General features: G+C 40.6%; 7 protein-coding genes across 11 annotated transcripts in view; all 7 read right to left on the bottom strand.

Moving 5' to 3' along the window:
* Window positions 1-8324, bottom strand: part of LOC102713940 (cation-chloride cotransporter 1) — a 9549-nt gene extending 1225 nt beyond the window's left edge. For 2 of the 3 annotated variants that reach the window (XR_001551299.2, XM_006661553.3), the window contains exons 1-14: window positions 8137-8324; window positions 7804-8004; window positions 6674-6784; window positions 6480-6558; window positions 5933-6024; window positions 5285-5399; window positions 4926-5026; window positions 4481-4542; window positions 3605-3853; window positions 3407-3521; window positions 2249-2443; window positions 1190-1590; window positions 782-943; window positions 1-694 (exon numbers count right to left, since the gene is read on the bottom strand). The exon at window positions 1-694 is cut by the window's left edge. Coding sequence is in view for 2 of the 3 variants with exons in the window: in XM_006661553.3 (XP_006661616.2) it covers window positions 1-694; window positions 782-943; window positions 1190-1590; window positions 2249-2443; window positions 3407-3521; window positions 3605-3853; window positions 4481-4542; window positions 4926-5026; window positions 5285-5399; window positions 5933-6024; window positions 6480-6558; window positions 6674-6784; window positions 7804-7997 (2570 nt within the window). In the remaining variant the exon portion in view is untranslated. Of the gene's footprint in view, window positions 695-781; window positions 944-1189; window positions 1591-2248; window positions 2444-3406; window positions 3522-3604; window positions 3854-4480; window positions 4543-4925; window positions 5027-5284; window positions 5400-5932; window positions 6025-6479; window positions 6559-6673; window positions 6785-7803; window positions 8005-8136 lie in introns of those variants that run through there. The other variant, XM_015841922.2, reaches the window with a different exon arrangement.
* Window positions 8325-13148: 4824 nt separating this feature from the next.
* Window positions 13149-14414, bottom strand: LOC102713667 (acyl transferase 15-like). Its single transcript, XM_006661552.1, has one exon. The coding sequence runs from the start codon at window positions 14412-14414 to the stop codon at window positions 13149-13151; it is 1266 nt and encodes a 421-aa protein (XP_006661615.1).
* A 3961-nt stretch (window positions 14415-18375) lies between these two features.
* On the bottom strand, window positions 18376-19681 carry LOC102713398 (acyl transferase 15-like). Its single transcript, XM_040528473.1, has one exon. The coding sequence runs from the start codon at window positions 19679-19681 to the stop codon at window positions 18419-18421; it is 1263 nt and encodes a 420-aa protein (XP_040384407.1). The 3' UTR covers window positions 18376-18418.
* Window positions 19682-24945: 5264 nt separating this feature from the next.
* On the bottom strand, window positions 24946-26214 carry LOC102713120 (acyl transferase 15-like). The gene has a single exon (XM_006661551.1). It carries the CDS (start codon window positions 26212-26214, stop codon window positions 24946-24948), a length of 1269 nt encoding a protein of 422 aa, XP_006661614.1.
* Window positions 26215-30866: 4652 nt separating this feature from the next.
* LOC102715424 lies at window positions 30867-35383 on the bottom strand. Its single transcript, XM_015841659.2, has 4 exons — window positions 35251-35383; window positions 32435-33882; window positions 32210-32319; window positions 30867-32062 (listed from the first exon to the last, which is right to left on the bottom strand). The coding sequence occupies exons 2-4, from the start codon at window positions 33846-33848 to the stop codon at window positions 31382-31384; spliced, it is 2205 nt and encodes a 734-aa protein (XP_015697145.1). The 5' UTR covers window positions 33849-33882; window positions 35251-35383; the 3' UTR covers window positions 30867-31381.
* A 6302-nt stretch (window positions 35384-41685) lies between these two features.
* On the bottom strand, window positions 41686-44376 carry LOC102712847 (receptor-like protein EIX2). Its single transcript, XM_006661550.3, has one exon. It carries the CDS (start codon window positions 44374-44376, stop codon window positions 41875-41877), a length of 2502 nt encoding a protein of 833 aa, XP_006661613.1. The 3' UTR covers window positions 41686-41874.
* Window positions 44377-46169: 1793 nt separating this feature from the next.
* LOC102715145 (formin-like protein 3) lies at window positions 46170-57234 on the bottom strand. Of its 3 annotated transcripts, XM_040528085.1 has the most exons (20): window positions 57044-57227; window positions 56035-56175; window positions 55251-55951; window positions 54939-55160; window positions 54438-54864; window positions 53101-54226; window positions 52623-52746; window positions 51918-51989; window positions 51180-51278; window positions 50992-51033; window positions 50832-50912; window positions 50684-50734; window positions 50521-50602; window positions 50352-50446; window positions 48218-48289; window positions 47999-48115; window positions 47469-47537; window positions 47327-47393; window positions 46700-47026; window positions 46170-46502 (listed from the first exon to the last, which is right to left on the bottom strand). In XM_040528085.1, exons 2-19 carry the CDS (start codon window positions 56105-56107, stop codon window positions 46887-46889), a joined length of 3660 nt encoding a protein of 1219 aa, XP_040384019.1. In that variant the 5' UTR covers window positions 56108-56175; window positions 57044-57227; the 3' UTR covers window positions 46170-46502; window positions 46700-46886. The 3 variants fall into 3 exon arrangements, with proteins under 3 accessions (XP_040384019.1, XP_040384020.1, XP_040384021.1); XM_040528086.1 differs by lacking the exons at window positions 46170-46502; window positions 46700-47026; window positions 47327-47393; window positions 47469-47537 and adding an exon at window positions 49717-49804 and having other exon boundaries at window positions 48090-48115; window positions 57044-57234; XM_040528087.1 differs by lacking the exons at window positions 46170-46502; window positions 46700-47026; window positions 47327-47393; window positions 47469-47537 and adding an exon at window positions 49717-49789 and having other exon boundaries at window positions 48090-48115; window positions 57044-57234.
* Between the last annotated feature and the right edge of the window lie 13383 nt (window positions 57235-70617).

Raw genomic sequence — 70617 nt, 5'->3', positions numbered from 1 at the left:
ACAATGACCTCAGCATGCATTCGAAGATCATACAAGAACTTTTTTACATCAGCCTTTAGCTCCTCAGCATCAGTATCCTCTTCCGCTATGCAGAACACTTGGATTTTGCAGCTTTCAAAGCTCTCTTTTGTGAGCAGGAGCTGAGACAGAAGCAGCATCAATCCTCCATCTCTCACAATCCAGTAGAGGTCAATAGTCCCATACTGTCTCTGGTACTCATTAGGCCACTCATCAAGGCCCTTCACAATGACAACAGCCTTGTTAGCAATAATGCAATCATTTATGATGCTGACAAATGTTGAAGGTATTTGTGTCAGATTCTCACGACGCCAAATCTCAGGGTAACGCATCACAATAATATTGGGCTTCAAGTTACCCAGTCCCATTGTCTGAACAATGCTGCGGAAACCTTCAGACATTGATGGCGCGACAATGATCTCTGCAACCCCCTCACAGCGCTTGTACTCAATGTAAGTGTCCAGCTGATGACAAGCAGTCTTGGCATCCTCAGCCAGTTCATGATAATCACCATCAATAATCGAGACAAAAATAGACATACCACGCCCCTTCTTCTTCATGCAGTTTGCAAAATCTGCAAGCTTCGGATGACAAGGTACATTTTCCGGAAGTTTACCCCAAGGACGGCAGAATATCAGAGGAATGGGGTACCAATTCTTAGGGTGCACTTGGTTTGCTGTGACAAGAATGTTTTAAGTGTTACAAAGAAGGTAACTCTTACAGTTTCAAATATGATAATTAGTTTCCAAACAGAAAGTCATACCTCCTAATGATCTGAGACTTCTCAGTGCCAATTGAAAGTATGCACTCTTAAATCCATCTCCCCAGTCACCAGCTTTACCTTTTAGGCTCACATAGTAATAGATGAGGCTTGCAAGGGCAATGGAGACAACAGTAAAAGACCATGATATCAAAAACATGATCACTGAAAATTCGAGAGAACGATCCAAGTAAGTGGAAATAAAGTATTATATGGACAGACTAATGCTGCAGCAAAATAGTTGTGTGCTAACGTACAGGTTAAACAATACTTGTAAAGTGCAGACGAGGATGTATTTGTATCAAAATTTAGTGTGTCATAAGTATTTAATCAAACTAATATCAGAAAATGTTACAGCTCATGATGCATATCATTGTGCCAAAATGAACTTGTAATAGTATATAATCGTACCAACGCAAAGCAATGCACCAACAAGCGATAGACTCCAATGGTGAAATTTCCAACGAGGGCGCCAACTAGGAGCATCAAGGAGATCAAGGAGAAAGCATGACAGGTTCACACCAGCATAGCACAAAAGGAAAAACATTGTGATTGTGGGTGTAATCAAATCCAGGTTGCCAATAACCACACAACAGATACAGATGAAAGCTGTGAATAAAGTGGCTGAGTGAGGCTCAGCCCCTTCAGAAACCTTGAAGTAATTAAGAACTGGAAGAATGTCATCATTAGCTATTGCTGCCAGTAATCTTGGAGCCCCTGTCAAACTCTGGAGCGCTGCACCTAAGGTAGACAAAATAATACCAATGTAAATCACTGCTGGAGCAGGCCATGCCACTGTAGCGGTAAGAAGCCTGCAAGTATTGAGGATATTTATGAGTTCACAATACAGGAAATCAGTAACAAAACTGCTCATGGTATGGTACTAGGACAAAATTAATATGTATGCTATAGTCGTGTTGTAAAAGTTCTAGCTGTTTAAGAACAGAATAAACAAAAGAATATATTCAACAATTATCTTGTACTGTTTAAGAAGTACTCCCTCCACTTTTTTTTATTTGATGCATTTGACTTTTGGGTATACATTTGACCATTCATCTTATTCAAAAAAATGTACTACCTCCGTTACATACTGCGAGATGTTTGACTTTTTTGGTTATAACGTTTAACCATTCGTCTTATTCAAAAAATTTTACAAATATAAAAAATGACAAGTCGTGCTTAAAGTTCTTTTGATAATAAAGTAAGTCACAAGCAAAATAAATGATATTTTCATATTTTTTTAATAAGACAAATGGTCAAACATTGTAAACAAAAAAGTCAAACTTCTTACATTATAAAACGGAGGTAGTATATAATTATTAATTATTTGTTATATTTTGATTTATTACTAAAGAAACTTTAAGAATTGACTTATAATTTTGCATATTTGCACAAAAAAATTGAATAAGACGAACGATCAAACGTCAATCCAAAAGTCAACAGGGTTAAATAAAAAAATGGAGTATGTACCTATCAGTCAGAAGCTCTTCTCTTGTGGCCAAGGCTGCAAATAGAAGGACAGAAAACAGGTACATAGCAGTTGTTGTAAGAGTTGCAGCTAATGTTCCAATTGGTATTGAACGTTGTGTGTCCTTCAATGAAGCAGAACGGTTTGAACCAGCCATAATTCCAGTGACTGCTGGGAAAAAGAGGCCTACCAAAGCACTGAAAAGTCAATATAAATAGTTAGCAAGTTGGATTTAAGCAAAAAAAAGTAATAAGTGAACTGCTATGGAGGAATAAATTAGCACTAAGATTTAGGAACTTCATTGAAACTCTAGCACAGGCTTAGTAACCGACATTTGAACTTATTCTAACTGGACAACTAAACATAATCATGAAAAGAGTCATGCCCATATATTTTTCAATACATGCAAAAAACCATAAGTAATGACAAAACAAATCGATAAAATTAAAAGAATGTCATTGACAAACGTCTAGATCTAAGAAATGTTACAATGAGTGTGAATTCTATGAAATACCATCATACAAATAACTGTCTAAAAAATACCATCACCGTTAGAGTTCTATCCATCTCGCGCCCTTAAATGACTGTTCATCTTATCGCGCTTAATGGAGGACTGCTAACAGAGCCCTAAGAATGATGATATTTCTTACCCAAAGTTGTTTATACGGTGGCATATTATAGAACACACACTTGTTGATAGCATTTCTTAGAATTAGACGTTTATCAATAACATTTCTTAGATTCTTTTCTCAAATCTTTAGTTTTTGCTTCTTTCCCTCTGCCCTTGTGGTGAAGCTCACTCCATGGCACCATCATGCCACTTGGGTCCAGGGGAACCTCAAACAGACCTAAGGGACCTCATCCCAAGTTCCCAACCACACTCATTACAAGGCAGTTTGGCTGTTCAAGATGAAGGGCTACTACAATGAGTCAATGAAATGTGGGCACAAAAGATTTACGAAAGTCCAAAGTAGCAACAAATAATGAGCAGGGGTCATTGCCAAGAGGGCCCAAAGTTCATACTTCATAGGGTTAAGTAAAAAAAATGCATTCAAATTTTGTGTTGCTTCCAGCTTGTATGGAGTATGCTTAGATTTTCCTCATAGATATTTTTATAAAATGACATTTTCTTCATGTTTTTACAGAAAGCGAAAACTTACTTGAAATCCCAATATATAGAGCCATTTGGATCAGGAACTCCAGCATTGTTTGTGCGTTGATATTCTGAAGCCCAGTTGTCCTTAAATGTGGTTATACTCAACCCAGTGATTCCCTCTAGATAGACAAAACAACATTATAAATTTATGAATCAGTACATAATACTGATCCAATATATAAGTAAAATAAGGTCAACTTACTTGGAGCATTGTGCCTTGGTGCAATGAAAACACCAAGAAAAATGCACAACAGTGAAAATAGGACTGGTATTAAGAACGCAGGTGCAACCTTGTTGATGATTTTGACACCACCAAACACAATAAAGCACAACAGTATGGTTACAATAACACCATATACTTGAAGGTCGTGCAAGCTGGGTGTTGATATAGTTGCTGCTCCAGATGTTGCAGTACCATTTCCTAATGTACTGTTGACTACTGTAACACTCTCTGCATTTAAAACAGAGATGCAAATAAGTCCAAATGGAAACAAAAACTAAGAACTAAAGGTAAGAAAATTAATTAATATTGCTGAGTACAAGCCATCCTTTCCTTTCTCAACTTCTCACAGTTAAACTAATTAGCTAATTCTGTTTGGCATGGTGTCAGATAAGGATAAAACATATGAATCCTGCATTTCTATGTAGGCAGTTAATATGCTAGACTGATGCTTCAGTTTTAGCGATAAAAGGAAGAACAGAAGTGAATAAAAGAACAACGATGGTCATCTATTCATAGTTTGTCGAACTAACTAAAAAAGGATGTCCAACTATGCATTATGAAGAGCATTACTCAAAGGAAACACTAAAGCCAAACTGAAAGTATATCTCCCCCAAACTTAGTTAATGTTTGTGCCTCTTGGTACTCCTTACCTCCAAGAGAATTTACTTCGTTTAAACTGTGAAAGGACATTCAGTATCTATGCCCAGAAATGCATGATACAATAAATATCGGCATCCTTTATGTCCTAACACTAGCAGAAGGCTCGAAATACAGGGAGATACTTCTAGTTTTCTACCTTCACTCACAAACATAAAGTAAACTTACTGACTATTATCACCTGTAACTTGTACTTACCTTTAAAAAAACCAGCAGAAGGAACTGCATCCAAAAAGGTTTCTACAGCTCCTAGCACATACCTGAAAATGACAGAATATGTTCGCCAGAGAGAAAAGGGGTCACATCCATTTTGTTCATTGCATAATTTGGCTTTAACGTATAAGACACCAGTTGCATCATACAATCATTATTTATCCATCTCCCTCTATACGTTTTCCTCAACAAAGTGGTTGAGTTCTGGACTTTCGCATGTAAGAACATCAAATAATGGAAGATTGCATTAAAGAAATCATTAATTTTCACCAGTTCATATCCTACTAACATTTTGTACATCAGATGATATAGGGATTCATCTTTGCTTTGTTTCAAGCGGCAAGTGTAGAAAGAGTGTATAATATTGCAGTGACTCTGTCCATAAGCACAACCATTTGAAAAAGAAACCTTTGAGTGTTTAAACACTTACATGGATCCAGCGACTGCATTTCCAAGGAAGAAGCATAGTCCAATGCTAACTCCAACTTCAGGACCAAGCGCACGCCCAATGAGATAGTATGGCCCACCACCCTATGGGTCATAAAAAAATGCACATTACATTGATGGTAAAGTGTATAGGGAGCAATGAACAAAATCAAGGTAAGATCTGAAGTATCCCCAACATTGAATCAAAATGTAACTTATCCCTCCTACTGAATGTTAGCCACATCTGGTATCAGATTCAACCAATGAAATAGAAATGAAACAAAGATGGCTCAGAAGAAAAACATGTGACATACCAGAGCTTATTCTATCAATTATTCCACATGTAAATTACATTCAACATACCTTCATTGCTCCATTCGTTGCAATGGCACTCAATGATATTCCAGTTAAAAATGTGCATGCCCCACAGAATGAGACTAAAACAAGCGATTGCCATGCACCTGCCATACCTACAATCCTACAGGAAAGAAAAATATATTAGTCAGTTGTCATGCATAAGGGCACGACGAGATACAGGGATAATAATTGTTGAAATGGCACTGTACCTGATATGAATAACAGGGGAGGGTACAAAGGTTTATGAAGTTAATCAAGGGATTAACACACTGATAAGTTAATATGTCAAAACTGGATAGCACTTTTTACATTTAATAATTTCGTTTTACTGCTTTTAAAATTGGTTCTACTATGGGAAAAGGCCATACAAGAAAGAAATGCTACAGTTGAGCTTCTGTCAAAAGAATGACGGGAGCACTACATTGACGAGCACAGGAACAAAATGTTCACAAAAAGAATAAACAAGGACATTCAAACAAAAGAAGATGAGAACTTTAAAGTGTTAGATGTATATGTATTCATACTCTTATAGTTTCTATATTCTTATAGTTTCTATATTTACTCACCTTGTACCTGTATATATTCGGGCCTAGTGCCCCCATAATGAATACAAGTGCTATTCATAACATAAAGAAAGTACACAGAATATTTTACCATGTAAAACGGATATAATAAATGATTCCCAATATATTCTGCAAGCATGGGACAAACACACCCATCAGGGTACCAAACTTGGGTCCAGTTTCCTGCCAGACCAATAAAAGTAATGGAATCAATGATATAATGTCTCCAGTAGTCATAAATTCAAGTGACTTAAAAAAATAAAAAGAGCAAGAAAAACAATGGTGATGAATGGAATTTAAACTGAACAATCTTTGAAGACCAGGCATAATCTATCAATTTTCCAAGTGTACTGAATAATACAAATAAACAACATGTGTTTATATTAAGCAAATGTATTTAGGCATATAACAAAACACTGAATATAACAGATGAAGCAACCAGTAGAAACGTATTGGTTTTAAATTCTGAAGTTATATCTAGATACAGAAAATGTATACCATATGTACTGAATTATTGCGACTGGTTTGTTGCATAAGTCAAAATAAACCAGTCTGTAGCTATTCACTCTCAACATGGAGAAGTATGACTAAGTTTGAAACAGATGGACTTCATCCTAAATGCTGAAGTGGAGAATAACCTTTGGCCGTCCAATCGTAATTGCTATATCCTCGCCATCCCTAGGACTGGAAGGAGCCTGAATCTGTTCTCCTGTCATGCTGTTCAGTTTCAATCAGATGCTGATGTAATGAAGAAAAGCAATAGTTCTATTGATTTTTTTGTAGAGCACACGCCACACGCTCTCCACAAACAGAAGCAAAGCAAGGATCATACCTCTTGAGGCCCAAAATATTTACAAGGGAGTCAAAACCAAAAAGCTCAAGCTTTGAATCCCCTTGAGATCCCGTGGAACCTTCTTGCATGCTCGGGTCCACTGTTAGGTTCCTATAATTTGTATAAAAATGAGTTAGCTTTTACATGTCAAAGTAGGACAAACAGAATTCCTCAAAATTCTCATCTCGATTGTTAATGGGAGTTAAAAAATGCACATGGAAGGAAATTATACCCACCAAGTATAAATATCTCTTAATGTGCAAATAACAATATGAACATACTCATGAGGCAAATGAGTGAATATGCATGAAGTAACATCTATTTCATTGGAGCAAACGAGATGTGCAGGGTACACAATATTCATAGAGAAACCAATTCCCCACGCTATGGAACTCAATAATTGGAATTGAAGGACAAAAAACAGAACATGTTTATCCTCTTCAAGCAGCAGCAGCTGTGGCATCTATTGACAAAAACAGAACATGTACATAGGAGCCTGATATATCATTTAACATGGGAATGCCATACGAGCCTATGAGGCAAAATTATGGCTACAACTCAAAACATCGCCACCAACACCGATTTAAGCATTGTACTATGCAGTGATAGCCAGCAATATGGTTGGTCCTGAATATGTCGACAGCAACAAGCCACAATATCTTCCATTCAAATTTACTCAAAACCAAGTATTATCATATAGCAGTATATTACTGCAAAATTTGAAAAGCAGTAACATTACAATTGCAGGGGTCCCACAAAGCAAATAAAACTCGTCTGGTTTTACAGCCTTGGTCCTGATTCCCGAATCTCTAAATGAAAGAGGAGAAAAAAAGTGTGGCAAAAATGGTTGTGGAGGCTAGTCCAAAGGAAATACATAATGGTGGAGATGTGTCAGTGCACACTACTCATCGGTTCCTAACAATCAAACCTACCATCTGATTGATTGGTGAAACACCCTAACCATTTTGCTTAATAACGCATGGGCAAGACAATGCACGCGGCCAGATTTGCACAAGCAATGGGTAACACTGATTAAAGCAGTACTAGTGTTATGTCTACTCAATATCATCAGACACCTAGGAAGAAAAGGTCGCGAAATCGGGAGAGAGAGAGAAGCGAAGTGTACATACCTCGGCGGCTGGGGCGTGATGCCACCGACTGCGGTGGTGGAGGAGGACGAGGAGGATCCGGGCTCCATGGAGGTCATCTGGACGACGGCGCGATCGCTAGAGCCGACGGGACGATACCTCCGTCCGCCGTTGGGCGGCGCCGCGGGCACCGGTAGCGCGTCGTCGGGCGCCCCCTCGATCTCCCCGTTCTCCATCCCCTCTCTGCGCACGGGTGAGATCTAGGGTTTAGAAGCGGCCACCTCCAAGCGACCGACGACCCCCCTGCCCAGCCTGATCCAGATCCACCACGCCGCCACGAACAGCGGCGGCTGCGAGTGACTGTGCTGTGCTTACCAGGCAGGTGTATGGGGAGGTCGACGGAGGAGGATGCGCCGGCGGCGAGGGGCGAGGGAGAGGGCGAGTGCGAGTGCGGCGGCGGCGGCGACGGCGAGGGGAATGGTGGGGGCCGTGAAGGACGTGACGCGGTAGGAAGGTGGGCAACGGTCAGAGAAGGGAAAATAGGGAGCGAGAGAGATTTACGAAATTCGCTTGTTTTCGGGGTTGCTTCTTCCTCAGGTTTTTGGGTGCGTTTGTTCGGTTCAAGGAAAAGAAAATAGTACAAGAAATGGAAAATCTTGCGTGTTGACTTTTGACCTTCTAGAACCTGCTCTGTGGGAGTAGAAGTAATAAAATGTTAAGTGTGATTAGTAAAGTATTTCTTGCATTGTCACTGAAATACTCAGAGTTAAGAGAAAAAATTGTATAGAGTATTATATACGATACCTCATTTCATATAATATGATTGGTTAAATTTGACTATGCAAGTATACAAGACCGTTGTTGTACTGTTGCCTCACTAGCCACTGTAAAGAGTTGTTTAGATGGATAACTCAACTTGTCACACCACATAATAGACATCCATATTTTTTTTCATGTTATAATTATGGATCACTTCATTTTTCCTCTCGATATAACCCTATCATATTGTATTCTACGCCAAGTTATGGTTAGCATTTTATTAGTCAAAGTCACACATTTTAGGGGGAAAATCTAATGTGCACGGTGTAGGACACGTGAACCGTTTACGTGTATATACTTTATAAGTATAAACTTTAGGCATATAAACTTACGTGTATATATATATATATATATATATATATATATATATATATATATATATATATATTCTCTATATAAAAAGAACTACATAGATATAAATACAAATATTATAAATATAAACGTAATGACATAACCATACCAACAAACAACATGTTACAACCTTCCATTCAAGCTACACCAAGTCAACTACCACCTACATCGACACCAGCTCAAGACTTTGGTGGTCCAGTTACACGTAGTCGAGCAAAGAAACTACACCAAGAGGTGAGTGCGCTACTTTGTGAAGTTTATTTTAATATTAATTAGAATTATATACTACCTAAGTCATGCATATTGCTAATGCTCAAGTTCACTAAAAAGAATGACAAGAACATAGAAAGAGATTACTACAGAGAAGAGCCACACTTAATCCAGTTCAGTCTATTAGAACCAATCGAAAAAAACAATCATAGCTTTTGATTTCCAAAAGCTATAAAGCTCCATGAGACCATGAGAACATTTTAAAAAACTTATGAAGTCTAATTTTCAATGCCACTAGAACTGAGTGGTTTCCATTCGTAATTATTAGATCTAACTAGTTTAGTTCGGACTCTACATGATGTTCAAATTCTCATGTAAAATTGTACCATTCTACAATGTTTCATGGTGCATGATGCACATGGTTTTAAAGCTTATCAAGTTAACTTTCCAATGCAACCGACGGAATGTCTTGACTTTCCAAGAAGGTGTTATGACCTAAACACTCAAGACCGCACAAGGCCAATAGCCACGCAAAGACAACTCAGGAAGGCATTTCGAGAAGACCTTTCACCTGTTGTCTTTTTATTTCTATTTTATGTTTCTACCTATCTATTAGGAGGGTTGTACCTAGTATAAAGACTCCATTGCTTAATAGCAAAAAGAGACTTTTGATATTGAGAATATAGAAACCTTTGTTCAGCTGAGTGTTAACAAATCTTGTGAGTGATCCCTATCCTTTTGCTCTTGTAATTTCCTTCGCGGGATTATAGAAGCAGCGACTTCATCTGCTCCCAATTGGTGCTCCTACTCTTTCGAGGTTTACTTAATTGATTATAGTTTGTGTTGATTGGTTCCTTGAGAGCGTTGTTGGGCAAATCCTCGATTGAGGTTGCCGGTTAAAGACGGTGGTTGGTTTTGAGTTTTATTTGGCAGGTTACACTAGTTATCGTTGCTTGCTACAAGTTATCCGGTTGTTCTACAACTAGTTATCAAAATCACGATCCTACGACGTGAAGATTGGGACACCATGACACATCACTTCATATATAGAAATCTTTATACGTATAAGTTTATACATGAAAATTTTATACACATAAAATAAAAAAAAATAAAAAAAATACTTGTCTTGAGTGCAATGCGCGGAAAGGCCATTCAACTGCGTATTAGCCTTTCTGCAAATCTATTCTTCTACTATAGTGCACCAACTACATGTCTTCACTTTTACAACCCTCAAATCCAGCATGTCACATTCAATCTACCGAAAATAAATGGACGTGATTACTTTAGTATAAAAAAGATTATATTTTAATTTAGCAAGTAGAAGATTATATTTTGAAAAAAAAGGAGATATCCTTAATTAAGATCTTCTTCATGGCATGATTACTATATCAAGGTGAAGAGGATTTCTTATACAATTTCAACTAAAAAAATTTATATAAACAAGACAACCCCTTTCCACGTAACATTAAAAGATATACACTTTTCAATAATATAGATTATATAATTACACACTAGATATATTTGCAATCATTAATTTGGAGGCACTGCGCGCACAGTATGTATGCATCCATCATGTCCTACGCGCACGACTCAATGAAAAATTTATCAATCTATGTGTAAGCATGGATAGGGGTGGACAGAAAACAAGTGTCTCGTTAGCTCGCTCGACTTGTGATAAACTCGGCTCGGCTCGGCTTGGCTTATTTCATTTTTCTAACGAGCCGAGCTATTTTAGCTCGTTAGAGATAATGAGCCAGCTCGAGCTGGCTTGTGAGCTGCTCGCGAGCCTAACGAGCTAGACAAATGATACGCGATTCGCCGGCGTTCATTGATTCCACCCCGAAAAGCATGTGTCCAATACTTTATAGGTTCACCATGTGATTTGTTGGTTCAAACTTTAATATTTAGATATAATTTCATATGATTTACATGTTTGAACTAAAAATTTGCTTGTATAATCTATTAAAAAATTGTTTAAGTTAACTTTTCATGCATGGCTTGCGAGCCTAACGAGCCAGCTCGAGCTTTGTAACGAGCCGAGCCGAGCTGAGTTTTTAGCTCGTTACGATAACGAGCCAAGCCAAACCAGCTTATTATCTTATCTTAACGAGCCAGACCGAGTTGGCTCGTCATCCACCCCTAAACACGGAGAGCAGGAATCTCCCACAAGTCACAAGCTAGCAAACTGTACCGATGGGGGACTTTGGGCAAGCTGGAGAAAGTACTTTGGAAATCGCCTCACGTACGTCGGCGGTTTGGGGGATCCTGTTGCTCGCCGCATCCAGTGACTCCGATTAATAAAGGACCAAGAATTTCTCCGTGTTTTAATAAATAATACTATTAATTTTCTATTAGATGTTTGATCATTTTTCTTATTCAAAAATCTTATTAATTATTATTTACAACAGGCTTTAATTAAAATGTAATTATTATATGAAAATGTAAGTTCAAATTAAATATATTTAATAATATATCTAATCACAAAAAATAAATGATAAGTATAATTTTTTAATAAGACGAATGATCAAATGTGTGTTAAAATGTTGATGGCATTTGGTCAAACATGTGTTAAAAATTAATGACATTATCTATTAACATATATATAGTATTTTTTATGGGACTCGACTATCTGTTAATTATGTACACATGACATATATATGCTATATATTTTAATAAAAATTTACATGAAATGATTTTTTTTTATCCCGATGGGGAGCACGGGCCTTGGGCAAGTCTTGTGTAAAGTGTGGTCTCTTGCCATCCTCTCCTCACTCTTTTACACCAGGAGGGAAGAAGATTTGGGCTCCGAATTATATTCGTCTGGGCTCGATTTGTTTGCGGTTGCAGCCTTCCTTCCAGGCCGCAAATTGGCCTGGCACGTAAGGCCTACTTTAGCTCCCGACTCCCAAGCCCAGCCCAGTCCACTCCATCACAGTGGAGGACTATGGGTGTGTTTGATGACTAACCCATCCGCGGTATATTCTCCATTCTTATTTGGATTTATATAAATTAATTAATACTCTCTATATTTTTAATTTTTAATTGATGACGTTGATTGCATCTACGTTTGATCCTTTAATTATTTATTATTTTCTTATGATTTGATTTATTATTAAAGTAACTTCAAGTATAATTTATAATTTTGTACATTTGGATAAATTTTTTTATATTAGATAAAGAGTCAAACATAAATCTAAAATTCAATTGTGTTAAATTTAAAAAAATCGAAGGGACTATATATGATGATATAATTGTTATAATCCACAGACTATATATCTAAATTTGTTATAATCCATATAAATATAAATAATTCTAAAAGTATCATTTTGTAAAACGGGGGAGCAGTAATAATTGGCACAAAGTGACGGGTGATTAATAATCGATCTCAAGGCCCTCAGCCAAGACATCACAATTAACAGGGTAACTAACACTAATTTACGTTGCAACCAAATATACTAATAGGTAGGGATTGAATTAACACCAAATCAATTTTTTGAGAATTCATAACTAAATCTTCAAACCAAAGTTCAAACTACCCAGTTGATTGTAAGTACAAAAGTCAAGCCTTTGCCTCGTCTTCTTTTTCTTAAAAAGAAAAAAGATCACACAACAATTTATACTTTTGTTATACTCATGGCAAACCTTGTAAATTTTGTTTTTCTTGACTGTAAGATGTTGTTTTTGTTAAGAGGGATGCAATAAAAATGAAGAATACTTTTGTTTCTAGTTATGCACATAAACAAGTTATTGTCCAGATTCCTAGTTATGCACATAAAGTTTCTCTGAAATGAAGATAGCAATTCTTATATTACACTAGTAGACAGGAGAGGCACAAAGTTTATAGGCATTATCGGAGATACATAGTATAGTAACTTAATCTTTTACATGCACGTGGCACGAACAATTTAAGTAACAACATGATTAGTTGACTATTTAACATGATTCGTACTTATGCAATGCCTATTATTTGAGAGCATATATAATTCGTGTTGATTTCGGCATATAGATTAGAGCGTGGCTATTTCTCGTAGGAAGGCATCGGCGTGATGATCCGTGACGCAGCTGGACAGCACACTGGCCCCGCTCTCCCATTTGCATGGCAGACACACCACACACATCGGCCATAACACGGTCGGCTGGTACACCGTCATAACCCTCGTTGTCCCCCCACCGCCAAAATCCACGTCCTCAAAGCCGATGTTTCGCCACGACGTTAAAACCAGTGCACTCTCATATCTTGCCACCATGTTCATGTTCTCGCTGAGCTCGCCAATGACCCCTGGTAGCATTTCTCCCTTCTTCATCTTCTCAGCTATCTGCTCCTTAGCACGCCTTATAATCCTCACCACATTTACGATGTTGCTGTTTGCCACCTCGCTGCTCTTCGCCATGGCCATGTGCACGGTGGTACAGTTGCCGTAGTACCCGTCCCTCACGCCCATGTACTTGCGTGAATTCACCACCATGAAGAGCATGGTGGGTGCCTCCGGGTCTGACATGACTACGCGTGTGCGGCATTGCCATAGTGCAGCAGCCACTGCCTCGAACACGGTGCACGATGAACCTCGGATGCTGTTGATCAGTCTCGATGGAATGGTGATGTTATGCAAGGTAAGACTCAGTGGGTGGATGACGCCAGGGATAATGTGCTTAGCGGACATGAGGGAGGAAGGAGATACTGCCTGTGTTGCCTCGTCCCACCGGGCAGGTATGATGGTCGGAGCTGGCAGTCCACGGGCAACCTCGCCGACGGCTTGTAGGAACTGTGCAATCCCAAAGCCGTCAGCCACGCCATGGTTCCATGTCACCCCGACGACGAAGCCACCACATGAGAAGGCGGTGACCTGCATCAACACAACGGGGTCACCGTGGGCGAAGCCCATGGCTGGGTAGTCGACGACGAGCTTCCGTAGAACCGCCGTTGCAGGATCAGGAGTCTGTTCATCGATGTCACGCATGAGCTCCTTGATGGTGCAGTTGGCGGACGCGGCGACGAAGGTCACGCCTTCTCCGGTGCAGTCGATGTGGACATCGTCATCGTCCACGGCGAGACGACCAGCGATAGGGTAGTAGTCAACCAGTGCTTGAGAGAGGGCCCTCCTTATGGTCTCCACGGGGTTCTGGATTGGATGCTCGAACACCTGCAACACTACCATCGGTGCGATGGCAAGAGGCTTGTCGAAAGATGAGAGATTAATCTTGCGCGTGCCCGTCGTCACCGGCTCCGATGGCCGGACGACCTCCGACGGCGACTTGCTCACCACAATGCTCATTCTGGATCACTTCTCTCTCTGTCAACCTGCGACTCTGCGCAACTGATGCACTGTGTGCAAATCCCTGCATCTTCATTTATGTGTAGATGCTAGCTGGTGCACATGTGACAATTCTACTGGCACTTCCAATCGCTGGTACTACCAAGTACCAACCAACTCCAATAAAAATAAAAGTCAATCATGCAATTTGTACGAGCTTAATACTCATGTCTGAAGCGGGCTGATAAAAATTCTAGCCCCTCGAGCAATTTGCATTGGGTCAGCTCTAAATTAGAGGTTTTTTATTGATAGTTGACAATAATTTGTGTGCGGAGTCTAGAAGATCGTGTTGATAAAAGTACTCACAATGTACTTTTTTATTTTTAATAAAACATAAGTATTTCTAGACTGTTTAGCAAAAACTGAGGCTATTGTTTGGCTTTTTCAAGAAAGAAAGTGAAATGACATATTTACAAATGTAAAATAATTTATGAATAAAACTTTTAATTACGTGTTCTTAGCTGCAAAGACAGAAAAATAAACTATGATGAAAAACCCAAAATTAACTCCAAATGTAAGGTCAAAATTCAAATTTTGTCATATAAACATTAATATAAGTGAAAAGATGATGGTGAAAGCTTGAGAAGAAAAGATTATGGTGCTCCTTAATAAATAAGGAATGAGTGTGGATGAAACGATAAATGGGGATACAATGAGAAAAAAATTGAATAAGAAGTGATTGATAGGAAAAGTAGTAATGTGACTAGTGTCAGAAACACTTATATTTTGGTTATATTTTGGTATAAGATTTAAATCTCAGACTTGCTTACATTTTGAACAGAGAAAATACATATTTTAGGTTGTTTAGTTCGAGGGATAAAATAATCTCTTATATTTGGTGGAGTGACTTCATTTCTTATTTCATCATAATATGTACTTTTGTTGGATAAGACAATGATATATGGAGAAATATGTTCCATTCATGGAACCAAACAAACAATTTAGAATCAATTGGTCAATTGACTATCTTAATCCTCAAACCAAACAACCATTCATATTACAAATTGTATTATACATGATACAAAACATCATTTTATAAGCCAAACAAAGAAATATTTGTTTATGTTGAATACATCAATGTTATCTAATCATCTTATTAATCACGAGTAATCATGTCGATCGGTCCCCTGACCTCGATTAGGGCATTTGAAACAACCAGGCTGACCAAAAACCTGATCGTCCGAAGCCGACGATTAGGCCCGATCAATCATGCGATCAGAAGGGGTAGCGATCAACCAATCAACCTGTGACTTTTGGAGTTTTGGGCCAGCAGCCTTTAGTCTCCAAGACTTTCAGTTGGGCTGGTCCATTATAGGTAGGGTTTCCTATTACATAAAGACATCGTCATGTCGCTATCTCGTCTCCCAATCTTTCGATGCCGCATAGTTCTTTCCCCCCACGATGCCATCGTCCCCACTAGCCATGGCTGCCTCTACCTCAGCTTCTCAAGTGTTCCTCTACATTTGCTGCCTCCTCTAGCCCTAGATGCCTCTGCTGCAACTTCAGTGAGCTTGGGCTTGCCTCTACCTCCCTCGGGTATTGCCCCTCAAGCAAGATGAGCTCCTCCTCTAGTGGTTAGTGCACAATGCGCTGCTGCTACATATGAATTTGTTAGCTTTTGCTTAATTTGCTTCTCAGTTCTGAACTTTGCCACTAAACTTTGCTATTTGGTAGATATTGATCGGCCATGGTAGCATGTGGCAGTAGAACTCATCATACCTTCCTTAATTGATGGAGCTGAAGCTTCATCGATTGCTTCTTTCTCAGGTGTTGCTGCTCGTGAGACCTCTGTAGACACCAATGCTTCATCCATATCTTTGATAGTAGAAAAGACATTAGCTGCACTGCATCCAAAGGAAGTAGCACAAGCTTGAGATCCCAAGAGAAAGGCCAAATCTAAGGACCCGGATGGATGTATGGATGGTGACCAGATATTTCAAAGGAGTATATTAAACATATTTATTTAATAAGTTACTTCCTTCAGGAATCAACAAGTTCAAGCAGCATGTTTGTGGGGGGTTTTTGGTGATACAGAGAAGTGCACAATAGCACCTAAGTAAGTTATGGATGAGACAGCTGCTTACATGAAGATGACATCAAGGATAATGATTTTTCAAGACGTCGATGAAGCTGAAAAAAGGCTGAACAAGTTCCAAATGATGAATAGGAAAAAATTCCTAACCATCAAGAAAGCCAAGTTCTAGACAAAGGGAAAGCAACAAAAGAGGAAAGCTGCAATCACTCTGTTTCTAGTTTCTGCTCCACCAAAACCACAAACCCGAAAGTAATCCAAGTCAGCTCCATGCTTAAGAAGACACCAAAAGAAGTAGTCATAGATAGGCATACTTCCAAGAGCTCTCAACCTACTCTTGAGCGCTGCATAAAGAAGGATAAACAATCTAAAAAATTGTTGATGACCATGTTACTAATTTCTTTAAAAGAACAGAATAACATTCAATGCCATTAACTCAAGAAGTTGGGAGATTATGCTTGAGTCCATACATCAATATGGTCCTGAGTAGATATGATAAAATTAAGGAGTCATTGCTTGAAGGGTTCTGAGTAGGACAAAGGAAGAAGCATGAGAAGGCTTGGAAGGAATATGGTTGCACACTCAGGCCCGATGGGTGGACTGACACGAGCAACTTTCATCTCATCAACTTTCTTGTCAATAGTCCAACAGGATCCTTCTTTATAGGATCAGTTGATTCTTAAAGTGAGATATCTCATACAATTATGTTGGGTGATTTGTTGGAGAAGCATTGACAATATTAGGAAGGAATATGTGGTCTAGGTTGTCACAGACAATGGATCGAACTACAAGGCAATGGAAAAAAATCTTATGGAGAGGATCTCATACTTGTATTGGACACCTTGTGTTGCACATTGCTTGGATTTGCTATTGGAGGATATTAGGGAGATAAAGACTTTCAACAGTTGCATCAATTATGCAAAGAAGGTGTGCCTGTAAAATTCTACCCTGTCCCTAATGGCTGTCTCCTATGAACCACTCGTCGTCTGCCACGAAATCTACCGCGTCCAACTAAAGAGCTTTTTATACATTTGTAAATCATACATAAATCGATTGTATGGATACATGCAAGTATTCAATCAGCATAAGAACCAAATGGTTCTGTGCATCCCAACCGAGACACGATGAGCTCCCGTCGCTTATATGATTGATGATCAAATTGATATTTCTTGTTTCCCAATAATTATATGATAATCAAAATGAGATGGAGGGACTGCTAGTAAAATTCTTTTTTTTTGGCATTTTACTACCAATTCATAGGGCAAGTTTGAAAATAAGTCGAACTTTCCAAAGCTCCATTCAGCAGGGAGGGTTGAGCCAAAATCATCCCTCATTTCTTGTCAGTGCTCTCCCCGAACTACTATCGATCGTGTGTATTTTTTTAAACAAAATTCTATATAAATTTTTCATTAAAAATATATATTTTCTCGATGTGAATCATAACATATATACACTCTGGTGTGTGTGTAAAGAGAAGAGAGAGGAGATGCACATAATATATATTATCCATGCAAGATATACAACAGTAACTTTATATTGTATAGCTAAGTGACATAATTTGAGAGAGCATATACATATGGAAGGTATCAAATGGTAAATAACAACACAATCAATCGAGAGAGCTCAATCAATTATATGCAACGTTATTTCATAGCAGCATTTTTATTTGCATAATCCCCCTGGAAAACAACTTTTCTGGCTATGAATATAAACATACGTATATCCAGGTTCATATCCAAAAGTTAGTTTTTTGAGTTTTACTTCCATCATTCCTTTTGTACCTCGAGGTACCGGTACCTCGCGGTACCAAATCGTTTCTGATCATTGGATCCAACAGTGCACATCCTACTTATCTAGATCCAATGGTGAAAAACGATTTGGTACCTCGAGGTACAAAAGGAAATGGGAGTAATTTAGATGGAAGAAGTATATCTCATAGCATGGCTATTTCTCGGAGGAATGCGTCAGAGTGGTGTACTGTGACACACCCAGACAATACCTTGGCGCCTTCATCCCCTTTGCACGGCAGACACACCAGACACATCGGCCGGATGTGGGTTGGCTCATGCATAGTCATCACCCTACTTGTCTTCCCGCTGCCAAAATCGACATCCTCCAAGCCAATGTTTCGCCAGCTTGTCACCAACAGTGCGCTCTCGTATCTCTCTATCGGATGCTTACCAGGAGCACCAACGGCCCGTGGCAGCATCTCTCCCTTCAGTAATTGCTCAGGCACCTGCTGCTTGGCACGCCTTATCGTCCTCACCACGTCCATGATGTCGCCGTGCGCCACCTCGCCGCTCTTCGCCGTGGCCACGTGCACGGTGGCGCAGTTGCCGTAGTACCCGGCCTTGACGCCCATGTACTTGCGAGAGTTCACCGTGAAAGCAAGCACGGTGGGCGCCTCCGGGTCTGACATGACCACGCGGGTGCGGCACCGCCATAGTGCAGCCGCCACCGCCTCGAACACGGTACACGATGGACCCCGGATGCTGTTGATCAGTTTCGACGAGATGGTGATGTTGTGCAGGGCAAGCTTCGATGGGACGGTGACGCCGAACATAAATTGCTTAGCGGATTCGACAAAGGAAGGAGATATGGCCTGTGTCACCTTGTCCGACCTGACCGGTACGATCAATGGCGTCGGCAGTCCACGGGCAAGCTCGCCGACGGCTTGTAGGAACTGCGCAATCCCGAAACCGTCAGCCACGCCGTGGTTCCATGTCACTCCGACGACGAAACCACCGCAGGAGAAGGCGGTGACCTGCATCAGCACAAAAGGGTCGCCCCGGCCGAAGCCCATGGCTGGGTAGTCGACGACGAGCTTCCGTAGCACCGTCGTCGCGGCATCAGGAGCCCTGTCATCGATGTCGCGCATGAGCTCCAGGATGGTGCAGTTGGCGGACGCGGCGACGAAGGTGACGCCTTCTCCGGTGCAGTCGATGTGGACGTCGTCGTCATCATCCACGGCGAAACGGCCGGCGATGGGGTAGTAGTGAACCAATGCTTGCGAGAGGGCCCTCCTTATGGTCTCCACGGGGTCGTGGATCGGATGCTCGAACACCTGCAGCACCACCGTCGGTGCGATGACAAGAGGCTTGTCGAAAGACGAGAGATTAATTTTGCGCGTGTCCATCTTCACCGGCTCCGATGGCCGGACGACCTCCGACGGCGACTTACTCACCACAATGCTCATTCTCGATTACTTCCTCTCTCTCAACCTGCGACTCTGCGAGCTGATGCACTACTTGCAAGCCCCTGCATTTCCATTTATATGTAGACGCTGGTGCACAGGTGACACAATTGAGATTTTTTTTTATTGACTAAAAATTATTGCCAGAACGTTCCATTACATATAAATAATTATATACAGAAGTTCAAAACCCAGCTTCTGATCGAGGCACATCGATTCTCCTGAGTCCTGACTCTACCAACTCCGATAAAAACACGAGTCAATCATGCAAGTTGTAAGAGGTTAATGCTCCTCGGTAAAAAACAAATCAACTTTTCGGATACAATGTCTAACTCTTAGTCTTATTTAAAAAATTTACGATTATTAATTTTATTTTTATTGCATAATAAAATATGAATAGTACTTTATATGTGACTAATTTTTTTTAAAATTTTTTTAAAAAATTTCAAATAAGACGGATGGTCAAATGCTCGATATAAAAACTGAAAAATTGGTTTTTTTTTATGGAGGGAGTAAAGTGGACGGATAAAAATAATATCCCCTCGAGAAATTTGCGTGAGTTTTTATTGCATACGAAGCACCTGATAATAGTTTGTCTGCGGAGTCTAGAAGATTGTGCTGATAAAAGTAGGACTCACAATGTAATTTTTTTAATACAATCACACGTCTATAGGATTGCGCTGACAGAGCATTTCCAGGTTGTGTAGAAAAAAATAAGGAGGTTATTATTTGGTTATTTTTCTTGAGAAAGTCAAATGATGTATTTGCAATAAAAAATAATTTATGAATATAAATTTTATATACATATTCTTAGCAATCTAAAAGCGAAGGCGAAAAATAAAGACGATGAAAAAACCTTAAAATCAACTCCTAATATATGGTTGAAATTTTAAATTTTGGCTTATAAGCATGAGCGTAAACAAAAAGATGAGGGTGAAGTTTGAGTAGAAACGACTATGATGCGTCTTAATAAATGAGAAATAGATGCGGATAAAAGAGTAGGTAGAGGATAAAATGACAAGAATTTTAAATAAGGAGTTAGTAATAAGAGAATAATATTGTTAATAGTGTTAGAAGTGCTTATATTTTAGTATAAGATTTAAATATTAGAAATAATTATATTTTGGTTAGAGTTGGCAATAGGGATGCCTAGAACGCCCCTGGCCCCGGCCCCGAAATGGAATCCATGGGGAAACCGGTCCCTGTCCCAAGGACCCGAACAGGGTCCCAAAGATAGAATAGATTGCTGAAGATCCAAGGTGGCGTGCTGCTTCGGCCATCGTGACTCGAACAGAGATGGGCTACCATTGGTGACCTGAGGTGGCGGCATCGGCCCGTCAACACTTAGGCGTCAGGAGGAGGCGGGCCGTCGGTGACGTCGAGCGGCAACCTGAGGTGGTGGCGTCGGGCGGAGGCGGACCACTGGCGACGTCGGGCGACGACCAGAGGTGGCTGCGCCAGCACTCGAGCATTGGCCGGAGGTGGGCCGCCAGCGACGTCGGGCGGTGAGTTGAGCGGCGGCGTTGGGCCGCTCGATCTGCGGCAATAAGGGGACGACGTCGGTGACTCGGTGGGCGACAGGGCCGAGGCCGGGTGCCAGGGGCCGGCAGGTAGCGAAGCCGCGAAGGCTGGACCAAGACCGATGGGCTAGAGGAGGCTGGAGGTGGCGGTGATCAACAAGGGAGGTGGAGGAGTGGATGAGGAGATGAGAGGAGTGAGGATGACAAGAGGAGGAGGTAGCAGTGCAACAAGACTGGAGGTGGCCGGGTGGGGGTTAGGACTTAGGGTTTGCTATTTGGGCCTACCAAAACTATTTACTTTTTTAAAAATTAGGGGTGCTGTGCGAATCCCCGCAGGGATGTTTTGCCCCCCCCCCCAATCTCTGTCCCCGAACAAAATGGGGCCCCGGCCCTGATTCCCCGTGGGGCCAACTGCTCCCCAAACCCGGCCCAGATGGGGCGGGTCCCGAGCCGGGATTTTGTGAACCCCAATTTTGGTATAAGATTTAAATATCATAAATTTTTACATTTCAAAATAGAGAAATTACATAACTTAATTAGGCTGTCTGGTTGAATAAAATTATCTCTTGTATATATTTGGTGGAGTAACTTCAATTTTCATTTCATCGTAATATTTACTTTTGCTGGATAAGACAATGGTATGTGCACAAATCTATTTAACTCGCCAAACCAAACAAACTATTTAGAATCAAGTGATCGATTGACTAAATTAATCCTCAAAAGCAAACAGTCATTCATGTTAGAAGTTATCTTCAAATACATGAGAAAGAACATCATTATATAAACCAAACAACGAAAGACGTGTCTGTGCTGAATACATGATGATATTATCAAACTATAGGTTGGCTTGTGTCACAAGGCAAAGACACATATCTAGGTGGTTGTGTAGTGCTGTATCATTGACTAGATATTTCCTTAGCATATTGGATCTTTGCCAGGTGATATAAAAAAAACAAAACAATCTAGCTAGGCACATGGTGTTGGCCCCCACCCCCCAGTGATGATTTGTGGTGGGCCTCACTATCCTTTCTGTGATCAAAAGGTTAATGGACCAATTTGGAAGAGAGAACTCAAGGTGGCCTTATATTAGAAATTGGAGGAGACGAGAAGTTTGAACTGTATGTAGGGATGGTAAGAGACTAATGGGTTCAACCATTTTGCTAATAAAATTTAAGAACCGGATTCAAAGCGGGTTAAAAATAAAATTGTATAGAGTTTTGAACTAATTTTTTTAAAAATTAAATAGGGTTATGAAAGAACCCAAAAGTTTTAATCCATAACCACTCCTAGGTGTACACGTGGGATTTTGACAATGGGGGTATAAAGTTAAGAGACTACACACTATGTAGATAGTACTGATGAAACTAGTCTGCCTCAACATATATGGCTATATGATACATCAAGGCAATGTACATCACGATCCCATTACTTAGATAATAACTAGGACAATTTGTAGTGTTAACTTGTTCTTCACACAATTCATTGCTGACGATACTCTTTCAATACCTGCAGTTGCTATTGCAAGGACTATCACCAATTTTAATAGCTTGTAGACAAGTGGGTAATTGATATGCTTGTTTGTATCAACGAGCATGACCGAATTTAGCAATGCTGTTCATTTTTCTAAACTTTTCATACCTAGATGCATCGCATTGTTGGCTGAGAAATCATTGTGATAGAACTGTGTAAGTTTAACTAAGTTCTCTTTGTATAAAAACAACAAAATGAACAAGTGGAATTAAATAAAGCCGTGGAAGCAAGTAAATATTTGCTCACCTCATCAAATATGCCATCTTAGTTCTCTAAGCTGCTTATCAATAACACACTAAAAAGCATTTCAATTTTAAAGCGATGATGATTCTGTACTTTACCAAAGAACGTTGCTGATCTTCCAACCGACAAAAAATACGAGTCAATCGTGCAGATCGTACGAAGTTAGTACTTAATTCGCGCAATTTGCATAAGGTCAGCTCTCTAGAAGATTGGGCTGATCAAAATAGTAGCCACTATGTATTATTTCCCTTTGAATACAGTCACACGTTAGTATTTTGGGCTGTTTGGTTCCAAGAACCAAATCATCTATGATGATTGATGGGTGATTCATCCCGGAAAAAGTTTTTCAAATTTGGTGGAATTGCACTGTCCTCCCTTTTTCTCATTTCTTCAGTTAATATGTTCAAAAATATGTGAAACATTATATTTTGTTAGGCCAAATCTTTAACTAATGAGTATTTATGGGGTCTCAGCCATAGGTGATCAGAGCAGCAACGGAGTTATGGCCACGGCGGTTCTCTGCAGAATGCAGGCTGCAGGTGCAAGTCGCAATACAATTCCGTTCTATCTGATTGAGTATACACAGGAGATCACGGATGGTTTCAGCCTAACCCCATATTTTTACTTTTGCTTACGTTTATAAGCTAAATTTCGAATTTTTAATATTAAATTTTAAGTTGATTTTAAGGTTTTTTAACAAAATTTATTTTCTAGCATTAGATTTTAATTCGCTAAAAGTATGTATAAAATAGTTTTATTCAAAAGTTAATTTTCTTTTGTAAATATGCCGTTTGTTTTTTCATGGGAAAGCCCAACAATCATTGAAACTGAACTGCCACACAGAAAAGAAAGATTGATCATTTGAATTGTCTCGGCACTTCAATATGATTACAGGTTACAAACAAAAGAATCACAAATTGTATGGATCATCAATTTGCCCCAGCACACAACACACACATAGCTAATAAATTAGCTGTACAGAACAAATGCTCATCGTGTAGTCGTATGTCACTTTACTTGTGTTGGATTCTCGGTGAAGCACCGGTCTCCAGGACCTTTGCCTTCAACGTCATGCACCTAGAGAAAGACAATAAGTTTTTTGGATAGCGCGATGTGTGACTGCTCGTCGATCTTCAACGACGGCTTGTCTACCGCTCGAGGGTTACGCGCCAACGACAACATCCGACACCATGAGTTGTTCGTTTGGTGCACGTTGTTCCTCGTCAACACAATTTATAGTAAAATTAGAACACTCGATACGTGTTCATCATGTTCCTTATATACGATTTATTCATTTTACTATCTAGTTAGCATGTATGGATTGTACGACGTGAGTATCGTAGTTTACCATGTATGGTTAATTTCATGATTTATTTATAAAATAAATTAAATTATTTTGTGTTTATATATTTTTTTAAAAAAATATCCTAGGTGGGGCGACCGCCTTCTAATACGATGATGGTAATGCCCGCACGTGACTGCCCTGAGCAATATAGAGTGCAAGGTACATGGACCGATGGATGGTTTAAGCATAGAACTGTGATCGCGCTCCAAAGGATCATGTGCAACAAAGCACACCTAAGTAAGAAAATTTTTCCCATCATTAAAGAGATACTATGATGTACCACTATTTTATATGTAAATTTGATATCTCTTAGTATCTTAGATACTAGAAGATACCAAATTTTACGTATAAAACAGTGATACCTCATGTACATCCTCAAGGATGGAAAAAAATGCTCCCCAAGTAATGATACACAACACAACGACAACAGTAAGTTTATATTGTATAAGTAAGTGACACAAATTAAGGTACCAAATAGTATTAACCAAGAGAGCATAATCACTATATCCAACATTATTTTATTTGAGAGAACCATTTATATTTGCGTACTCCCTTTGAAAAAAACAAAGTTCTAACTGCGAATCTAGACAAGTGTCTCATTGGATTTTTCTAGGAAAAGGGAGCAGATCTCATAGCCTGCCTATTTCCTGGAGGAATGCATCGGAGTGGTCTGTCGTGACACACCCAGAAAATACCTTGGCTCCTTCCTCCTCTTTGCATGGAAGACACACCACGCACATTGGCCGGACCTGACTTGGTTCATACATAGTCATCACCCTCGTCGTCTTCCCGCTGCCAAAATCCACGTCCTCCAAGCCAATGTTTCGCCAACATGTCACGAACAGCGCGGTCTCGTATCTCGCTACCGGGTGCTTGCTAAGATCGCCAATGGCGGCCTGCGGCAGCATGTCCCCCTTTTTCAGCTGCTCAGGTATCTGCTCCTTGGCTCGTCTTATTGCCCTCACCACGTCCATGATGTCACCCTTCGCCACCTCGCCGCTCTTCGCCATGGCCATGTGCACGGAGGTACAGTTGCCGTAGTACCCGTCCTTCACGCCCATGTACTTGCGAGAGTTCACCGTGATAGCAAGCACGGTGGGTGCCTCCGGGTCCGACATGACCACGCGTGTGCGGCACCGCCATAGTGCGGCAGCCACCGCCTCGAACACGGTACACGATGAACCCCGGATGCTGCTGATCAGTTTCGACGAGATGGTGATGTTGTGCAGGGCAAGTTTGGATGGGACGGCGACGCCGAACATAAATTGCTTAGCGGACAGGACAAAGGAAGGAGATATGGCCTGTGTCACCTTGTCCGACCTGACCGGTACGATCAACGGCGTCGGGAGTCCACGGGCAAGCTCGCCGACGGCTTGTAGGAACTGCGCGATCCCGAAACCGTCAGCCACGCCATGGTTCCATGTCACTCCGACGACGAAACCGCCGCAGGAGAAGGTGGTGACCTGCATCAGCACAAAAGGGTCAGCATGACCGAAGCCCATGTCTGGGTCGTCGACGAGGAGCTCCCGTAGCACCGGCGTCGCAGCATCAGGAGCCCGGTCATCGATGTCACGCATGAGCTCCATGACGGTGCGGTTCGCGGACGCGGCGACGAAGGTCACGCCTTCTCCGGTACAATCAATATGGAAATTGTCATCGTCCATGGCGAGACGACCGGCGATAGGGTAGTAGTGTACGAGTGCTTGAGAGAGGGCCCTCCTTATGGTCGCCGCTGGCTCATGGATCGGATGCTCGAACACCTGCAGCACTACCACCGGTGCGTTGGCCAGAGGCCTGTCCAACGGAGGGAGAATAATCTTGCCGCCGGCAGACGTAGTCACCGGCTCCGACGACGGCCGGATGACCTCCGGCGGCAACTTCGCCACCACAATGCTCATTCTCAACCTCTCTAGCTATCAGCCTTTGATCGACTCTGTGAGCTGATGCAATACGTGCAAATCCCATGCATTTTATCATTTATATATATGCATACGCTGGTGGGACACAGGCCAGTAAATTGTCTTATAATAATGTGGAATTTGGGATTCTTCGTCGCGTAAAAAGTGTTCTTGGAACATGCATTTATATATAAATATGTGCAGAAAGTCCAAAAACCAGCTTCCGAGGCACATTGATTCGGGACACTACCATTCGCCAACGCTACAAAAACTCCGATAAAAGTACGAGTCAATCCTGCAGATCAAACGAAAGTTACTACCTAAATCTAACTCGCGCAATTTGCATAAGGTCAGCTCTCAATTTGCATAAGGTCAGCTCTTTAGAAGATTGGGCTGATCAAAATAGTAGCCACTATATACTATTACCCTTTGAATGCAGTAACAAGTTAGTGTTTTGGGCTGTTTGGTTCCAAGAACCAAATCATCTACGATGGCTGATGTCCTGGAATATTTTATTTCCAAATTTGGTGGAATTGTTCTATATATCCTCCCTTTTCTCATTTTTCCAGTTAATATGTTCAAACATATAAGAAACATTAGATTTTGTTAGGCCAAGGTTTTAACTAATGAGTATTTATGGGGTCTCAGCTAGCCATAGGTGAATGATCAGAGCACCTCCGGAGTAATGGCCACGGCGGTTCTATGCAGGCTGCAGGTGCAAGTCGTAATACAACTCCGTTCTATCTAATTGAGACTCCATATTTTCACTTATCTGTATGCTTATATACCAAAATTTAAATTTTTAACCTTAAATTTTGAGTTGATTTTTTTGCGTTTTTTCATCGAAGTTTATTTTCCAACATTAGCTTTTAGATCGCTAAAAATATGTATATAAGATTTATTTATAAATTATTTTTCGTTTGTAAATATATCGTTTATGAAAATGTTTTAACTAATGAGCCCTCTGAGTGTACACAAGGGGTCACGGATGGTTTCGGGCCACTAGCAGCGAGAATAATACTTCAATAGACATGTGCTGCTTTTGAAACCGAACTTAGTGGCGACTTCGTCGCCAGAGCGGCGGTGCTTGGCCCGGAAGACGACGCGTCCTGGCCTTCCCCGAAGGCAGCGAGCTTCTTGTAGCCGTAGATCGAGCTCGTGGAGAACCGTAGACGCTTGACACTGGACGCCGGGGAGGAATCATCTTCGCCCTGCGGCGCGGGAGACGCTTGAGGGTCGCAGTGATCGCCATGGCAGAGCCAAAGAGGATCGGAGGGAGACTTGAAACAACGTTGGGGAAGTAGAGCAGCGCAACATTTTGACACCGGCGACGACTCCGACTCCGACTCTGATTCCCGTTTCGACGCACGCGGAATGGACTCTGACTAGTATCGCGTGTCGTTTTTCTTTTTTTTTCTTTTTCAAGACGCGCAGCGGCGCGACCCAACCTGGCCCGTTTAAAAGCAGGTACAATAGCAGACTATAAGCCAGCTATAAGCATATTTTAAGGTGATAAGAGAGAAGAGAGAAAAGCAGAGGGCTACAGATTTGTAGTCAGTTGCAGCACGGACTCCAAGACACATGTGTGTATAACAGGTGAGGCTAAATGTTAGTTGGTTAGTATATGACTATTGTATAAATTGTCTATTATGTTGGCTATAGATAATTTATAATCAGCAGTTGGCTATACTATTGAACTTTCCCTAGCTGGGTTGGGTCTACATGTTGGGGTAGTAATCATGGGTTTTTTTATTTTTAAACGTTTTTAATAAATAACTTTCCTGCTAAATCTCGTAAGTATATGTTTAACATTGCTTCTTGTCACTCTAGTGGTGGTGGTGTACAGCCATGTCACGCTAGCTGACTTTGGCGTGCCAACTCTTCATGCCACGTCAAGAGTGGTGGCGTGGCAAAAAAAATTAGATTGTAAAAATAAATTTCTAGAAGGTTTGATAATAAAATTATTTATTAAAGAGGTTTAAAAATAAAAAATACCATATCTAAGTCACTGTATCATAAAACTAAAGATTTAACATTAATTTTATCCCAAAAATAAAACTATTATAACTTTAAAAAGATAACATTGGAACTCTAAAACATGTAGTTCTTTGATAGTTTCATCACTAAATATGTAGTTTTATGTATAAGACCTTAAATATATAATTTTCTCATAAATTTGCCGCTAAATCTAAAGTTTTGTGATGCACAACCTTAAATCTATAGTTTTGTGATAATATGATCAAAGTGCATATAGTTTTCTAAAATTTACTCCAATATTTACATTAAATGTTTTCAAACTTTTTGAAATGGACAATTTAGAATATGAGATTTCCAGCTTTGAAAGTTTATAGGACTTATTATGCTATACTACAACCCCTTTGAGTCTATTTATAGCATAACAAGTAAGAGCTAGGGTTTAGATGTTTGATTACAAGAATCTCCCTTTAACATGAACATTTCTAGGGGTACAACATAAAATTTACATAGGCATAATCCTACTTGGCCAAACCTACTAAAAATACACTTGATGAGCCCTAATGGGCCATCACATGTTCCTGTGCGACAAAGCACAACTTGTTGAAGGCACTTCTTAGCCTAAGGCCTTGCCCACTGAAGGGGTTACTCGGTCGCCATAAGTCAAACTTCTCCTTTGGTTGAAGGTCTTTCTTGGTCGTATGTCTCGAGTCCAAAGACCTATTGGGCCAATTTCTTGGCCAAATTTGCCTAAGGCCTTTAGTAGGTGGTACCTAGACTTCAACAAAACTGAAGTTGAAAGTTACCTTTGCGCACTACATAAACCCATCTAGACAGGCAAAAGGGACATACCTCTCTTCTCTATCTTCTTCTCTGATGGCTTCTGGTTCTTTATTTGCTACTGCTTCCCTAGTTCTGATCACCTGCGTGCATAGGTGCTAGGGATGAGCAGGCCTTTGAAACTCTGTCCGCTTGTGTACCTGGATGGGTATGTAGGTGATCAAGTTTTTGGGGAGTGTTTTTGGGCACGACTGCTCATGATCTGCTACATTGACATTGCATCCCCTTTAGTAACATCTTCCTTCTCGACAACACACCATGTCAACTGACAACGTTGACACCGGCGCCAATGGCACCGGAGAAGGCGAGAATAGCAACACTAATAATAGAGGCAACCAAACCAGTAATGTTTCATGTAGTACTGGAGCGTTCTTTGGGTATTATACTACTCTTATTATAGTATTAAACGTGATGATATCAGTTTTAGTCCTTGTTAGTATTATCATGTTTACCATCATACTAGGATCAATCCTTAGGATCACTATCCTATGTGAATGTTGTCGATGCCTATGCTTATACTATTAAAAGTATAATCATGTTTATCACCATCACAAGATCATTCAACTATATACATGTCATGTTTAACATTTTAATATTTTTTATATTAAAATATGTCGATTCATGACCACATTCCAACAATACGTATGCCAAATTTAAACATTTATATGAAAAAAAATACAGCCTTTTTATGCTTTACTTTTCGAGGCTTGAAGATAAAGCTGGATAATCTATATGAGCATGTAAGATGTATGGCAATTGCCACAATTCATCTTAACATTGGCCCTTCCTTTTTTTTCTTTCCTAGGTTGATTCTTTGTTGAACCTCCCACTTTTCATTTATGTTTTTTTTAAATTTACTTCTGGTTTTTTCTATATTATAAGAATACCACTAAAATAACAGTTTGTTAGTATTTTGTAATTTTCTGATAGCAGTTTTACAATAACAATTTGAATCATAACAAATTTGTAATTACAACTTCTATTTTTGCTGATGAGTGGGCTGCACACACGGTCTTGTCTTTGTGGCTTCATGGACTTAAGACTGTTTGGCACTGTTGGCTGTTTCATATTGTTTGGAGCACCTGTTACGTTGCCTCATAGCCCACATGTATGTTTTTTTTTTACAATTTTTTTTAATCTATTTCAAATTTATATTTATAATACAAATATACTATGCACATATCTACAAATATCTACGTATAAAGTTTCTCAGCCTCATCGTTTCTCCTGTCGCCTGTAAGCTCCTGGTAAAATTCAAATTTAAAACTCAAAATGCTCAGTTGATTTTGGGGTCTTTTGTAGCATTTGCTTTAAAACCCTAGAGATACATATAATTTTTTTACGTATAAATTATTTTATAGTCACTCGTAAGCCAGTCTAATAGCTACAGACCAAACGATCAGGGTATATACATAAAGTGCTTTCATTATATAAACTTATTTTAGGCTGGGCTAGCCCTGTTTGTTTTAACTTAGTATTATTTTAATTTGGATTATAGAGTTAATGTGAAACAATCGATTAAATTATTTACCGGCTTGATATAATCTAGCGCTCGGATTACTACAATATAATAAACTCTTTTGAAAATGTTTTTTTAATTATTGGGTGACTAAAGATTCACTACCCTAAGGTATTTTAAAGTAATAATCTAGCTGACATGATCTAAGTTCATAACCTAGATTATTAGTGAAAACAAATAGGACCAGCATGCTGTTCGTGGGCACACCGGATTTTTTTTTTCTCATTTTGGTCGCTTTCTATCTGCGAGAGGTGCATGCGAGTTTACACTCATAATAAACTTCAATTAATAAATATTATAGAAGTTCAAAGGAAAATTCTGCATGAACTTCTCATGATCCTGCACCTATGTATAAAATTTTAAGATTCTTTACACAAAAGGGTAGCAAAATAGATCCTGGTAAATCCATACTCTTTAAAATTGTCAGATTCTTCTTTTGTTACAGCTAAAATCGATTAGGCCATAGAAACATTTGATTTGAAACTCTGAAACAAACTGGAGCTGTTTAGATGCTCCTTCACCTCTGTCGCTCTTGTCCTTTTTAGCGAAATGATCCTCCGGTTCTCAAGCTTCAAAAGTTAAAACACCATAAGATGATTAGCAGTCGACTGATTGCAGATTTAACTACTTAGCAAGTGTAAAGCTACACAGATGTAGGAGCCTATCCATCAAATTACCATGAGCACGAGGCCATCATGGAATGATTCCAGTCTGTCAGACTTTCAGAGATGTAATACTAAGACCTAGAGGTCACTATGTTATGGGTCACAAGATGCAATCGTCACGCATCTCCGGTAAGCATGATGCTGCAACAATGATCATCAACAGTGACCATCATGATCTTTGGAACACAATGGCCTCCCATGAGGGTCTGATCTTTTTGCTGGAGTGTCTTCGTTCTTCTTCATCACTTCCCTCGTGCTCTTCGTTTCGTAATCTGTATCCTGCAACACGTGATGAACTCTTTGCTTCCTTACAACATGGAACAGCGGAAGAGTTGCTCTCTTTGCTACTGTGTCTTTGTTCTTCTTCATCGCTTCCCTCACGCTCTTGTTTCGGTGACTTGTAGTCCACAACACGTGATGAATTATTTTCTTGCTTCGGACATGAAACATCAGACGGCCTTTTCCTTTTGCTACAATTTGTCAGTCCATCTTCATCGTTTCCTTCATGTTCTTCTTCTTCTAATAGAATAGACTGATCATCCCGCCACGGTTCATTACCTTCCTTTAAGCATGAAGCATCACCAGCATGATTTGGGCCTTCTTCCCAGCTTCTGTTCCTTACTGTCAGCATTGCTCGAATTTCATCTTTATGTACATCTAATACAGCATGATCATTCTCGTGCATGTCAGCCAGCCATTCATACGGTTCATCTTCATCGGGGAGATACGGAACCACAGGATCGCTGCTGTATGTCTCTTCACCCTTCCGTTTCAACCTCTTGTTGACCATTACAAATGCTGAATCATAGAATTGCTTCCATGTAACCCGAGATGGCTTCTTCTTATGGATCTAAAGAGGAAACATAGAATAACATAGTCAAAATTCTTGTTTACGTAAAACTGAAATGATGACAAGCTGAAGACCTAACAGAGATTTTTCAAAACAGCATATAGCTCTGTTATAACCTTCCAGAAAAAAAAACTACATCTTTATTACCATTTCAATCCAACTTCTCTCGCATGCCAAGGAACCACATGTTAAACTCAATATTCTCACTGCCATTTCTTTCAACTCTCCTAATTCTCTGTGTAGCATCCACCAAAAATCTATAACATACGAGAGCGATTTAACTTGAATATTAGGCTAGTATGAAAAAACCATCGTGAACTAGAAGAAATAGATAACAACAAATGTTGGTGTTATTTCCCGAAGGAAAATTACCTGCATCAAGATCCAAGTTTTTAATATTTTCAAATTTTGAATAGTCCACTCCTTCAGTTATCGAACAATTCTTGTAAAGTTCCAACTGATTCAGAATCATGTTTTGAGTAGACGGATCTTTGCACATACTATGCATACAGTCAACAAGTGCGGCTCTGTATATTCCAAGATTGTCAATTTCATTTTTGTTCTGGAAGTAATAGAAGGGATTCAAATAACGACCAGCTAAGTGCAATGGTGTCTTCAGACTGGCATTGCATCTCTTGTCTATGATGTTCCAAATAGGCAGATAGTGCTCCTCCATGTTTAAAAATCGCAATGCAATTTCCCTTTTAGCATTTGCAAGGTCACCATAAATGGATGCCATAGATAGAATCCCACTGTCTGACCTCCTCAGAATGTCCACTATTGGCTCGAGACTGTTAATAGCATACAACATTCTATGCCAGAACTTCTTGCTTAGTACTAGATTATAGAATTTCTCACCCACAGCTTCCTTCGACCACTTGCTGTCCTCCCAATCCCTAGAAACAAACATAGTCTTCAACTCGATCCTCTTATCATAAAGGCTCTTCAAGTTCAGGTAGGTCGTGATGGAATGAGTAACCCCAGCTTGAACTAAATCCTTCTGGTTGGTGAACTTGCGCATCATGTCCAATAAATGTGCATGACTATACATAAAAACCGTGATTGACCTTGCATCCACGACAGTATTCTTGATCAAAGCAATATTTCCAATGTCTTCAAGCATCGAATCAATACAGCGTGCAGCGCACTGAGTCCAAAATATGTTGGGTCTCTTTGCAGTAAGCATTTTTGCCACCATGTTGTTTGATTCAATGTTTGAGACAACTTGCACCACATTTTTCTCACCAATTTCCTCAATACAAGAGTCAACTAGTCGAAAGATATATGTGTCATCAGAAGCCTTTGATGAAAGATGGATGGACCGGATGAAAGACAGACCGATAATAGAGTGGCCCCCCAGCACCATGAGGCGTCTTCCATTATCATCTACCCAAGTGTCAAGAATAATAGAACATCCCCCAAACTCCAATGAATCCTTCAGCCATCGAATTCTATTAGTTGTAGCTGAAACTTGCTCCTTCAATAAATGATCTCGGAGTTCATCTACAGAGGGTCCCCGCAAACCAGGGCCAAATTTTCCAATTGCTTCCACCATTAAATGGAAACTCTCTATGCAAAGAGCATTGAAAGGAATCCCAGCTTCATAGCAAAATGCTGCGATGCTTTCAATAGCCCTTCTCCTCTTCTTTTCCATCTGTTTTACAAATTTGGTAGTTTTTGCATATTCTCCATTCTTTATTAATTGTTCAGTAGCTGCCATCGAAGCATCCAGGGATTCTTCACTGTCTTCGCATTTGAATTCCCTTACTTCTGAGTCATCTGACATATTTGCACTGGAGTTATCACATTCATCATCAGTCCTGTTATGCAATAGTTGTGTAATGAGTTGAACCACTCATGAGTTTAATCAGAAAAATAATAAAATAATTGAGCTGTTTGGGAAACATGAATGAAAGTAGATGCTGGAATATATTTATTTCTAATAGGATAGTTATGCACCGCAATAAAGTGAAGCAACAAGTAATATCTCTTTATACTGTTCCCCCTACTACTCTAGTCTATCTATTCCTATTCCTGCTACCTTCTCGTACTGGATTGAAAGTACCCACATGCAAAATAGGTATCCACTTAGTTCTTTGCAATATATTGTAGATGTTCTCCAACAACATAAATTCGCTATTCTACATTTCCCCCCATTATATGGAACTAACATTCATCTTGGTTATGCAGCTCACAAGTCACAAGCATATAAAAATTGCATGCACACATTCAATTGCACTATCGTTAGACACATTTCCATGTGAGAATCTTTATGGGAGCCCCTTTCCGGTGCTCTCTACTGACAGTAGAATTTATTAACATTGTTGATCTATTTTTGATAAATGACTGTGATTAAACTATACTACCAAAAATATTAGGAGTAGTAGAACTTTGAATGGGATATTATCATCTTTTTTTAATTATGAGCCTGGAAAATCTAGATTATTTGGGCCACTGAAGATGTGCACGGGAATGAAAAGATCTTATCTTTTGACGGGCTGCCAAAGGTCACATATGTATTATCTTTTTGTTTGCCAAAAAATCTAAATTACAAAATACTACTAATCAATTAATTAATAAAGTACTAGAATATCATTTTTTATCAATGGCTCAGACGAATTCTACTAGTAGTATAATATTACCACTAGAGAGCACCAGAAAGGGACCCTCTTTATGGTGGTCTCTACTAGCAGTGTCATACTACCGTTATCATCACGACTACAAGTGATCTCCATCGTTCATTTATGGGTTTTACTACGAGCAATATTTTAGTACCAATAGTTGAGGTGGTAGTGCAAATAGATATAATCTATTTGATTAGAAAAAGAAATAAACGGCATAGATTAGTTTCTACTATCATTGGAGATCATCCTAAAAGGCTAAAACACTTGTCTAGAATCCAGAAAATGCATACATTTGCTATTTTGCATTCCCACGAGAGCGATCTGTGTTAGAGACAAACAGCACGCCCAATATTCCCTAATCTAAACTAATTGCAGGAAGAGGAGAAAAACGATCCAAGAGATTCCTACTCAACCCAGAGAAGACGAGGAGGAATCGACCGGCAGCAAGAACTGCAGGTGCCCCGGATTGGAAAATGCAGATTTCCGGCCAAGAAACCACATGGTAGGGTCGCTGCAGGTGAGCTGACGAGGGAAGAAGGGCCATGTTTAGGAGAGCCTACTGACCTGCTGTCGAGCGGGCATGGAATACGGAGGAGATTCACGGGAGGATGCAGGCGGAGGACGGCCGGCCGGGCGAAAGGACGCCGGAGTTGGTTGGTAGTTGGCTGCCGTTTCGTTTCCCTTGGGGTTTCTCCCTTGGGGCTTGGGCTGATTTATTGATATCTGCTTGGGATTACTGTGAGACAAGTAATAGTATTTTGTATGGTATGATTATTTGGTTTCTTGCCAAATGTTTTATGTTTTCAGACATTGTTTCTTATCTTGCCCAAAAGATTTCGTATCAGGGTGCCTTCTCTGTCCTTAAAACAAACTACTCTTAGCCTCCAAAAAAACTATGGAGATTTAAAAACATTCAGAAAATTACAAGGCTGTCATTATAATTTTATTAAATTAGAGATATGTTATCCTGACTCATATGTCAATGACTCAAACGGGCCCTACATCATTGATATACCAATAACATATTTCTAACTTTACAAATTTATAATAGCATATTTATAACTTTCTTTAAAAAACGTCCAATATACCATCGTTACTTATGTCATTTGAACATAGCCACGTAAGACGTAAGGAGAGATATTGGAGAGATAATGAAGCGAGTGTTATTTTCTACTGCAATTTTATAATTTTAGTCTTTTTAAAAACTTATTTTATAAATAGACCATAAAAAAACTTATTGTATGAATGGACCTTTTTGACCGCGCCAACGTCATTAGCGCCATCGTTGGCGCGGTCAATGACATTGGCACCATCAAAAAGTCCCTTCATCCAATAAATTTTTTTAGGAGTCTATTTTTAAAATAAGTTTTTTAAAACATCAAAATTCCAACGTATCGTACGAGTGGAAAACACCTTCTTTCAGCCCGCGCCTAGCGAGAAGTTGGTGTTTCTTTGTAGCAGATTTATGTGTATACGTGAATATTAAATGATTCGAATCTGTTCTGCAACCTAGCGAGTAGCTAGCTTGTTGTATGAGTTGGACCACGTACGTTTGGCACGGTTAGGAAGGAACATTCTCTCTTTTTCCACGCGCATGCTTCCTGCTAAACGTTGTCTTTTACGGAAATTTTCTATTGGAAAGTTGTATTAAAAAATCAAATTAATTCATTTTCATTTTTATAATTAATAATTAATTAATCATGTATTACTACGTTTTTTATGTCGGATATGTAACAAGCCACCAAACACAGTCTTGGTTGTATAGCGGGCTAGGGCTTGTTTGTGGTAGCTTCTTCTAACTACAGTTTTTTTTCAAAAGCTACTTCTACCACAAGCAGCCCTAAACGGTTCATAGCTTCTGAGAATCTATAGTTACAGATTCTGAAACATGAACTAAGAAGTCAGAAGCTGAAGAAGTTGGGTTTTAGAGTTTTTCCAGATTCTCAAAAGCTGGCTACCAAACAGCTACTTCTCAGAATCTAAAAGCTCCTCAAACAAGCCATATATATGACATGGCATCGACTTGCAGGCTTGCAGTCGACAGCACGCTAAATTATTAGATGCTCTTCTCTATAACTGAACCAGGTGCCCAGCCCCATATGGGCAAGGCAAGGGCTTGAGAAAGGTTTGTTTATTGGTAACGCTACAACTGCATAATCTTCATAGCTTCCTAGATTTACTTAGAAACAGGTCGCGCATAACGGCATGCACAATGCGCCGACGTGGCGTGTGGCCATAGCCCACCATGTCGGCACACCCTTGACAGCTGCCCATAGACCGTCTCCCCGCGAAGCCACGAGCGTCCTATAGAGGGCACTGTTGCCTTGTTATAAGTGGTTCAGAAAAGTGGGAGGGGGAGAGAGAGGATCGTAGCCCGAGCCACGTCGACGAGGTCGCCCGGAGCAGCGTCACCACCTAGATCCATGGCCGTGTCCGTCACTCGGAGCCGCGTCGCTGCCCATATCCGCGATCGCCGAGGTCACCCGGAGCCACCCGGGCCACTGTCGTCGCCCGCCAAGGTCGCCTAGTGTCACGCCCAGAAATTCCTCACATGAATTTCTGAACTTAATTGTGTATTAAAATTCATGTCCAGGACCAGCCAGGGTACACAAGTAAACAATGTTGATTACATAACCATCGTTCTTAGAAACAACTGAAAGTAACACTTATTCTAACGAAAATGCAGCAGAAAGGAAAGTAGACTAGCTCCAGCGGTACGGCTCCAGTCCACAGGCAAAGCTTCGACGGTAGACCAGCTCACTCCTGAGAGTCTCCTATATCGGATTCCACTTCTAACTGGGGGAAATTGGGCAATGCTGAGTACAAACCACCGTACTCAACAAGTAGCACGGAAAAGAGGGTAATAAATAATGCATAAGGATCAACAAGGATAGGCTAGGGTTAGTTGCAATAAAGCAGCATTTGAATAAATAACAGAGATTAAATTGAATAAAAGTAATTAAATACATTAAAGAATAAGTAAATAACAGTTGTAAAATACCACAACACTGTCCAACGCTACACCACGTTGCGACAGGCCCAACCACTACTCAACGTTACACCACGTTGCAGTAGTCCCAAGTGAAAACCAATTTACCTAAGCCATTAAAGGTTCACTAATCACAGTAAAGTTGGGAGTCCGCCCGTAACCGTGGGCACGGCTATTCGAATAGATTATACTCTGATCAGAGTTATACTACTGTACCCACAAGACACGACTCCACTACACTTGAACGTGCGCCGACATACCACCATGGCATACTGGAAAGGAGACCGTGATAGGACCCGTCACATAACCCTCCATATTCAATCGTACCGCACTTCAGGTTTCACCCTCTACTTTACACCAAGTCGGGCAGTCCCCTCTTGTGCCTTGGTAGATCCGGAAGCAGCAGAGACTTTCGTTACACAACGATTGCCCGTCCATACTCCATCACGCCTACCCTTGCCTCGGTACGTCAAATAGTTCAAAGCGATGCTCCAGATCCCACCTTACCCATTCGGCATGTGGTTAGCACTAACTTACTTCCAGGGTTTCCCGTGAACCGGTCCTTAATTGCCATGGGTGCGACTCTCAAAACCATGCACCCGCAGCCCACCATTATCAATATTTTAGTAGATATTAACCCGAACCGGGTGATGAATCATATGTAACAGCTATCCAGAACTATTAATGATTAAGTGTGATCCCATGAGCTACTTGTTCTAAGTACGGTTAAGCATTAACCTATGCCTAACTCTACTCAAGTTAACCCTGGTCTAACATGAATAAAATTGGATAATCAACGGCATAATAATAAGGATTATTCGAGAAATAAATACAGTAAATACTTTAATTAAAACAATGCATATATGAACAAATAAAGCGGGGAATTTGCAATAATAGGTTCAATATGATCAAAGATGAGTGCCACTTGCCTTGCTCTGGCCCCTGGGGAACTTCGGCAACGATCGCGAAATAAACCGGCTCTTCGGCGGGGTCCGAATCTAAGCGACAAAGCACAAAAATAAATAAAATAGGCACAAACTCTACTGAAACAGTAAAAGAAAGTATTCTTAATGGATTCTTGATAATTTTATGAATTTAGTGAGATCTGAATGGACCTAAACAGAGACTAGATGAATTAGATATGAATTTTAGAAGTTTTCTGGTTTTTTAACTAAAAAAGTCCTAAATTAATTATTGCGCAATTAATAGGGCTTGCTGACGTCAGCAGAGGAGAGAGGAGGCGCTGACGGGTGGGGACCACTTGTCAGTGGGACAGAGAGAGAGAAAAGGGACTGCCAGAGGGAGTTCACGGGCAGTGAGAGAGAGGGGTGAGGGGAGGATGACGTGTGGGCCCGGGGAAAAGGAGAGGGGAAGGTGGGTGGCGCCGACTGACGGGCGGGCCCCACCTGGCGGTGTGATGGGAGGGACAGAGGAGAGGAGGCCCGACGGTGGGGTCCACCGGTCGGTGACCCGGGGCAGAGAGAGGAGGGAAACGACAGCGCCGGCCGAGCAGACGAAGGCGGCGACGGCATCCGGCGAACGGCGGCGAGCGGCGCGAGGTCCGGCGGGTGACAGCGAACCTACAGCGCGAACCGGCAGGCGACGGGGACGGCGGCCGCGCCGGGAGTAGGGCGGCGCCGGCTCGGAGAGGGAGAGCGACGGCGACGGCGGAGGTGACGGCGGACGGGCACACGTCGGCGACAACCGGAACGCGCGAAGGCGTGGCGACGGCGATGGCTCCGGCGGTCACGGGCGAAATGGGAAAGAGTGGGAGAGAGGAGGGGAGGGCTCACCGGCGGCAACGGAGGGCGGCAGCAAGTCGACGAGGACTCGGGACAGGTGATGACGGCCGGTGGCGCGGTCGATCGGCGATGGCGGCGGAGATTGCTCGGCGGCGGTAAGGAGGTCGGGCGCGGTGGCGGAGGGGAGGAAGACGCGCGAGGGCGTTCGGATGCCCACCGGCGGCGACGGAAGCCGGCGGAAGGTCGGCGAGGTCGAGGCGACGGTGACGACGCGAAGAGGTGGCGACGTTCGGCGGACGGCGGCGAGATCGAACGACGGCGGCGAGCTGTGAAGCGCAGTGGTGGTTCGGTCGAGCGGAGGAAAGGCGGCGGCGGCGCGAGAGCGAGGGGGCTTTATAGGGGAGGGTGGCACGATTAGGGCGGCGAGGTGGTTGGGGACCGAGTCGGCCCCGGCGGCGGATTCGGTGGCGACTGTTGCGGGCGGCGGGTGGAGTCCAGCGCGGCCACGGCGGCGGCGCGGGCTCGGTTCCGCTGGGAGGGAGGCGGAGCGGACTTCTACACGACGCGCGGGAGCGAGCACGAGCGCGGCTGGGCCGGGCTGACGGCAGCGGCCCAGACAGAGGGGGAAGGGGAGGCGCGCGCACGGGAGAGGGGCAGGAGGCCGGCTCGGCTGGGCCAGCCGAGCGGGGAGATGGGCTGGCTCGGCTGGGCCGGCCCGAGAAGGGAGAGGGGAAAAAGAAAAAGGAAAAAGAAAAAGGGAGAGGAGGAAAATTAGACTTCGGCCCAATTTGGGAAGGAGGGAAAAAGAAAGAAAAAGAGGGGAAAAGAAAAGCCCCATTTTTGCCGAATTTTAAATTAATTTGCTTGGCCAAATTTATACTTCTTCAATTTAAGTTTAAATCCAGTTAATCGATTTGCAAACCTCAATTTAATTAAATTAATTCCTTTTAGAGGGATTTTTCCTAAGTTAATTAAGCCAATTATTATTCACGGATTTCTTTTACGAATTAGGCTTACGGGCGTGACAGCCGGAGTCACGTCGCCACCCAGATTCGCGGCCGCCCGGATCCGCCACCGCTGAGGTCGCCCGGGCTGTGCCCGTCGCCGCCCGGGCCGGGGCCAACGACCGCCAAGGACGCCCGTTGCCGCCCGGAGCTCGACGGACCAGATCCGCTGCCGCGGAGGTCGCCCGGACCGTGTCCGTCGCCGCCCGGGCCGCAGCAGTCACCCGCCAAGGACGCCCGTCGCCCCCCAGATCCGCCGCCGCTGAGGTCGCCCGAGTCGTGTTTGTCGCTGCCCGGGTCGCGGCCGTCAACCGCCAAGGACGGCCATCGCCGCTCGGAGCTCGGCGGCCCAGATCCGCCGCCCGACTGCCGAGATCCACCGCTCAGCCCGACTGCCGACCGCCGATCTCCGCCGCATCATCTGGGGGAGAGAGGGTGTGCATCGTCCGGGAGAGAGATGGAGCAGTCATCGATTCATCCTGATAGAGAGAGGAGATATGGAAGATAGGGATCCTCATTGAGGATCCATGCATTGTTCATGCCCTATGCCATCTGTGGACAATGCCACCTTAAATCGTTTTTTTGTTTGTTTCTCACATGGATCACACGAAGGGTCCCTCTGCAGTGAATTCTACTAGTAGTATTATACTACCAGAACTAATCTTAATCATTAAAAGGGTATTTTATATTTTGTTAATTAATTGATTAGTAATATTTTGTAATTTTGTTTTTTGGCAATAAAGATCACAATAAAAAGAACGATATTACCCATTTAAATTTCTACTACATAGTCGTCCGCTAAAAATATATCAATGATGTCGATTAAATTTTACTGCTAGTAGAATGCACCGGAGATGGACTCTTGGAGGAAGGAGGACAAAATGCTTGACCTAAACAAATAACAAGGCCTTATTGCGAATCTACTACTATAACGCATGGAATTTTAGCCACAACTGAAAAAACTAAAGCCCCCTTTGATTTAAAGAAAATTCATAGGAATTTTAGAGAATTTCATTCCTACAAAGCCCTTTGAATCAAAGGAATGAAATCCTATGAAATTTCTATGGAATGGCTCTTTCCATGCAGGTTTTGGAGGAAATTTAACAAGAGGCAGAACCTCGTATAAAAAATCCTTTTCTAGTCTTTATCTCTCTTCAAATTCCTATGTTTTTCTGTGGTCTAATTAAACGGTCATTCCTATGTTTTTCCTGTGTTTGTAATCCTCTGTTTTACACTTATATTCTTGTCAGAATCCCATGTTTTTCATATTTCTCCGTTTTTTCATTGTTGTGATCCGAATGGGCCCCAATGGAAATTGAATCACTTAGAGTATTCAAAATGTCCCAGAAGAGTACAAACCAATAGCTTATTACAAACCCACCAAAAACAGAAAAAGACTATACATGGAAGTAGAAGCCTCTTAATGCTACACTTGTACATTCCCTTTGCTGAATTAATTTGTAGTGTTCCTTTTAGCTATCCATTTGGTCCAAGTAATGACCATAGACACACATAACTTGTCATATACCTTGTCCACGAGGCAGAAATAATGGACTCTCCATAACTTGTTGAATAGCAGAGCACAAAACACAACCCAGTAACCAACAATAAAACCTGATCCAAGACCATAGTAAAAGAACATTGAATTGGAATCCTTCTCTTGTCCTTTGTGATCACCATGCTCTTGTTCATGACTACTGCTTGAACAATTCTTTTGAAGAGGAGGGCCACAAAGACCAATGTTTCCATTGTACACGGATGGATTATCTATGTACAAGGTGTCAAGTTGGCGTCCTGATGGAACTTTTCCAGTAAGATTGTTGTATGATAGGTCCAGGTAACTCAAATATGTCAAATCTGTCAAGCTTGATGGGACTTCACCACAAAGGTAGTTCCTTGAGAGGTCGAGTGATTCTATTGATTTCATAGACCCAATGTTCTCCGGAATTATCCCACTCAAGAGATTCCATGATAAATTTAAATTAGACAACCTATCGAGAGATGTAATTTCATCTGGAATTCCACCAGTTAAGCGATTGAGCGATAAGTCGATTCCAACCATATCAACCACCCCATGTGATCCATACTTGAGTATTTCATGCTTCATCGCGAGGGAAAATGTATCAAGCGATTCATCAAATGCCAGGGTTGACATTGAATCACCCACAGCTTTTAGAGTCATTTCATTAAAATTTGACAAAGAGAGAGGAATTAAACCTGACATACTGTTGTCTGCTAAATTCAGGTATTGAAGGTCTCTAAGATCTGTGATGTTGAATGGAATGTCTCCATTGAACATGTTATGGCCCAGGTGCAGAATACGCAAGGTCACCAAGTCTCCAATCCACCTTGGTAAAGAACCATGAAACTTGTTCCATGAAAGATCCAGGAAAACCAGTGAAGAGAAGCTTTGGATCCAATGGGGAAAATTTCCAGAAAAGCTATTGTTACCTAAGAGCAGGAAACGCAAGTTTCGCATACGAGAACAGTGAGGCAGTTCTCCCTCAAATAAATTATTTGACAAATCCAAGTGTTTCATGTTTTCTGATTCACAAATGGATCCAGGAACCTGGCCAGCAATGTGATTGGAGGATATAATTAGGTTTTCAAGATTTGGGCCTCTGAATTCCAACGGCAGGTGCCCTGACAAGAAGTTCATTTGGGCATGGAATATCTTGAGGCTTGCCGGCAACAACGGCATCTGGCCACTGAGTCGATTGGAACTGAGGTGTAGGTACTCCAAACTAGTCATTTTCCGGATTCCTCGTGGCAGGACGCCACTAACACTGTTGTTAGTAAGATCAATGTGATTTAAGCTGGTGAAGTGCACCATGTTAGTTGGAAGCATTCCTGTCATATTATTGCTTGATGAACTCAAGCTATGCAATTTGCTGGAACACTGTAACTTATCAAACAAATCTGTTATGTTCCCAGATGACAGGCTCTTGTCAAGGTATATGCTTTCCAGGTCACATAAGTTCTTCAAGTCCACTGTTATTGTGGCTGCATTTCCATTGGAAGTAAAATCTAGGTGCTGGAGCAACACCATTTCGCCCAGTGCATCGGGGAAGGGACCATGAAGATGGGTTTCATCTAGGCGAAGTGACTTGATGCTTGTTACTTCCCAGAACCAGCATGATGCAATTGGATGGCCAAAGTAGTTCAGTGAGAGGTCAAGCTCCTCAAGTTTGGTAAGGTTCAGGTGTGTGATCGATTGGTTTGCACTTGGAAGTGAACAATTCGAAAGAATGGCCTGCTTTAGAGCTGGAATCTCGTTGAGCACGACAGGTAAATCCGTTATTTTGCTGAGATTCGTACTGCTCATGGCAACATACTCTAACAAATGTAGACGGCTTAACCATGAGATGTCAGTCGAATACACATTATTCATCTCACTAACATCAAGATGCCGCAAATTCGAAAGGTTGCCCAGCTGAGGAGGTAATCTACCAGAAAATGATGTAAAGGAGAGGTCGAGATATTCCAAGTTGGTGAGGTTGCTGAGCAGGGGTGGCACTGTACCGGAGAAGGGAATGTAGGAGAGATCAAGATGCATCAAGTTCTTCATAGAACCTAGGAACTCTGGGACACTGCCTTTGGGCCCAGCCAGCAAGTTTGTGCTGAGATCGAGGTACTGCAGGTGCTCGAGAGACAGCAAAGATGGACTTATCTGGCCAACCAAAGGTGAATCAGTAATGAAGTTGTTGACATCGAGCTTGACGACATGGCCGGTCTTGCTGCTGCAGGTGACGCCTGTCCATGAGCAGCAGTCGCCGTGGCCTCTCCGCCATGAGGAGAGGAGGCCCAGGCTGTCGTTGGTGATGCCCTGCTTGAAGGACAGGAGGGCGTCTCTCTCTTGTGGCGTGCAGCTAGGAGTATTCACGGCATGCGTGGTGAGGAAGAAGCTGAAGCTGGCGCCGATGAGGAGAACGACCATGGCAGATGAGCCATCCATGGCAGCAGGTGTTGGGGACAGTGATCCCCTACGTGTCTCTCTCTTAAAAAGGGTTTTTTTTTTTACCGTTTTAAAAATATATTGGAATATCAAAAATTTTAGTATCTTAAAATATATTATGTCTTAAGATGCTAAATTTTTATATTGAATAATGTGATTCTTTAAGGTATTTTTTTAATAATGATACGAAAGTCCGTTTAAAAACATTCGTTAGGATGATAGATAAAAAATTATTTGATTTCTTTACCGTTATTTAATGGTATAAACAATAAAATTAACTAATATAAAATTGAAACTTTTGTAAAAACATATCATTTAGTCATTAAAAAACGTGGGTGTAAAAATTAAAAAATAATCAGAAAAAAATCTACACACGGAACAGATCAAGTAGAAGTTAGCACATCAGTTTGGTCGAAAGATGCGTGTGAACCTTTCAGTCCAGTCTGTCTCCCACCCGTCTTGTACGCCATGCTTCCTGATTCAGACCGAGTTCGTCCCCCCTCCATAAGATAACATCTCTATCGTTTTCACGCGCGGTCTTTCCAAACCGCTAAACGGTGTATTTTTTATAAATTTTTTATAGGAAAGTTGTTTTTAAAAAATTATATTAATCTATTTTATATATTTTTAATAATTAACAATTAATTAATCATGTACTAATCTATTACTACGTTTTTCATGTCATGCTAAGTTAACTTACCCCAACAGAAACGAACGCAACTTACCCCAACAGGAACGAACGCGACCTCAGTCCAGTCACTGTCGTACCATGTTTGGTTAACAGCTTGGTCAATAACGAAGCAACCAGGCTTCTTCAGAATCTTGAACTGCTTTGTTGACGCATCCCCAGTCTTCAGATGCTTTACAGTGTTTGTGGTTGTTGTGCTTCGACGTAATACGGCACGACTTGACCCCCTGCCATGTCCAATGTCACTCCCAGCTATTTTTTGTCATTTGTTATTGTCATTTGTTATCACTATAAGCCCTTGCTCTCTTTTCTCGATTGTGCTTATGTTTATAAACTAGAATTTAAATTTTTAGTCTTAAATTTAAAATTAATTTAAAAGTTTTTCATCAAAATTAGCCTTTGTTTTTAATCACTAAAAGCTCGTATATAATTTTCTTATTCATAAATTATTTTTTATTTACAAATATATCATTTGGTTATTTTAAAGAATGTGATCTATGGCAAGGGGAAACCAGGCATAAGGTAAGGTAGCTAGCGCTTGAGCTCTAAGCCTAGTCCGTAATCCCCTTAAGATTATGTGGAGAAAGTCTAACAATGGAGCGTTTTCTCGAATACACAAAAAAACTGTGTCCCAAAGCATTGAGGGGAGTAAAAGCGTTTATAGACGCAAAAAGAAATAGATGGAAGAAAGAGAAAATAACAGAGAAAGAAAAATAGGGATAATCCATCTCTAGAATTTAATTCCTAAGTAGTTCATTTCAACAAGGTAAGCTGCTCCACATTGCCACCGTATAAACGCATACAAATCAATGAGCGACTCAAGATAACGAGTATGACAGTTGATTAGAAACCATTGCTCTACGAGAATCCACGTAGCAAAACCAGTACATGATAGTTTGGCAAATTACTAAACACTGAATTAAAACTCAAAAATGGGCTTTTTCTGGAAACAGGGATTATGCATATGCATGGACGTCTTCAGCGCGAACTGTCAGAAAAGAAATCTGTTCGACAAAATGAGATGGAACAATCATTCGAAAAGTAGAACCTAAATCCACAGTGTAGGAAAGGTAGCTTGCCAGGCCACCCAGGATCTGTAGTTGACTTATAGAGGTAATCAAGCATTAGAAATAAGCAACGTTTGGCACAATGCACAAAAGCACAAGAGGAATTGACAGAGCCACGAATTCACCTGTGACTAGGGCGACATGATTGTCCTTGATTATACAACACTAATGATGTTTGCTTTCTTCCCCCTTGGGGCTGCATATTTTATGTACAGGTAAGACAACTCCTATATCTTGGTAACTGATGTATTTACACCAAAACTGTCAGCAGCAGCACTTCTCACTGCCTGCACTTGCTCAGCCATATCGTGGATGATGCCGCCTATTGGTAAAACCACATAACTTCCAAAGGTCGCAATCCAAATGACAACCTGCAGAAAAAGAAAAGGTGGTACACGTGAAATGCATTCCAACATGGCATTGAAAGAGAGTATACGAATAGGCTAAAGTATAACACCTTATACAGACTGCTATTAATGCAGGCTGCAATCATTCATGTAATACTAATGTTTAGTTATCACTAATGAAAATGCAATCTGACAGTACAAGGACGGAGTTAAGACACTACCATTTCATGGATCGCACCCATCCAATACGGCAATGAGCTTCCAGACCTCCCATCTCTGCATATAATCACCCAACGACAAAAGCAGATTCTCATTTACAGTACACTATTTGGCATCTCTGCCATGGATGGTGATTGCTCATGGGCTCATGGCTCTACTTCAACATGGGACTTCAGCGTAGCAGTGGTATCATTCCAAGGCTTTCTTTGCAGACAAACTTGCCTTTTCCTTGTCCTTCTCTAATTTCTTTTTCTCAAGCTCCGCAATTCGAGCATTTTCATCACGTGATTTTTTGAACATATTCACAAATATAACCAGAATTGATGTCACTGAGAAAAAAGAATTTATAAGTAAGACGGCCTTATTAAATAAATCTGTGATAAAAGAATAAATTAACGGCAATCACATCAAAGAAGCATGATGATACAGTTCATAGATGACAAGCCCACTTTCCATTTAAACCATATGATTGAACTTTCCACCTGAGATTTTAAATTTTATACTTTCATGAGCACCATTGTATTTTTTTTTTTGGTTCGCATTGAGCAATGATTAGTCAGTAATATGTGGTGATCTGCATAAAACATGTGATTACGAGCCAATGACTACTAAAATGTGAAGTACCATACCTTGCTCAAAAGGGCACCGTGCTGGATCCTCACCAAAATACTGAGCTAGGGAATCAGCATTTCTTCCCTACAAAGCCACATGCTGTCAAGATCTTTCCAACACCAAAAACTTTGTAAAACAATTTTTAAGGTAGGGACTCACCACTTCCGAATACAAGGAAATTAGGGATCTAACCTCAGCCTCAGCTGCATCAAGAAAGCTTTTCAATGCCTGCAAAAGAAGTAATCTCGACTCAATTCTAAATGGGTAATTCATTGGTTTTGTATGCACATGACACTGATTCTCATCAGATATAATTGAGGTGCATAATGCATGTCATACTGAAGGCTTTCTTTTACATAGGAGGTATGCAATACATTAGTGCATGGATCTTTAGTATTTATGAACATATACTACTGTCTGTAATATATAAAATTGCAAATCACAGAAATTCAGTAACTAGTTACATAACTCTCTCTGTCCCAGAAAAAACAAATTTCTGTTTTTTTCTGGGATGGAGGGTGTAGCATTTGGGAACAACTAAATCACTTTAATTTAGAGTAACCTAGAAAAGTTTTATTTAGTGTTTCTTGACAAAAAGAGGTAACCTACAAATCCTTCATACAATGGACTGATAATAAATAGGATTAAGAATTTAATATTTCTCAGATAAAAGGGAAAATATTTCTTACCTCACGGAAGCCAACAGAAATTGCACCATCATTCACTGAAGCAGCTAATTCTTGCTCGACCTTCTCTAGACCTTTGTTTATTGCTTGCATTTCTTCCGCGAGCAACTTCAGCTGGATCTGAGGGAATTAATAAATGCAGTTATGGAGCAACATTTTGATGAGCAACTCAATAGTCATCTAGGATTGAAATATTCAACAAACAGTGAAGATTTAGAGTACCTTTGAAGCAGCTTCCAAATGAATTAAGTCTTTGTCAAAATCAAGAAGCTCAGGCATTTTCTCAGAAAGAAGCTGGCATGTAACAGAAACAGAAAGAAATTAACTAAACTATGTAAACAAACATGGAAAAAAAACATGCAATACTAACAGACAAGGCAACAGAGTAAAAGATAGCTACTCTTTTATGAACTTGCAGAGTAAAATGCAGAACTAACACATCACCTTTATCAGCAAGTGTATGTGTGAACTAATTTATAATGGCATACCAAAAATAAAAAAGAAATGAGTGACAATATCTATTTTTAAAGTTTGCTCCAAAGTTGCCCATGTATATAGCGCCAGGATATGAAAAAAGGAACCAGGTTGGTCCAAGCAAAGTTCCCCTGATGTTCTGGAATTTCCCGTAAGACAGACATTACAGGTGACTGGATAACGTCAATTCGACTCGCATTAACTTGTTTGAAATCATTATGTTGCAATGCCAGACAAATGCATCCAAATTCTATAAACCACGTGTTTCTTGTTTCTGTTTGTTAGTGGAAAATAGCCTGTTACCTACCTTTGATTCTCTGAACATTTCCTATTGGCACTCCCCTTTGATGAAAGCCAATGGATTCTTTTGATCAAATCATCAAATGGCTACTATAGGTTACATATTAAGAAGTAATAGGTCATATTTGAACTTTGAAAGGAAAGATTTTATGAGTTCATTATTTAGATGGGATAGTGAAAAGGAAAGGACCAAAAACATTGTTGTTAATACGCCCAAAGCTTCCCTGAAACATATTGAAGCATAGAACAAGAAGCAGAGCTTGCTATTCACGGAAATTGCATGGAAAGAATCAATTGCATGGATTGAGGGGCATGCATTTCAATTCTAAACACATGGTGGCATGAATATAAAATTGTACATTTGATCAAAAAAATATAAAATTGTGCAATTTGCAGTAATGACAATTGGAACAAAAAATCAACATGTAAATCCATTGAAAGAACTGAATTTTGAATCTAAAATTGAAATTCAGTTTCATACCTTTATGGCTTTTTATTAATTGAACAGAATCCTACTTTTCACAGGTACTAGCCATGTGCAGGCAACGATTATTGCACATTAGAAAGGGGTAAATGATGCAATCAAAACTTGTTTCTTTTCAAAAGGTTTGGGAGCCAGTAGATATAGCCTATGGATAATAGAGTAATTGCAGTAATCACGCTAGTGCAATACACGCCTTTTCTGATACGATTTGAATTGATCAAAATGAAGGACGCAAGCAAAAGAAATTGCCTCCGGTGTTTTTATGTAGGTGTTGTTTGCATACTAGTGCTTATGGGGTAATGTCCAACTCCAACTCTCAGCCCTCCACTGTAAGAAGGAAATTATGTTCTGGAATCCAAATCATCCGTCCAGTTGATGACCCAGGCTAGTGTTTATATTCTAGTGTATATTAAGCATGAGACATACTTAATCAAAGTACAACTGAGATGTATAGTCCTCTTACCAACTAGGAGAACAAAGTGGGATACCATAGAAGAGCTCTTTGAAACTTTGTGGCACAAGTAGGCAAGTGTTTTCTGAAAAATGGTAACCTGGTACTCAATTGGTAAGGGAACCAGGCAATTATGCGGACTGATCATTCAATTGTAAGGCCTAATAATGCATTAGTTACATGTTTGTGTATCACCAGGAGGATCAATAATTTCACATTAAAAATAGTTCAAATCCTGAATTGCTTGATGACTTTATGCATATGAGTTTTGTCAAATCTAGAGCTAAATCATCTTAAAACATTTTACAGTAGACCAAGGTAATATGTAGCAAAAGAATTGACCACAGTAAGTCATATGTAATGATCGGTGACAAACTCAAATTTGTACTCGAATAAATAGTGCCAACTGCAGGAGTTAAAAAAAAAAAACTCACATTTATGCATGAGCGTTAAAAAAATATCATGTAGATAAGCTATCTTATACCACATTTCAATGCATAACAAGTAGCACAGTTCACCACAAATACAGTAAACTATTAAATTCTAACCAACTTTGAATTATTTTAAGGTATGTTCCACACCAAAAACTGATATTTCAGCACACATCAGCATATGCTTAAAGCACTTCCTCACTGCCAAGTGCATACCTTGCATAAATAATGCATCAGTGTCATCTTGTTGTTTCTAGCTCGAGTATCTGATAATTTAAGAAGACTGTCTAATCTGAAGCCAACCGCAGAACCTATTCAACCAATCACAACATTAGAGAAGCCATCAAAGAAGATACTCCATAACTTTTCTTGAACTATTTGATACCTCGAGCTGTTCCTTGATTCAAAGCATTTCCTAATGTAAGAATGGTCTGCATTATCTGCCTTAACTTCAGAGACTCTTTCACCTGCACAAAGTGAGCAATAACTGAATAAACCACCAAGAAGGAAAAGATATAACTCAAAATTTTGCAGGATGTGATACTGACCTCTTTTGTTGCATCATTTATGGTGGTTAAGTTAGTCCTCAGCTCTTCTACCTGTCAAAAAGAAAGGAATCTCAGTAACAACATGCAACTTACAGAGAATTGGATAATCATAGTTACTTGATCAGGGGAGGGAAGGGGATCAACAGACCTGTGTTGAAAATGTAATCCTAAAAGCAAACACTCTTAGTTTGGACTCCACCCGAGGTACTTTCATTAGCTCCAGAAAAAACTGCAGAAAAGTTTAAACCTTCCATCAATACTCCAATCGGACACTACTATGCAACCAAAACAATAATTAATAAACCAACCTGTTCACATTTCCCAAGCATTTCTTTATTTCCATTGTAATTCTGAGCTCACAGATAAAGAAGAAAACAAACAGCAAGTTCATTAGGATAAAAATGATGTTGTATAACAAATACTTGGTGAATAAAGGGAAATATAAGTTCACATCATGAACTTCAACAGAAAAATAGAATCAAATAAACAGAAGCACCTTCAACATCTCGATTTCCTCCTTTGTAGGGCAAAACTTAATTAGATTTTCCACTTGGTCATTATCAAGAACAGACATATCCAAAGCTAATATTGCATTCTGCAAAGTACCAGACAGACAGATGTTATCTAGTAGCAACATGTTGACCAATAACAACGTCATCCATGTGATATTTTTCTTACAAGATAAAAGTGTATCAAGAAATCCAACACAGCTCAATAATAATTGGCATGGATAATAACTGAGTTATTAATAAATAGAGGCAAGAGCCATTCAAATTTTCCAGTACCTCTGTATGCTGCTAATCCAAATAAGGTGATGCAATTGTTTGGATAAAATCAAACAAGAAACATCATTAATATGTTATAGCATACTCGGTTATGTACTGAAAGAAATTATTTCCCATCAATCAATACATGACATTAGTATTTCTTTGTAATATGGAAGGCGTTAATGTGATTCATTTTGTAAATCACAGAACCATTCTTTTTCACGATAGATTGTAATGATGCATTTCCAGTCCCATAAGTGAGCTATATAACAGCAATCTTTGAAAATGTGGTTGACAAGAAACAATTACTGTGCATTAAATTAGGAAACACAGAAACTTCAAGTATTCAATACAAATAAGGTTACCAACAGAGCAAAAAAAAAACATGTATAATATTCCAGAAGAGGAAATCATTGTTCCTTCTCTTTCTATTGCAAGGGAGTGGCTCAGTCAAGAAAGATACTTACAATCATATCAGGAAGAGGCATTTTAATTTTAGTGAGCATGATCTCACAATTGTTTGCTCTTCTCATATCAACCTGAAATAAAGCAAACAAGAATTCATGGTCTAATGAAATGAGGAACAGAATTCTCCATAATAAAACAAATAAATTGAAGTCCTCAAGTATAACAATAAAGAAAATCAGAAGTCTATGTTCCAAGCAAATGTCATTCAAACAGTGCAAAGATTGCATAAGGGAATACCATGTACATAACAAATCATAATTCCATCCTTTACTATGGACTTTTAAGATAGAACTAAAAACCGTATAAATTTCACAAAACTGTGTATACTTTGACTACACTATCAGAAAACTACAGATTTAAGGCAGAGTGTCACAAAACCAGACTTAGTATCACAAAACTGCACAATTTACAGTGTTGGTCCCCAGCACCACTATTCTGCTCTGTAGTTTTGCAGTACTATGCCTTAAATCTACAATTACGTGATAAACTCAGTGCTATTTGTAGTTTTGCAATAGTTTGATCAATATCTGTAGTTCCGCAAAATTTACTCAAAAGCTTATGTTTCATGCATACTGCAATCTAATAGAGAGAGCTTTAGACAAAAAAAGAGAGAGAGAGAAGAGTTCTAACATTCCAAGATATCATGGAATAACTGAAAATAAAAAGATTATGATACAGGATCCAGATGCTTGAGTGGTACATACCAGGTGAACAATTTCTGGCTTGCTAATAGCTGAACCGCGCTTTGTTCCTCCTTTCTCACTTCCACTGGTTGCGACCGCAGTGGAGAACAAGCTCTCCAATTCTGATAAATCAATATCAGGAGCCCTAAAATACAGTTCATGTGTAAATACAGTTTATTCCATGATCTAAAAAATGTATGAATAAAAGTTCCAGTGGAAAGATTATTCAACTGTTAAAAATAAAATCAACTACCAAACCCACCGAGAAATTTTGTGATGAAAGAAGCAAAAGAACATCAATCCAGTACTCTAGTTCATTTAGATTTTAGATATTGTAAGTCCAAAAATAAGGATGTGATGTTTTATCACCTAGTTGTATGGAACTATGAATGAATTGTGTAAAATAATCGTAGGAAATTGAAGGATGCAAAATGAAAGGTGATGCATTAAAATAGGAAAGCTCATTGTGTGGCTTTTCCCATGGCAGTTAACCAGTTACCTAGCCTGATTTCCTTGTTTTTGGGCGTCCTCCCAGAGACTGCCTTGCATTGCTCGTGTAACTTTTACCCAATGCAAAGGCTTTAGTGAAGCTTTCTTTGGAGGGTTACTTTGTTGAGCCAATCCAATTCCACGACCTTTCGCTGATCCAGTCGCTTCTCTTCCCCTTCCCAATAGTGGAGGTGGGGCAGGCGCATTTAAAACCTTTGCGCCTGGGGGGTGTAATCGACCCGATGCACCAATTCCTCCATGCAACGGTGGTGGAGGGGGCACTATTCCAGGAGGTTTTGGTGCCTGAGGTGGCGGAGGCGGTGGTGCGGGAGCTTTCTTTCCTGCTATCAAGGGAGGGGGAGGTGGTGCTGGAGGATTTCTTTGATTAGCAGCTGCAGGCAATGGTGGGGGTGGGGGTGGGGGTGGGGCACTAGGGCCATTACTGCTATTAGCTGGAGGTGGGGGTGGAGGGGGTGGGGGTGCAGATGGAGCACCAGGGCCTTTGGTGTGATTAGCTGGAGGTGGAGGTGGAGGTGGTGGAGGAGGCCGCCCTTTTGACAAAGTGGCAGCAGCAGGGGTTCTGCTAGAAGAAAGATGAGGTGGAGGAGGGGGTGGGGAAGGTGCAGGGAATTTATTACCTATTCCCTGAGCTGGAGGTGGTGGAACTAAACGATTTGGCAAGGATGGTGGTGGCGGTGGTGGGGGTGGAGGTGGTGAGGCTGAATGATTTGGCAAGGGCGGTGGCAGTGGTGGGGGTGGAGGTGGTGGAACTGAATGCTTTGGCAAGGGCGGTGGCGGTGGCGGGGCTGGAGGTGGTGGGACTGAACGGTTTGGCAAGGTTGGTGGTGGCGGTGGGGGTGGGGGTGGGGGTGGAGGTGGGATTGAACAGTTTGGCAAGGGTGGTGGCGGTGGGGAAAAAACAGGTCTGTTTCCACTTGGAGGTGGTGGGGGAGGCGGCGGTGGTGGAACAGCAGCTATTGGTGATGGAGGTGGTAGCTTCCTGTCACTTGGTGACCCATGCTGTACTTCTGGAGGCAGCTGATTTTCCTCAGTGGAAAGGGTAGACAAGCTACCACAAGGAGGTGGTGGCAGTGGTGGTGGAGGTGGGACAGATGAAGTGTTCACCAAAACATTGCCTGAAAAATTTTAAGGATTGTGAATTATTTAAAAAAGACCAACAAAGAAACATGGGAGGAAAGCTAAGGTGATGTTTGGGGTATTTGATAGCATGGAAAGAACAGGTAAACCAGTATAAGGCATATTATTCCAGAGGGAATATATTGCATATATTATTGAGTGTGGTTATAAAGCTGTACAAATACTCAGTGCTTATGGAAAAAGCTATACCCATAGAAGCAGTATCTTCAGTGGTAAGATCAGGATTAATGCTCTCTGAGTCAGATGAGTTGCCACCAGGCTGAACCTTCTCATGCTCAGATGAAGAAACAGAATCAGAAGCAACTGAATACTTTTCTTCATCAGAATCCAGAGGAGACATTAGAGGCATTTGGAGACCAACTTTAGCTTGAAACTTTGAAAGCTCTTCCATATCACTGAGTATTAGCTTTTGAAATTTCTCTTGAAGGGAATTTGCTGAGAACTCTTTGAGCAACCAAAAGGCAGCATTGTCACTGCTTTCCATCCAGTCAACTCCATTGAAGAGTTCTTGAACAGCTGAAAAAGCTTCAATTGGTAAACCTCCTTTCATATCCCCATTCAACGTTGCTGTTGGAGGTCTTGGAGGAGATATGCCTCCAAGTTCACAAAACAGCATCTGCACTTCCAAATTAGATTCAATTAGTAACTTGTGTCTTTTGAAGTTTCGAAGAGTATGTGCAACGTTCATACCTCTGCTCTAAAAGTTCTTGGGTACCGATCCTTTGAACCCCATACTATATCTATATGATCACTATTCAGCATTAGTACATTTGAACGAATAAAAGCAGTGTTGAACATTATCCGGAACATCATAACTTCCTTTTCTGGATCAAGATCAAGATGTACACACTCCAGAACAACGTCTCCTTGGACTGGACATTGTATATCTATTTTTATAACATCGCAATCCTCCTGAATAAAAGCCTTGCAGGTTAGCGCAAAAAAAAAAAAAAGCGATCCAAATCAAGTAGATGTTCATGCTAAATTACATGTAGCACGTACCTGCCGATAGTGGCGTAAAGTCTTCTTCTTAGGCATTGAAAAAATCATGTTGCTCGTACTAGCATTCTTGCCAGTAATATTTCTCCCAAATATTCGGACTAATGGCCTGCATCCATTATCAGAATCGAAACTTGGAATGGCTCGAAGAATCAGGCAGTCAAAAGAGAGTGCCCGCTCCATTGGAGGCCACTCTGGAGATATGTTTCTTCTGGCTACATACTGCATGTATCTGAGCTGAGAGGGCATTGGGTTGAGGGCAGAAAAAAGCTGCAGAAAACCTTTAGGTGCCTCGCGGTAAATAAGATCCAGAGTTTTATGCTCTGCGCTGTGCAATTTCTTGAAAATAAGGAGACACGATAACATAAATGCTAATGACGGCCAGCCTCCCCTCTCGCAGTGTAGCAGTACAATATTTTGATTATTCCCAGTGGATAACCAGTGTTCACAGACACGAAGGAAATGGTGGATGAGAGATAAAGGAAGCACAGGACAGCCTTCAAAATGACGAGGATAGTCAATTACTGGAACATTGTATTCACGTAGGACATCAGCAAATTGGCTTCTCTTATTGCCATCTCTAAAATTAATACCCAGAAATGAAGACTGACTATGTTCTTCGTGCAACTCTGTAAGAATACCAGTCAAATAGACTGGGTACATACCATGTGGCAAAACTTCTGTGCAGAAGCATGAATCAAAAACTGCGCAACATGACAACAGCGAAATCAGTTAAAATGGAGCGTGAAATAATAAAGTGGCCGTGTAACAAAATTTGGAGGCTTACCATAGACCCTATCGATAAACTCCAGTAATCCATCAGGAGGCCTCTTGTAGAAGAATCTACTGAGCAGTGACATTTCATATGAATGAATGAATCTTGATAATGTCACTTGGATTTCTCAGTATTTGCTCAGTTTCACTCAGACTGCAAAAAGGAAAAACAGAAAGGCGTGAGTGGTATCATCCATATAGGAAAATCTAGGGCGGGACATATGACTATACAGTAGGCGAAATTCAGCAATAAGTATGATTCAGATTAGTGAACATTTAACAGATCATTTTGAGGAACTGAGGTAAAACACTGCAACAAAACTAAGGGCTTGTTTGATTTGGAGCCATTTTTTGGCTTACCAAAATTTTAACAACTTCAATGGTATCCTATGGTTGTTTGGTAGGCAAAGTTGGTGACAAACCAATTAAGCCCTAACTACCTTACTTCTTCAGAAACCAACATGTCCTAACAATAACACATTAGCCACCAATTCTGCAAAAAATCGCGGTCTGAAATTCCCTACCCTGCATTACAAGTTACAACACTGTCCACCTCATTCGTTTACAGACCATAGAGAAAAAACTAAAGCCAAAACCGCACGGGAAGATCCCAGAGGCATGACATTGTTCAAAGTCGCAGCACAGCACAGCACAGCACACCTCCACTGGAACAAAAACGAGAGAAACCCTCGCAAAAACAGTGGAGGAAGAAATCAGCCCCTCTGCTTCCAGCTGAAACAAGCCCCTCCCTCCTCCCTCGTCACCCCCCAAATACCAGATCGACGCCACAGCAAGACGCATCAAAACCCTAGCAACCCAACCCGCCACAGCACTGGTGACTGGTCCCCGCCATCACTGAACCAGGCGGCACGTACATCCAGAGCACCCCGCTGCCCTCGCCGCGAGGATGCGTTTGCACTTGTAGAACAGCTGCTACTGCTGCTGCTGCTAAGGCGGCTAGGGCTTCGGAGCCCTGAGGGGACTTGGCCTCGAGCATGGATGGATGGAAGGGGGAAGAATACCTGCTGTGAACGGCCTCAGGGGAAGGAGGCGACCCTAGGTCGCAGAGGAGTGGCGGCGGCGGCGGCGGCGTCGAGCGGAGGAGCGAGGAGCGAGCGGCGGCGGGTTTTTTTTTCCCTTTCGATTTTGTTTCCCTTTTTGTTTGATGAGAGGAGCGGGGAGCAGAATCGAATGGAGAGGAGAGGAGAGGAGAGGAGAGTGAAGTGTACTGACGCGAGAACCAACCAACGCCCACACCCAACAGCAAGAAAAGGTTTAGGTACGGCGGTTGCGGGCCTCACCAATGCCAGCCCGTGGTCGGTCGTTCAGGGCTGGTGGGCCGAGATTTCTCTGCACAAGCAACGGCTGTTTGTTACAACAAGACTTTCGAAGGATGCGGACAATGGAACTCTAGGCTGAGACTCCCGTCATTTCACAGTTAGAGAGTAGGTGTTAGAAAATACATGTTTAGATTTATGAACTCATTTTAATGTATTATTTAGATTCATGAACTTGTTTTAAATGTATCATCCAGATCCATAAACTCGTTTTAATATACCATCAGGTCCATGAATTCGTTTTAATGTACCATCAGGTCTATGATTTTAGACATTAAACGAGTTCGTGGACCTAAATATACACTTTCTAAGTTTATGGACCTAAGTGATACCGCGTCACAAGTTTAAGGACCAGCCATATACTTTACTCTCACGGTTATAACCATTTATAAGCTAAAATTTAAATTTTAAAACTTAATTTTATGATTTTATTCATTCTGGTTTATTTTAAAACTTTTTCCTTTGAAAAACTATGGACACATAGCACTACCTGTAAATTATTTTCGTTTAAAAAAACGTGTTTTCGATTTTTCTTTTTACGAAGAAGAAACAACGGGAGCCCTAAACTTATCTCACAAGATCAGTTCACTGGAAGAAACCGTCGTCCTTTGCAAGCATGGTGAGGACGACAAGGCACAGTACTTGGGCCGTGTTCGGCCATATCTATAAGTTAACTAAAGTCTCTCTTGTTTTCCACGCGTACGTTTCTTAAACTGCTAAACGGTGTATTTTTTAAAAAAAAATTCTATAAAAAAGTTGTTTTAAAAAATCATATTAATCTATTATTTTTTAATAATTAATAATTAATTAATCATGGACTAATCTATTACTATGTTAATGGTCTAATTAATTAATCAGGCCCCTGCCGAACGGGGCCTTGATGTGTCGTGCAATAACTTAGAAGGACCATACCAGCAGGACGACTAAATTCAAAATGTTTCAGCAAGCTGGTTTCTAAGCAACAAGTCTATGTGGTAATCTCTCTGGCCTGCCATCTTGTTATCCAGTTCCAGCACCTGGTCACAACAAAAGAAGGCTCTTTCGTTTACTACTGCCAGTTGTTCATGTTTTTGGTTTTTTCCATTGTTGGTACAGTTATTTTTGCCATGGTTATCATTTGTAAAAAGAGAAGACCGCAAGAAAGTACTACGGCCTAAGGAAGGGGCATGTTCTCTGTTTGAATTTTGATGGAAAACTAGTATTTGAGGATATTGTCAAGGCAACAGAAGATATTTCGACAACAAGTACATCATTGGAAGAGGAGGTTATGGTAAGGTCTATGGAGCACAACTCCAAGATGGCCAGGTAGTAGCTGTGAAGAAACTTCACACAGCTGAAGAAGAGTGATTTTTTTTATTTTTTTAAATATTTTTAATAAATAATTTTATTATTAAACCCTAAAAAATTATTTTCACTGTATGAACCTTTTGATCATGCTATCATGCAGAGTTTTTGGTGTGACAACGTTTTTGGTAAATGTAGATAATGAATCGATATCCTGGCCTCTATATCCACAACTAGACACAAACAGCCAAACTCCAATTATTTCTTAGCGAGGCAGGTTATAGAAATAAACAAAACCAAAATAATGAGAAATCAATTATCGGGTAAATGTAGGATTTTTCCCTCAACTAGTATCTTTATCTTTACTACTATAAAAGCCTACCTCTAGTTGTGGTCAACACCTACTCCCATGTATTTTTACAATTTATCTCATTAACTTCGTAATATTAAAAATCAATCGAATATCCACGTAAGATCAAATTGATATGAATATGTTCTATATAAAAAAGATGGTCACATATTTCATGAAAAATATTTTTCTATTTATTTTAAAAATAACGTAATATGTTTTTATCACCACTGTTGCTGCATGATACTGTAGGCTTCCGATGCCATTGCTGGAACATTACAACATCTAAACCTGCTTACCTAGAATCACCGGAAAATCCTCCTGGTCTCACGGAACGATACTCCCTCAATATTTTTTATATGACACCGTTGATTTTTATGTTTACATTTGACAACTCGTCTTATTTAAAAAAATTATATAATTACTAATTATTTTATTATAACTTGATTTATTATTATGGAAATTTCAAGAATGACTTATAATTCTACATATTTGGTTTTTAGACCATGCTGCAAATTGTGAAAACAATTGGACGGAGAAAAACAAACTTATTATTAATTTGACGATAGTCGATGGGATTGATCATGCGTCGAATAACAAAGAAAGAAAATCCAACCAATTTGGAAGAATTCACAATAAACAGCACAAAGAGGCACATGGACAAGCCAAGAAAACTCTTTTTTGTTGTGTTTTCTTTTTGAGAAAACCAACAATAACATTTAGGGCCAGCTAAAAAATTGCTTGGTTTGAGCCCATCTAGACCGGCCCAACTACCTTTTTGCAGCTGGGCTGGTATTTAATTCTGCCAGATCCGAACAAGACCTACGTGGATAGGCCCAGCCTGAGGGCGACAAATCATTTGCGATTTGCAGATAATGTTTTACTCTTTCGTAAAATTTCGGTGGATTACTTCATTTTTAAATTATTTGTTAGCTATTTTACCCCCCCCCCATAAATTATAAATGTGGTTCGTTTATCTCTTAATAATATTTCTCTTTTCCGTTCGTCTGAATATATGTCGTATCTTAAGATAAACTTTTCAAAGTTCCATAGACAACACCATTATTAATGTTCAAAAGTATTTTCAGATTTTTTTTTCATCACTTTTGCTTGGAGTTTATTTTAATGGTTAAGTCAATCTTAGGTTCTTCCAAACTACTTAAACAGTGACAGACAATACTAAAAGAACAGTGGGACATAAGTATGAAATATATCAATTGGAGTACCAAATTTTACTGCAAAATACAACGTATATATAGAAAGAAAATTCGTCCAAGTGAGGGTAGCTCAATTGGTTAAGTTACCCATGTTCATTTTTCTAGATTTGATATGGGTACCTGCATTTACAACTATTTGTTTTTTTTAATGGTAGATGACGCACTGTTGACAGCGATATGTTCGTAGTGATTGCGTCGACAAAGTATGTTGGCCTGGTCCTCAGAGATGCTCATCAGGGTAGGATTTATGTGTTATAAAGTTGAGTGTGTTATGAGCAAATACATTTGCACTGTGATTCAAGAAAAAAAATAAAAAAATATTGTTAGGAAATAACTTGAGCTATTTTAATAGTTTCGAAGTGTAAAATAAGTCAAGAAAAAAGTTTAGATGGGCTAAGTGCTTTACTAAAATAGCTAGAGGGAGTAAAGTGCACTTTTTTCTTTGCAAAAACAACCAGGGTGCGGTTGTAAATTGATCGACAGTTTCTACAGTTTCTCTAAATACATCATTTTCAGTCGTGAAAATCTTGTGTTTTTCTACGTATTAATTGTGTGGAAGCTCACCTCCTCACTCATCAATGCTTGACACTGGTAATCCATACAGTTACTCCACCCGTTTCGTAACGTAATATAAGATGTTTGATGTTTTTCTTACCATGTTCGATCATTTTTATCTTATTCAAAAAATTATAGAAATATTATTTATTTTGTTTGTGACTTAATTTATTATCAAAAGAACTTTAAGCACAACTTATCATTTTTTATATTTATACTAAATTTTTAAATAAAACGAATGATCAAACATTATAACTAAAAAGATCAAACAAAGAAATAACGTAGACGGCAGGAAGGAGAGAGATTTAGTCACAAAATGTTCTGCCAGCTGCATGTACCTTGTCGTCCTCCACACTGTTCTTTAAAAATGTTTGTAACACCAATAATTGGGTTGCATATATACATCTCGGACTGTGATGAGGCTGGGTTAAAAACCATTGTAAAAACCAACCAATTATACCATACTCCCTCCGATCATATTTGGCGTTCAGTCTTTCGTCATATTAAAAACTTTAGTGCAAATATTAATAAAACATTAGAAAACAAATGTTTGTCATTCTAGCGTAATCCTTCCCAAGAATAGAGAGGAATGGGCAATCGTCTGAAAGGAGGAAGAATGGCTGTCAAGGCTCCAATGATACGTGCAGTGGTCCATTAGACGGAGTGTCTTAAAAAAGTTCATATATACATATATAATTTCATCGACTTATATTTTTAAAATAAAATTTTAGTTTAGTAGTTAATTCCATAATTTATATCATTAATTGGTTATTAGAAAAATAGATAACTGTTATCTTTCATATTCCTCTAAAAAAATAACACGGCCACAAGCTTCTTCTCTTTGGAAATCCAAAATGATCACGCAACAGTACAAGTTCCAGGCTGCCTCCTGGAAACAGGAAACTGGATTGTTCCAGGCTAACAGGTAATTAATTTCTACTTAGGAGATGCAATATCCTTCTCTTTCAACACTTATTATATATAAAAGCGAATGACCCGATATCGTGGGTATATATGGACACCTGATTGGTAGGGTCCAAGATGGCATGACCATGCTAGACAAACTTCACCATATTACATAACTGACAGAAATCCGGTCCATATATCCACAAATAGATATACACACCCAAAGATTGCACCAATGCACACACTTTAAATCTTATATTCGAGTTATATACTTCAGCACGTATCGGTTGGCCACAATTAAAAATAAGAACAAGTTTAACAGTAGATAACTACTACTACCTCCGTTTCATAATATAATATGTTTGAATTTTTTAGTTGTAACGTTTGACCATTCGTCTTATTTAAAAATTTAGTACAAATATAAAAAATAACAAGTCGCACTGAAAGTTCTTTTGATAATAAAGCAAGTCACAAGCAAAATAAATGATATTTTCATAATTTTTTGAATAAGACAAATGATCAAATATTACAAGTAAAAAAGTTAAACATCTTATATTATGAAACGGAGGGAGTAGTTATAAGCTTATATTAGAGTTAACGTATACAAAAGATTAACTATAAGGTTGACTCTACTATTTTTCTACAATTTCTTTCTCTCTCATATGCATTTATGTATTTATATTAGGCCACCATCTTTTGGCTTTTGGTGAAAAAAGTCAAACGACATATTTGCAAATGAAAAATAATTTATGAATAAAACTTTTATATACGTGTTCTTAGTGATATAAAACCAATGTTGAAAAATAAAGCACGATGAAAAAACCTCAAAATCAACTCTAAATCTAAAGTCGCAAATTCAAATTTTAGCTTATAAGCAAAAGCAAAAGGATAAGGTTTTAGAGAATACGTAGAGCTAACTCTTATATGAGAGCTAGCACTCCTCATTTTTAATTTTCTCTCTCCTCCACGTGTATTTGTAGTTGACTTATAGTCTTTTGTTATACTTGCTCTAAGTGCATGTTTGAGTTAAGGCATTTTCTCGGTGATGTGTGCACACTATTCATCCTTTCAGCCATTCAGAATACGTCGTGAAACGAAAAAGGAGCTATGTGGGTCAATGACGAGGCAGTTGGAGTAATGATGAAGCATGGAGTCAAGGGTAAATGACCTAGGGCTTGTTCATTTCATTGCCCAAAACACATTACCAAACTATGGTAATGTCACCAAATATTGGTAAGATAAGATAATGTTAGATGGTTTTTGGTTTGATACTTAGTAGATTTTGGTAAAAGTTAAGTAAACATTCCGAAAGTAGATTTTGGTAAAAGTTAAGTAAACATTGCGAAATGATCGAGGAGTCAGGACAAACAATGGGTTTTCGTATTGTCAAATTATGGGTTATGCATATTGTCTGAGTACTATCTAAACTTGATTTTTGTTTGTTCTCGGCTCAACAAAGAGCCTAGTATCAAGTATTTTACAAAAGACGCGAAGAAAAGAAACCTAGCCTAGTCTAGGGTGTTCAAGTACTCAGAGTGTTTATAATCGGAACAAAACATATAAGGTAGATGACCTAAGTCTAGTTGGAACTAAAGAGAGTAAAGTTTGTAAGTATGGACAAATTACATCCCACAAAAATTACTCGGTGTAATATAAGTATAAGTCACTTGCTTTTATTTAATATCTACATTGAGATACTGTCACACCCGGAGTTTCGTCCTAAACCTAAATTGTAAAAAGAAATTCGTAAGTAACAATTGGCTTAATTAACTCAGGAAAAATCCCTCTAAAAGAAATTAATTCAACTAATCGAGGCTCGCAAATCGACTAACTGGATTTAAATTCAAATTGCAGAAGTATAAAATTTGGCCAAACAAATTAATTTAAAACTCGGCAAAAGTGGGGTTTTCCTTTTTCCCTCCTTTTTCTTTTCTTTTTCCCTTCCTTCTCAAATTGGGCCGAAGTCCAATTTTCCTCCCTCTTTCTTTTTCCTTTTCTTTTCCTTCCCGGGCCGGCCCAGCCGAGCCAGCCCGCAGCCTCCTCGGCCGGCCCAGCCGAGCCGGCCCCCTCCGCCCGCCAGCGCGCGCCCCGCCTGGGCCGCCGCTCGGCCCAGCTCCCGCGCCGCCCGCTCGCCCGCGCCGCGAGTCCGCGCCGCCTCCCTCCTCTCTCTCGCGCCACTGACAGGTGGGGCCCACCTGTCAGTGACCGTTTCGCCAGCCCGTGCCCGCGCCCGCGCCGGCCGAGTCCGAGTCCACCGCCGCGCCGCAACCGCCGCCGCCGCAACCGTCGCCGCCGAGACCGCGTCGTCGCCGACTTGGTCTCCAACCTCCGCCCACCCTAGCCGATGCCGCCACCCTATAAATCCCCACCGCCGCCGCGCCGTCGCCCACTTTCCGCCGTCGCTCGTGTCGCCGCCGCGCTGCTGCCTCTCGCCGCCGCCGCGCAATTTCGCCGTCGGACGCCTTCGCCGCTGTCCAGCCGCATCATCACCTCCGCGCCGCTGTCGCCGACCAGTCGCCGTCCTCGTCGTCGCCGATGAGCGTCCCCTGCGTCGCGCATTCCTCCGTCGCCGTCGCGCCCGGTCACCTCGCCGCCGCCAATCGATCTCCGCCGCCACCGCCGATCTCCCGCACCCGCCGGCGTCGCCACCTCCGCCTCGGTCTCGCCGACCAGCCCGCGCCCTCGCCGCCGCCGGTGAGCACCCGCACCCTCCTCCCCTCTTTCTCCCCCTTTCCGGCCGACCGCCGCCGAGTCGCGCGCCGTCGCCGGACGAGACCGAAGCTCGCCCCTCCCGCCGGCCGCCGCGGTCGTCGTCGCCTCCGCGTCGCCGACGTCTGGCCGCCGTCGCTTGCGCCCGCGCGTGCCGCGCCGTCGCCGCTCGCCAGTCGCCGTCGCCGCTGTTCTGCCGGGTTGCGCCCATGCATTGCCGCCCCGGCTGTCGTCGCCGTCGCGCCATCGCCGCTCGCCGGTCGTCACCGTCGCGCCGTCGCCGTCGCGCCGCCGTCGCCGTGCGCCGCCGCCGCCGCGTCGCCCGCCGCTCCCGCCGGTCGCCGCCGTGCGCCCGAGCCCGCGCGCTCCCCTTCTCTCTGTTCCCCTCTCGCTGACGAGTGGGTCCCACCCGTCAGTCGTCCCCGCGCCCGCCTCCTCTCTCTCTACTCCCCGGGCCCGCGTGTCAGTCTCTCCCTCTCCCCTTCTCTCACCGACAGGTGGTCCCCACCTGTCAGCCGTCAGCTTCCTCTCTCCTCGCTGACGTCAGCAGCCCCATTAATTGCGCAATAATTGATTTAGGACTTTTCTGTTTAGCTAAAAAACCCAGAAAACTTCTAAAATTCATAAGTAATTCATCTAGTCTCCGTTTAGGTCCATTCAAATTTCATTAAATTCATAAAATTATCAAGAATCCATTAAAAATAGTTTCTTTTGCTGTTTCAGTAGAGTTTGTGCCTGTTTTATTTATTTTTGTGCTTTGTCGCTTAGATTCGGACCCCGCCGAAGAGCCGGTTTACTTCGAGATCGTCGCCGAAGTTCTCCAAGGGCCAGAGCAAGGCAAGTGACACTCATCCTTGAACATATTGAACCCATTATTGTAAATTCCCCGCTTTATTATTTCAAATATGCATTGTTTTAATTAAAGTACTTACCTTATGCTATTTTCGGGTAAACCTTATTATTATGCCGTTGTTTATCCAACTTTATTCATTGCTGGACCAGGGGTAACTTGACTAGAGATAGGCCTAGGTTAATGCTTAGCCATGCTTAGAACAAATAGCTCATGGGATCACATTTAATTATGCTTAGTTCTGAATAGCCGAGATAATGATTCACTACCCGGTTCGGGTTAATGTCAACTAAAATATTGATAATGGTGGGCTGTGGGTGCATGGTTTTGAGAGTCGCACCCATGGTGATTAAGGACCGGTTCACGGGAAACCCTGGAAGTAATTAAGTGCTAACCACATGCCGAAATGGGTAAGGTGGGATTTGAAGCATGACTTCGAACTATTTGACGTCCCCAGGCAAGGGTAGACGTGATGGAGTATGGACGGGCAATCGTGGTGTAACGAAAGCTTCTCCTGCTTCCGGATCTACCAAGGCACAAGAGGGGACTGCCCGACTGGTGTAAAGGAGGGGGTGAAACCTGAAGTGTGGTGCGATTAAATAGGGAGGGTTGTGTAACGGGTCCTATCACGGTCTCCTTTCCGGTATGCCGTGGTGGTATGCCGGCGCACGTTCAAGTGTAGTGGAGTCGTGTCTTGTGGGTACAGTAGTACACCTCTGATCAGAGTATAAATTATTCGAATAGCCGTGCCCACGGTTAAGGGCAAACTCCCAGCTTCACTGTGATTAGTGAACCTTAATAACTTGAGTAAATTTGTTATCACTCGGGACTACTGCAACGTGGTGTAACGTTGAGTAGTGGTTGGGCCTGTTGCAACGTGGTGTAACGTTGGACAGTGTTGTGGTACTTTACAACTGCTTATTTTATTTATGCTTTACTGTACTTAATTACCTTTATTCTTTAAGCTCTATTATTTATTTAAACTGCTGCTTTATTGCAACTAACCCTAGCCTGTCCTTGTAAATCCCGTTGCATCATTTATTTCCCCCTTGTCCGTGTTACTTGTTGAGTACGGTGGTTTGTACTCAGCCTTGCTTAACTTTCCCAACCCAGAGCTAGAAGCAGAGTCCGATGGAGGTGCCTCTCAGGAGTGAGCTGTTCCGCCGTCGAAGTGTTGCCTGTGGACTGGAGCCGTACCCGCTGGAGCTAGTCTACCCCTTTGTTTTTCTTTCCGCTGCATTTCCGCTAGAATAAGTGTAATTTTCAGTTGTTTCTAAGGACGATGGTTATGTAATCAACATTGTCTTTTTGTGTACCCTGGCTGGTCCTGGACAGGGATTTAATACACAATTAAGTTCAGAAATTCGTGTGAGGAATTTCTGGGCGTGACAGATACCCAACTACACTCAGGGGCTTTGGCGTTTGCTAACAAGTTTATTCAAGTATTTTATAAGAAACACACAATAGATTGGGGGGTACTATGTTGATATATTATTATAAACTTTTTCCCGATATCAAAACAGAATACAATAGCAATTTGCTTAAATCAACGATGTTGATATAAGCTACTTGGATGATGAATCTATTGCCTTACTCCGAAGAGTTGACTCATCGCAACTATTGTACTAGTTGGCCATTCAGTTTGATTAGAGTTTGGGGTTACTATCATCATTACAAATATACAGGGTATTCATAGACGTGTACTTACCTCAATAGAAGAAGTAATATATACATAATCCTATATGTAAAAAGGTTCCATATATATGGATAGAGTCTTGAGTAGATAAGAAAGGATATAGTACAGGAAGAAAATTGTACTCGAAAAAGAAAACATAGGTAGTCTAATCCGGATACAGTTCTACCTACCTAGTCATTTTTCCTAAAGACTTCATAGTCTTATCCGACTTTCACCAAGACTACTTAGATACTTTGCATGCTTGTTTGCCTAGTTTTACTTGGACTAGTGACAACCATGACTTCTATGAGGGGGAAATTTAACTATTTGCTACTTTTACCTGGTGAGTGGCAAATCTTTTGTCACTTCCTTCTCACTGTAGTTGTGAGAGAGGTTAAGTGGGTGTGGTGAAGAGTGGCAAAATATTAAAAGTCCCATGAGGAGAAGACAAGCTAACAAACTCTAGGGAGCAAATAGAGATCAATCCAACTTAATAGACCCTGAGGAAAAAAATAGAAGCCAATACAATACAAATCCCATCAATTCGGCATTGGATAAGCCCGACCACACCTAGACGCCGAAAACCATTCGGCATTGGATAAGCCCGACCACACCTAGACGCCGAAAACCATACCCATGCTACCATGCAGATATAGTTGCTGACTAGACTAGGATTTCTTTCTCATATGTTGTACTAATGTGAGATTGATATAATGGTGAAACCGGCTACAACCGACAGAAGTAGGGCTATTATCTTGAGTATCTTTAGTATTAAAACCCATGTGTTTTCTTCTCGTTGCTACTGTCTCGCGTATAACTTAACATCGGTTGAACCATACGTCATCAAATACTATAGCGTAATCTCTATTCGATGATAGGTTGCGTTAGTGATTATATGTTTAGAGACAATTAGTTTGTAATGGATCCAATGAAAAAAGAAAAAAAAACTCCCCTCATTTTTCATAAGCTCACTTCCAACCTTTAAAATTCATTATAAAAACTGTCTAAAAATTGTTTTGAAAATCATATTGACCCATTTTTCAAACTTGTAATAGTTAATGCTTAGTATCATTCACTAACAAAATACTCCCTTTTGCGTGATCATCTATCTCTTCTTCTTCCCTCACTCTTAAACTCACCTTTAGTTTGTTACTACCTCCGTTTCATAATATAAGATGTTTGACTTTTTTAGTGACAACGTTTGACCATTCGTCTTATTAAAAAATTTAGTATAAATATAAAAAATGACAAGTCATGCTTAAAGTTCTTTTGATAATAAAGTAAGTCACAAGCAAATAAATGATGTTTCTATAATTTCTTAAATAAGACAAATTGTCAAACATTGAAAAAAAAATCAAACATCTTATATTATAAAATGGAGGGAGTATCTTACTAAATTTCGATAGTACCGAAATTCCAATGGTAACAAAGTGGACAAGCCATTGATATGGCAAGTGAACAAGGCTATGATGCGGCATGCTCGGCACTAGGGAGGTGAGGTGGGGACTGGGGCATGCACGTCGGAGGTAAGCATTTTTTCCTCTGCATTTTCAATTTCAACTTATTCAGATTTCCCTTCATACTTCCAACTCCTATTATTATTATTATTATTATTATTATTATTATTATTATTATTATTATTATTATTATTATTATTATTATTATATATTCTAATTTACATTTTCTTTAAAATGATATGTTTTGCTGATGTTCTATTTTAAAGATATTTTGGCTGTCTTGTTTTTGGAACTTTCAGTTTATTCGTCTCGTCAAAGTTGAGGTGGGAACATATAAATGGTCCAGGGGCACTAACAAATAACAATGAGCTGACAGTCTTAAGGCCAACCCCACCACAGTCCACAGTTACTTCTAAAATTTGCCCAATTTCTACTAATAGGACGAAAGTGCCAGTACACCCTGATGGATTTGATTTTCTCTACTCATCACTTTTTAGTTTAAGTATTATTTTCTGTTGATTTAGCATCAACATATCAAATGGTCATTGAACAGTAGCCAACCTGCATCTGTTTTCATGTTTTGTACACAAGGACTGACCAAAATTAAATACTCACCAGTGCAAATGCTAACATATTTGTCTTTTCACTTCTTCTTATGTTTATAAACAAAATTTTAAATTTTTAGCCTTAAATTTGGAGGGTTTTCTAGTGTAATTTATTTTTAAACCTTTGTTTTTTGATCGCTAAGAATATGCATTATATATATATATATATATATATATATATATATATATATATATTTGCAAATATGTTGTTTGGTGTTTTCATTGAAAAAGTGAAAAGATGACCCCCAAATCTAATGTAGCAATGAGTTCAAATTCAGAATAGAATGTTTAGTTAATTAGGTCAAACGGATGTCCTCATGACTTGTGCGACCTCGAAAGCATTGGCCAAACATTATCATGATTTTACAGCTCAACTTTTCTCAGTTTGTAACAGTCTTGTTCAGAATATCCTGATAAATCCAATTGAGAACCAAACCATCAGAGTACAAGCCTGCCAAACCATACCGAAAAGGAAAACACAAGTGCCAAAAAGACATAACAAACAGTAGCATGCAACCATCCCCTGCTGCAATGCTAGCTTGCAGGAAATGTATATACAGTAGCAGCACTCCATCATAAAGGCTTGCAACATTTCATTCAGATGTGCAAGCTATTCACATCACATCTATTATGATATATCCCAGCTGTCATCTCATCCCATGTTTTGTTTTGCTTTGCAATTGTCCATCCATTTGAAATTTCCCGTGGGGTCCTCTTTTCATCCCGTGCTGGAATGTCGAAATTTCGTGGTGTTTGATCAGTTTTCATTGCAAACATTAAGTGCTCCTTTGATGGGTAAACGGTTTACTGACACTTAAAAATAATTGATGGGTAAAACTTTTATATTCATGTTGTTAGTTATTTAAAAAAATATTGTAAAATAAAGCACAATAAAAAACCCCAAAACTAACTTTAAAATTTTAATTTTCGCTTTTACTTTTAAGCTGAAGGCAAAACAATAACCTTGGAGTATCATGTCGATAAGTGTCTTATGTATTAAGTTCCTTCTCTTCTTTAATTGATGAAAGAAAGTAAAGGATTAAGGAAATGATGGTTTGCACTCCTTTCTCCAACTCCTGCTGCCAAGTGTAGACACATCCAGAAACACACTTCCAAAGACCAAAGGAGCTTGGGAATTCCAAATCAGGTCCAGTGAGCCCCACCCTTTTCCGTCCTTCCAGATCCAAACAATTCCTCACCCACCAGTCTCATGTGTAACCTCACTGACATGTGGACTCGATATCTTTTCATGGCCAATACACACGTCACTGAGATGGACTCCTAATCTGATCGGCGCTCACTTTTAACTCATGCTTCTTTTGTGTGTGTTTTGATTTATGCATGGGAAAAAAAGCTAGTACCACCCATATAAACACCGACGACAAAGCTGGGGCCCACATGTCAGTGGGTGAGTTCTCGCCTCCTTGGGTGCAAATCACGCCCCCCTTCTCCCGTGCGGCCTAGGCTTTCGACACGTGAGCATGACACTGACAACGTGGCCCCACCGTGATGGTCCAACCCATCAGTTACGTGCGCGTGGCGATGAGGAGACTGTCCACTCCACTATTCCTCTATTTTTTTCTCTTTTTTTCTGAGTTCGCACCACACTTGCGTCAGGTCAAAGGTGGGTGTGGGGAGATCGAACTCCAACT

Source organism: Oryza brachyantha, chromosome 10 (genome assembly GCF_000231095.2).
Source record: "Oryza brachyantha chromosome 10, ObraRS2, whole genome shotgun sequence".
Classification (NCBI taxonomy): Eukaryota; Viridiplantae; Streptophyta; class Magnoliopsida; order Poales; family Poaceae; genus Oryza; species Oryza brachyantha.
Note: the sequence above shows the minus strand (reverse complement) of the source record. Positions and strands in the feature narration are given on the sequence as shown.

Coding starts and splice junctions, on each gene's coding strand:
- LOC102715424 (XM_015841659.2), bottom strand. CDS start 33,848: ATGTCAGATGACTCAGAAGTAAGGGAATTCAAATGCGAAGACAGTGAA. Junction 32,320..32,434: donor AAACTTGGATCTTGATGCAG/GTAATTTTCCTT, acceptor CGTATGTTATAG/ATTTTTGGTGGATGCTACAC. Junction 32,063..32,209: donor AGAGAAGTTGGATTGAAATG/GTAATAAAGATG, acceptor TTTCCTCTTTAG/ATCCATAAGAAGAAGCCATC.
- LOC102715145 (XM_040528085.1), bottom strand. CDS start 56,107: ATGTCACTGCTCAGTAGATTCTTCTACAAGAGGCCTCCTGATGGATTA. Junction 50,603..50,683: donor TAAATGATGCAACAAAAGAG/GTCAGTATCACA, acceptor CACTTTGTGCAG/GTGAAAGAGTCTCTGAAGTT. Junction 48,290..50,351: donor TGATGCATTATTTATGCAAG/GTATGCACTTGG, acceptor GTTACATGCCAG/CTTCTTTCTGAGAAAATGCC.
- LOC102713667 (XM_006661552.1), bottom strand. CDS start 14,414: ATGAGCATTGTGGTGAGCAAGTCGCCGTCGGAGGTCGTCCGGCCATCG.
- LOC102713120 (XM_006661551.1), bottom strand. CDS start 26,214: ATGAGCATTGTGGTGGCGAAGTTGCCGCCGGAGGTCATCCGGCCGTCG.
- LOC102712847 (XM_006661550.3), bottom strand. CDS start 44,376: ATGGATGGCTCATCTGCCATGGTCGTTCTCCTCATCGGCGCCAGCTTC.
- LOC102713398 (XM_040528473.1), bottom strand. CDS start 19,681: ATGAGCATTGTGGTGAGTAAGTCGCCGTCGGAGGTCGTCCGGCCATCG.